The sequence below is a fragment of the Amblyraja radiata genome, chromosome 16 (genome assembly GCF_010909765.2).
Source record: "Amblyraja radiata isolate CabotCenter1 chromosome 16, sAmbRad1.1.pri, whole genome shotgun sequence".
NCBI lineage: Eukaryota > Metazoa > Chordata > Chondrichthyes > Rajiformes > Rajidae > Amblyraja > Amblyraja radiata.
In genome coordinates, this window is record NC_045971.1 from 35,147,445 (window position 1) to 35,219,533 (window position 72,089).

The 72,089-nt window shown below is 47.3% G+C and overlaps 1 pseudogene; it reads left to right on the forward strand.

The window, feature by feature from the left end:
• Window positions 1–12,784: 12,784 nt before the first annotated feature.
• LOC116982256 lies at window positions 12,785–21,364 on the forward strand (annotated as a pseudogene).
• Window positions 21,365–72,089: the final 50,725 nt, after the last annotated feature.

Consider the following 72,089-nt stretch of genomic DNA (forward strand, 5'->3'; position numbering starts at 1 on the left):
GAATTCACCTCCGTTATCCTGACCCCAGGCAGACGTCCGTCTGGCACAGGAGGAGCTGCACGCCGTGGTCAACAAACACCAGACGTCTTACCCCGAGGCATTTACCACCATTGCTGGGGACTTCAATAAGGCAAACCTAAAGAAATCACTCCCCAACTTCCACCAACATGTCTCCTGCTGCACCAGAGGACCTAACACCCTCGACCACGGCTACACCACCATCAAGGTGGATGCGATCTCGCTGGCCCTCCACTCCGCACTGGACCACTTGGACAACAAAAACTCATTTGTCAGGCTGTTATTCATCGATTAAAGCTCGGCATTTAACACAATCATCCCCTCCAAACTGGTTACCAAACTCGCAGAACTGCGCATCCCTCTGCAACTGGATCCTCGACTTCCTCATCCACAGACCACAGTCTGTTCGTATTGGTGGAAATGTGTCAGCCTCGATAACAATCAGCACGGGAGCACCTCAAGGCTGCGTGCTCAGCCCCCTGCTGTACTCACTCTATACCTATGACTGCGTAGCCAATCACAGTGCGAACTCCATCATCAAGTTCGCTGACGACACCACTATTGTGGGGCGTATCACTGATGGGGCTGCGTCGGATTATAGAAGAGAGATCGAGCAACTGTCCATATGGTGCCAATGCAATAACCTGGCCCTCAACACCAGCAAAACCAAGGAACTGATTGTGGACTGGAAGGAGTAGGAGGGGGACCCACAGCCCCATTTATATCAACGGGTCGATGGTTGAAAGGGTCAAGAAATTCAAATTCCTGGGCGTGCACATCTCTGAAGATCTTTCCTGGTCCGAGAACACTTACGCAATTATCAAAAAAGCTCATCAGCGCCTCTACTTCCTGAGAAGATTACGGAAAGTCGGATTGTCAAGGAAGACTCTCTCTAACTTCTACAGGTGCCCAGTCGAGAGCATACTGACCGGTTGCATCGTGGCTTGGTTCGGCAATTTGAGCGCCCTGGAGAGGAAAAGACTACAAAGGGTAGTAAACACTGCCCAGTCCATCATCGGCTCTGACCTTCCTTCCATCGAGGGGATTTATCGTAGTCGCTGCCTCAAAAAGGCTGGCAGTAACATCAAAGACCCACACCATCCTGGCCACACACTCATCTCCCTGCTACCTTCAGGTAGAAGGCACAGGAGCCTGAAGGCTGCAACAACCAGCTACTTCCTACAACAGGGAAATAGCTACTTCGCCACAGCCATCAGTCTATTAAACCTGGCTCAGACAAAACTCTGATTATTAATAACCACTTTCTGTTATTTGCACTTTATCAGTTTATTTATTCATGTGTGTATATATTTATATCATGGTATATGGACACACTTATCTGTTTTGTAGTAAATGCCTACTATTTTCTGTGTGCTTAAGCAAAGCAAGAATTTCATTGTCCTATACAGGGACACATGACAAAAAACTGACTTGAACTTGAACTTGAAAAGACTGCTTACCATGCACTCTGTAAGCCTCAGATTTCTGACAACACTTGATCTTGCGATTCAACTTCAAGAATAATCCAAGGTAAATATTGAATTAAGCCAAGTTCAGGGAGCACTTATCAAACTGTTGGTGGAAGTGAATGACTGGTGCATTCACTTTTTATTTTGGACTTGCTATAATGATTTAAGATTCTTTGTCTGAAGTTGGCTACCTCTGCCAAATGTAATTAAAGTGGGGTCTATGAATGACAATGTGGACAGGAAGAGAAGGAAATATTTAGTATCTTTGAGAGGGGAAACAGTCCAGACAGGGATCATTGAATTAGAAAAGAAATTACCTTGATCGAGAAAATACCAGCAAGATATTTTATAAGAGTTCATGATCACCATTCACTGAACAACTGTTGGCAGATTACGTAAATGGCTGAAACTCCATATGGCGTAAGGTGTGAAGAATTTATGTTAGTTTATTGTCACGTGTACCGAGGTACAGGGATTGTTGCGTGCTAATCAGTCAGCCGAAAGATGGTTAGTAAGTGGGGAGGCAAAACAATGAGTGTTTGTGAGGACAGACAGCACTAAATGAATGGTTACAGAGGATATTTTAAAAGGCTAATGGAATATTGTTCTTTTATCTCAAGTCATCTAAAGCAGAGGGAAATGTTACCATTAACAAAGCTTGGTTTGCCATTGTTCAGTCTACTGTTCAGTATGTGCTTAGCATTGTGGGGAGATTTGTATTACTTCTGGAACGAGTGTTCTCCATTCATCAGAATGATTCTACTTCTGAAGAAGTTTGATGAAGGGTCTCGACCCGAAAGGTCACCCATTCCTTCTCCAGAAATACTGCCTGACCAGCTAAGTTACTTCAGCGTTTTGTGCCTAATCTTTGATTATAAATTGTAAGCACAGGTTACATGGAGAAAACCTGTAGCCCTTAAAATGAAACTGAAGGATTCTAGTGATCCATTGAAGGTGTTCAACATCCTTGAGGAATTGGAATGAGCTGACAAAGACAAGATTTCCTCTGGTTACCAGAACAAGTTGACACGTGGAACTCGGGAAACCAATTAGCCATTAGATTTGGAGATTATCCAGGAGTTTACAGAATTATGTGGATTGTTATGCAGAATTATGTTTAATTAAATTGAGAACCAGTCTTCAAGAACAAACCCCTATTCACAATTTAACCTACAGAAACTTAAAAGCTATTGAAACCAGTAATTGGGTGTGGTACCAAGATAGACTCAAAGTGCTGGAGTAACTCAGCGGGTCAGGCAGCATCTCTGGAGAAGATGGATAGGTGATGTTTCTGGTCAGGACCCTTCCTTGGACTGAGCTACTCCAGCGCTTTGTGTCTATCTCTGGTATAAATCAGCATCTGACGTTCCTCCTTGTTACAGACACAAAGTGCTGGAATTATTCAGTAGCAATGTTACAACATTTTGAGATTTTAAAAATAAAGTCTGTAATTTATCCCATCAGATAGAGCATAAAAAGAAGTTTAATTTGACAACTAATTCACTTTCATATCTTCAGTATTAAAAAAGTTATGGCCATTTTCATACTCGGAAATTAGCATCTTGTTCTTTATTGCTTTTCCATTGACTTACAGTGGCTTGCAAAAGTATTCATATCACTTGAACTTTTCCACATTTTGTCACGTTACAACCACAAATGTATGTTATTGGGATTTTATATGATAGACCAAGACAAAGTGGTGCATAATTGTTAAGTGGAAGGAAAATGATACATGGTTTTCAATTTTTTAAACTTTTTTACTGGAAGAGGCAATTCTGTTCCGAATGATGTTATTAAACAAATTCAAGGTACACTTTGGCAACTTTTTTTTCTCTTCACTTACCTAAAGAAGCTTTTACTACCCTCCTTTATATTCTTAGCTAGCTTGCATTCATACTTCATCTTTTCTCCCCATTTTCCCTTTTTGGTTATCTTCTGTTGCTCTTTAAACATTACCCATTCCTCTTGCTTCCCGCTCATCTTTGTTTCGTTGTACTCCTCTTTTTATTTTATACTGTCCCTGACATCCATTACTTCCCTTGGAATCTTTCTTCCTCTTAGGAATGAACTGATCCTGCACCTTCTGTATTATTCCCAGAAATACCTGCCATTGTTGTTCCACTGTCATCTATTGTCATCCCACTATATTTTCAGTCAACTTTGGACAGCTCCTGGCTCATCCATCATGGCTCCATAATCCCCTTTGTTCAACTGTAACACTGCCACCTCAGATTTATCCTTCTCCCTCTCAAATTGTAGGTTAAAACATATCATATTAGTCTAGGCCTCCCTGATATAGTTTGGCTTAGTTCTGCCCTCCTCAGCCTACTGAGTCCCAGTGCAGCCGTCCCAGGACTGTTGAGCCCAGTCCAGCGTGTTTGGTGGCTAGCTTCAATTTGCGCCCTTTATCCAGGCTACAGTTTGGGGGCCTGTAGATAACTCCCATTAGTGTATTTTTACCCGTACAATTCCTCAGTCCTATCCATATTGACTCCACATCTCCTGATTCTATGTCATCCCTCGCAAGGGACTGAATTTCATTCCTTACCAACAGAGCTACCCATCTGTCTGTCTTTTCAATAGGACGTATTCCGCCTTGACTATTCAGTTCCCAGCCCTGCCCCCCTTGCAGCCATGGCTCTGTAATTCCCACAGCATAATACTTGCCAATTTCTAACTGAGCCACAAGCTCGTCCACTTCATTTCTTATTATTTGTGCATTCATATATAATACTTTTCATCCATTACTCCTCTCACCTTTCACATCCATTCCTATTTCACTTGGCCTTACTCTCCTATCCCTTCCTCCCCCGTTAATTCTGGTGTTTTTATTAACTTTTCCTGCCCTGTCTTTCCATTTGACTCCATCCTTGTACCCTTGCACCGCGGCCTCCCGCCGCCAGGAGGCGCGACAGCCGGAGGACCAGAGCGCGCCCAGACCTCCTTCCCAGCCTCACTCACTCACTGCTGACTCACATCCCCCTCCCCCCACCACGCCCGCATGCCTCGGCCTCGGGCTCCGCCTCCTCGGGTCATCGGCCGCAGGATCGCCCACGAGCGGCGGCGGCGACTGTTTCCACCTGAGCTGCGGCGTGACGACGCTCCAGGGCTGCAGGATGACGTCACGTGACCTTCGACCAGGTCTCGCCTCCTCCCTCCCTCCTCCCCCACTGACGGGCAGCGCCAGCGGCCAATGGGAGCAGGTTCTAGCTTTACAAAGGACCAAGTCCCGCCCCCTCCATGCGTCCGACCAATCAGAGCCGCGACACCGCAGCAGGAGACCGCATCCGATAGGCCGAGCCGCCGCCAGGTGTCGCTACAGTCGGCGGACCAGACACGCTGCACTGCGGTCTCCCGCTGCCATGGGGCGATGCATCCGGAGGACCAGACACGCTGCACTGCGTCTTCCCGCCGCGAGGTGGCGCTGCAGTCGGAGGACCAGAGACGCTGCACTGCGGTCTCCCGCCGCGAGGTGTCGCTACAATCAGAGGACCAGAGGGCGCCCCTTGACCGCGCGGCTCCTACACCACGTGGGGGGTGGGGGGGACAATGAGAGCAGCTGCAGATGCTGCAAACCTGAGATAAAACCGCAAGGGGGGCCAGACTACAAAATGCTGCAGTAACTCAGTGACACGGGCAGCATCCCTGGAGAGAAGGAATGGGCGACGTTTCAAGGTCGAGACCCGTCCTCAGACTGTGAGTCACAGGAGTGATATCGATGGTGATGTGGAGTGAAAAGTTTCTACATAGAAACATAGACAATAGGTGCAGGAGGAGGCCATTCGGCCCTTCGAGCCAGCACCGCCATTCAATATGATCACGGTTGATCATCCACAATCAATACCCCATTCGTGCTTTCTCCCCATATTCCTTGATTCCGTTAGCCCCAAGAGCATAATCTAACTCTTGTAAACATCCAATGAATTGGCCTCCACTGCTTTCTGTGGCAGAAAATTCCACAGATTCACAACTCTCTGGGTGAAAAAGTTTTTTCCCCCATTTCAGTCCTAAATTACCTACCTCTTATTCTTAAAACTGAACTGAACTTTATAGTTGAGGAACTGAGGAACCTGGTGCTGATTCCCCCAACATTGAGAACATGTGTCCTGCATCCATCCTGTCCAATCCCTTAATGATGTTACATGTGTCCATACGATCCCCTCTGATCCTTCTAAATTCCAGTGAATACGCCTAGTCGACCCATTCTTATGTCACGTCAGCCCTGCCATCCCGGGAATTAACCTGGTGAATCGACCCTGCAATCCCTCAAAAGCAAAATGTGTCCTCCCTTAAATCAGGAGACCAAAACTGCACACAATACACCAGGTGTGGTCTCACCAGGGCCCTGTACAACTGTAGAAAGGGCTCTTTGCTCCTCAACTAAACTCTCATTATGAAGGTCAACATTCCATTAGCTTTCTTCACTGCCCGCTGTATCTGCTGCATACTTTCAGTGACTGGTGTACAAGAACACCCAGGTCTTGTTGTACTTCCCATTTTCCTAACCTGACACCATTCAGTTAATAGAGTGCTGGAGTAACACCTTACACTTATCTCTGTCTCCCTCTCCTGTGACTCTCAGTCTGAAGAAGGGTCTCGACCCAAAACGTCGCCTATTCCTCCTGTTCATAGATGCTGTCTCACCCGCTGAGTTACTCCAGCACTTTTTGTCTACCTCAGTCTCAAGAAGGTTCTTTATCACCAGAGATGCTGCCTGTCCCGCTGAGTTACTCCAGCATTTTATGTCTGTCTGTGGAGAACTTGTATAGGGGATGTTTTCTGGATCACGAGCCTTCATCAGACATGAAACATTGCCTAGCCACATTGACCAGAGATGCTGCCTGAACCAGCATCTGCAGTTTCTTGTGTTTGCCAAAGATAGGCACAAAGTACTGGGGGAAAATATATGGGCAACCTTTCAGGTCAGGACACTTGTCTATTTGTCAAACTTTGAGATGAGAAATGTCATTATCTGGGTTTAGTTATTAATTCAACAACCCCGGGCCGGCCTTAAGCCAATTGGACCAATTGCTCCCAATTGGGCCCCGCGCCTAAGGGGGGCACGCGCTCCCCGGGTGGAGGGGGGGAGAGTCAGATGAAGAGTGAGTGCAGGGGGAAGAAAGAGGCAGACGGGGAGGGGGGTGTGAGGGGTGAATGGAGAAGGGGAGAGGGGGAGGTGGATCGTTCCCTCACGGTCCATGGGCAGCGCTCCAGCCCCTCCAGTCGCCGTGCTTCACGCACACAACCCCAGTTCCACCCCTCTCTCTCCCCGGGGAGACGCGGTGAACAATACAGGGAGGGCCGGGCCGGGGTTTGGAGCAACGTTTACAAACCTCGGCCTCAGCTCACACCCGCCCGCCCGGACCTTGGCATCCGCTCCCGCTACCAGCCCTCTCCTCCCTCCCTTCTGTCCTTCCCTTCCCTCCCTCCCTTCCCTTCTTCCCTCCCTCCCTTCTCTCCTTCCCTCCCTCCTTCCTCTCTCTCTTTTCCCTTCTCTCTTTCCCTCCCTCCCTTCTTCCTCTCCTTCCCTCTCTCCCTTCTTTCTCTACTTCCCTCCCTCCCTTCTCTCCTTCCTCCCTTCTCTCCAAAGATCTCCGCTATAGGATCTTTGCTTCTCTCCCTCCCTTCTCTCCCTCTCACCCACACACATCACGCACAGACATCTAACACATACACCTAACACACAAACACAACTAAGTTAGGATGGGGTAGAAGCCCAAAGCGTAGGATGGGGCTGAAGCCCAAAATTTAATGCGTGGACTGGTTTTTCACCAATGGTTATTGTTTTTCCAGGATCTAGCTAATTAAATTACTTTTTTTTCCATTTCACAGTCACTAAAACAAGTGGTATTGTAACTATGTACTTTTCAGAGGTGATCTACAATTTTGTTTGTTACTTGTAGGCTTACATGTGTGCAATTTGATATTCAAATGTAGCTTAGATCTGTTGGTCCATTAACTCGCAGGCATTATCTCAGCGCACATTTTTATTACTTTCCATTCTACCATGGAGATATAAATTCTATAATAGACTTTATTTATATATCTATGATTCTACAAACCTTGGCTGGGAACCTGGGGCTCACCAAAATTGTTCCCAATTGGGCCCCGCACCTCCCAAGGCCGGCCCTGCAACAACCTACCTCCCTTTTATTGATGTTTAAGAAGGAACGGCAGATGCTGGAAAATCGAAGGTAGACACAAATGCTGGAGAAACTCGGCGGGAGAGGCAGCATCTATGGAGCGAAGGAAATGGGCAACGTTTCGGTCCAAAACCCTTCTTCAGACTCCCTTCTTCAAGCGTTGCCCATTTCCTTCACTCCATAGATGCTGCCTCACCCGCTGAGTTTCTCCAGCATTTTTGTCTACCGTCCCTTTTATTGATAGCAGTATGAATATTGATTTATCTAACTTCAACTAACCCTCACATCTCCGCACTCTCCTCCCCCCACCCAAGTCACACCAAAATCAGTCATCTTCTTGAGTCTCATTGTCTATAACTCAATTTCACCTCACCCACAGCTAACAATGGCCTGTTTCCTTTAACATCGTCAATTATATTGCATATCTTGAGCATCTGCTTTGTTCTGTCATTTAACATCGCCATTTTACTTCCCAATGGCAGTGGCTTGCGCAGTTTCCTGGCATTTAGCATTGGCGGAATCAGGCCCAATGGGGATGTCTCGTATCCTGATGCTACGCCACCGATCTACCCATCTACTGACGGACTTTCTCTTCCCACGCGAGCTGCAGCTGCAGACCTACCCCTGGTTGTGCCAGCTCCCTCACCACCACAATCGGTGCCCCGCTCGCCTGCCTCGCTGTGTTTGTCACCCAGGTCCCCAATGCTTCCGCCGCACGGGGCCCCGCCATTCTCGCCGGTGAAGGGAGGAGATGCGGATCTGTACCGTACGCGCACGGGACGGGTTTGTAGGCCGACCCTTAAATACAAACACTATTTGAACCACCTGAATTCCCTTGTATGAGCTATTAGCATTTTCGGTCACATTATTAATCAGTAAGCACCTAGTAACGGACTTATACATATATATCCTGTCATAGATTAGTCCTGTCAAAAAACAAATGTTATTTGGAGGTCTTTTATGTGGTGTGTGGGGGAGGGTCGGAGAGGCGGTTTCCTTCCGAGCTGCTTCTTCGCCCCTTCCTCGCGGCCTACCTTCGGAACTGGAGCGGCGTTTTCTATCAGGACTGGCCGGGACGGCAGCTTCGGTGGCGGCACAGCGCTGGGATACCAACATGAAGGCTAACTGGGCCGCTGTGCGGTAATCTCCGGAGTGCGGTGACAGCCAAATCCATCATCGAGGAGCTGTGGCTGCGGAGCGTCCAGCCACGGGCGGTGCTGGATTTATAACACCGCGGTGCCTGGGATCCGGAATCGCCAGAGTCGGAGCTCCAGCCAACGCGGCCTGAGGGTACGGGTGCCGCAGTCTCCGGGGAGGGAGCGGCCGCTTCAGACATTTCCAAGCCACTGAGGAGTATTTACCCAACGCCGGAGTTCCAGCTTTCCGGCAAATAATGCCTGAAAACATCGGACTGGCTGCGGAAGCCACAAATAGGCCCCGACCTCGGGTGCTTCACAGAGGAAGAGGACTTAACTTTGTGTTGCCTTTCCCCACAGTGGACAATTTTGATTCTGTTGTGGGGGGACGTTGTTGTTGAATTCTATAATGTGTTGTGTCATTTTTCTGATTTTTAATTTTTCAATGGATGTACGGAAACTTTAATTTCTTTTATTATTTCTTTTATGTGAAGTAGGTTTACAAAACTTACAAAACTTACCTTCAGTGGCGCTGCAGTTCTGCCACTGGCCGTGTGCGCGACTTTGGCGCCTTTGAGGGGGGGGGGGGGGGGGGGGGGGGGGGGCGGGGTTAAAATGCGGTTTTTCTCCTACCTGACCTGGATATATTTTCTCGGAGTGCAAGCTTTTGCTGAAGAATTGTTCCGACGCCCTACTGTGTATTATTAAATTTTAAATCGCCTGGCAATTTCAGCACTCGAGTAATCTAAAAATCAGCTTCTAAAGCCGTCAACGCCGACAACGGGGACGGATATCACGTGCGGGACAGGTAAAGGAAAGCCGTTTATTTTATGTATATAAGTGCTTCTTAAGATGCCTTTAATCCACATTTTACGTTGCGAAACCGGCAGTATTTTTCTGCCAATATGGGCTTTAAATTCACCGCAACCGCAACCGCAACCGCAATCGATCGCTTTCTTCAAAAACCCACTCGCAAGATGATTTAAATGGCCATTAATTTACGGGAATTAAACACTAAATTCCTTCCATTTGGCCTATAAATCAATGACAATGAGATTTAAAAATCGTTATATTGTGAATTCTTGTGTGAATGCCACCACAGTGGTAGGACTGATCAGTGACAACGACCAGTCAGCCTACAGGGATGAGGTCCAGCACCTGACAACCTGGTGTGCCAAAAATAACCTCGTCCTCAACTCCAAGAAGACGAAGGAAATTATTGTTGACTTCAGGAAGAACAGAGGGGGCAGACATACCCCCATCCATATACACGGGACTGAGGTGGAGCGCGTCTCCAACTACAAATTCCTCGGGGTACACATCTCGGAGGATCTGTCCTGGTCCCTCAACACCTCCAAGCTGATCAAAAAGGCGCAGCAGCGCCTTTACTTCCTGAGGAGGCTCAAGGAAGCTCACCTGTCCCCCCAGATCCTGACCATCTTTTACCGCTGTACCATCAAAAGCATCCTGACCACATGCTTCACGGTATGGTACAGCAGTTGCACCGAAGCGGACAGGAAGGCACTACAACGGGTGGTGAAAACCGCTCAGTACATCATCGGTGCCCCGCTCCCTGCCATGGATGCCCTCCACCACATGAATGAGTCCCGCCGATAGATTTCTCCAGTCTCTCCGTCCACATTGTTTGCTTATTCTGTATTTTTATTTCTATATTGCACTATTACTACGAACAGACGCTAAACTGCATTTCGTTGTACCCACACTTGTATCTGTGCAATGACATTAAAGTTGAATTGAATTGAATTGAATTGAATTGAATTGAATTTGGACACTTAGGCTATTTAATATGTTAATCTTTTCTTAAGAAATGGATAGATGTTTAGATCTATTAATTGAATTTTGTAATTAGCTACAATTGGGTAACTAACTAATTATATGCTTTAATTTCAGGTCATCCAAGTAAGATTGTTTAATATTTGTTTCAGAATGACTGTCCTTGATCACAGCTTTTGTGTTAAGTCAATGGAAAAGCAATAGGGAACAACATTCTAATTTCCGAGTATGAAAATGGCCATAACTGTTTCGATACTGAAGATATGAAAGTGAATTAGGTGTCAAATCAAACTTATTTTTACGCTTTATCTGATGGGATAAATTGCAGACTTGATATTTAAAATATCGAAATTTTGTAACATTGCTATGTAAATCACTTTGCTTTCAACGCGAATTGATTTAAATGTGCTATATAAATAAAACTTACTTACTTACTATATCACTTTATTGTAGTCGTGTTTCACTTTTTATTCTTATTATTCTTACAAGGAAATATGTAGATTGTACATTACATTACTAACCAATGTAATGATATATCAATATAAGCTCCGCCTATTAATACACCATTCATATTATCAAAAGCCGACATGTGCTGTTAGTTGGTGATGCAGCACGGTAGAATTGATATGCTGCTGAGTGCTGTACGTGTTACTCAGTAAATACTGTTGTACCAGTCCCTGAGTACGTGTGACTTACTCAACAGGAGCTGGGCTAGAGAAGAGCAGGGGGATGAGGGAACACAGTGGGGTAGAGGAAGAGGGAGTGACCTGGCTTGGGGTGCAGGCAGGGAGGGAGGGAGGGACGTGGAGAGTGAAGGAACAGGAGGAGGGCGGAATGAGGGGAGGAACTGGTGGAAAGGAGTGAGTGCATGGAGGACTAGATAGGAGTGAGGAATTGAGGTAACAGTGGGAGTGAGGGGGGGGGGGGGGTCAATGAGAGTTATGCCCCTGTCCCACTTATGAAGCCTGAACGGAAACCTCTGGAGACGTTGCGCCCCACCCAATGTTTCCGTGCGGTTCCCGGAGGTTGCAGGTGGTTGCCGGAGGTTGCAGATAGTGGAAGCAGGTAACATAGAAACATAGAAAACAGGTTCATGAGTAGGCCATTCGGCCTTTCGAACCTGCACTGCCATTCAATATGATCATGGCTGATCATCCAACTCAGTATCCTGTACTTGCCTTGTCTCCATACCCCCTGATACCTTTAGCCACAAGGGCCACATCTAACTGCCTCTTAAGTATAGCCAATGAACTGGCCTCAACTACCTTCTGTAGCAGAGAATTCCAGAGATTCACCACTCTCTGTATGAAAAATGTTTTTCTCATCTCGGTCCTAAAAGATTTCCCCCTTATCCTTAAACTGCGACCCCTTGTTCTGGACTTCCCCAACCTCGCGAACAATCTTCCTGCATCTAGCCTGCCCGAACCCCTTAAGAATTTTGTAAGTTTCTATAAGATCCCCCCTAAATCTCCTAAACTCTAGCGAGTACAAGCCGAGTCTATCCAGTCTTTCTTCATATGAAAGTCCTGACATCCCAGGAATCAGTCTGGTGAACCTGCTTGGTACTCCCTCAAGGGCAAGAATGTCTTTCTCTAAGTTCTATAAGTTTCTCTAAGATCCCCCCTCAATCTTCTAAATTCTAATAGGGAGACTGACAAAAACCTCCGGGAACCGCACGGAAACCTTGGGTGGGGCGCAAAGTCTCCAGGGGGTTCCGTTCGGGTTTCCTAAGTGGGACAGGGGGTTGACGCGACTGTTGAAAGGCCCAATGATCCTCGGTTGTGACGCCTTGATGCCGATGGTTCTTTGCACGGTTCGAAGAACAGGTCGCCTCTGTTGCGTCACTCGCGCTGAGAACCAATCGGCGTTCTCTTTGCCTTTGTCTCCGCGTTCCACGGGTCGCTGGCGGCCAATTACAGCGCTGCCCGGGTGTATGAACGCATTCGGCGAATGCGACACATTGTCAGGAGCTGAGAGACTGGAAGGGACATCATGGTGGGTGATCCCGGGGCTGTGCGGCGGGGCGTCGTGTGAAACCGATGATGGGGAGAGCCGGGATAGAAGGCCCATGGGTGGAGAGTGATTCCGCGGTGATGTGACCACTGTGGTGTGGCGTGGGGGAAATGTTAACACTCGGAACCAATATCCGTGGGAATAAGACAATCATCTCTTCCCCCTTTCCTCCACCGACCCACTCCCTCTTTCTCTCTCTCTCGAGCGTGAGTGTATCTCCATCCACATCGGCCAGGCCGGAGTTCAGGTCGGCAACGCTTGCTGGGAGCTCTATTGCCTGGAGCACGGGATCCAGCCGGATGGACAGATGCCCAGCGAAAAGACCATCGGGGGCGGCGACGACTCCTACAACACGTTCTTCGGCGAGACGGGGGCGGGCAAGCACGTCCCACGGGCCGTGTTCCTTGATCTGGAGCCCACGGTGATCGGTAAGGTGAAACCGGGGAGTGTCCTGACATGTTGGGCCTTGTCTGAAACCTTCCCCGCGGCGTTTGCCGAGGGGCGTGTGATTCTTAATGAACCAGTTTCTTAATGAACTGGTCCTTTCTCTGTTCGCTCCCCTGTAGATGAAGTGCGGACCGGCACATAACCATATAACCATATAACAATTACAGCACGGAAACAGGCCATCTCGACCCTTCTAGTCCGTGCCGAACACATAATCTCCCCTAGTCCCATATACCTGCGCTCAGACCATAACCCTCCATTCCTTTCCCATCCATATAACTATCCAATTATTTTTAAATGATAAAAACGAACCTGCCTCCACCACCTTCACTGGAAGCTCATTCCACACAGCTACCACTCTCTGAGTAAAGAAGTTCCCCTCATGTTACCCCTAAACTTCAGTCCCTTAATTCTCAAGTCATGTCCCCTTGTTTGAATCTTCCCTACTCTCAGTGGGAAAAGCTTTTCCACGTCAACTCTGCCTATCCCTCTCATCATTTTAAAAACCTCTATCAAGTCCCCCCTTAACCTTCTGCGCTCCAAAGAATAAAGCCCTAACTTGTTCAACCTTTCTCTGTAACTTAGTTGCTGAAACCCAGGCAACATTCTAGTAAATCTCCTCTGTACTCTCTCTAATTTGTTGACATCCTTCCTATAATTAGGCGACCAAAATTGTACACCATACTCCAGAATTGGCCTCACCAATGCCTTGTACAATTTTAACATTACATCCCAACTTCTATACTCAATGCTCTGATTTATAAAGGCCAGCACACCAAAAGCTTTCTTTACCACCCTATCTACATGAGATTCCACTTTCAGGGAACTGTGCACAGTTATTCCCAGATCCCTCTGTTCACCTACATTCTTCAATTCCCTACCATTTACCATGTACGTCCTATTTTGATTTGTCCTGCCAAGATGTAGCACCTCACACTATAACCATATAACCATATAACAATTACAGCACGGAAACAGGCCATCTCGACCCCTCTAGTCCGTGCCGAACACATAATCTCCCCTAGTCCCATATACCTGCGCTCAGACCATAACCCTCCATTCCTTTCCCATCCATATAACTATCCAATTTATTTTTAAATGATAAAAACGAACCTGCCTCCACCACCTTCACTGGAAGCTCATTCCACACAGCTACCACTCTCTGAGTAAAGAAGTTCCCCCTCATGTTACCCCTAAACTTCAGTCCCTTAATTCTCAAGTCATGTCCCCTTGTTTGAATCTTCCCTACTCTCAGTGGGAAAAGCTTTTCCACGTCAACTCTGTCTATCCCTCTCATCATTTTAAAAACCTCTATCAAGTCCCCCCTTAACCTTCTGCGCTCCAAAGAATAAAGCCCTAACTTGTTCAACCTTTCTCTGTAACTTAGTTGCTGAAACCCAGGCAACATTCTAGTAAATCTCCTCTGTACTCTCTCTATTTTGTTGACATCCTTCCTATAATTAGGCGACCAAAATTGTACACCATACTCCAGAATTGGCCTCACCAATGCCTTGTACAATTTTAACATTACATCCCAACTTCTATACTCAATGCTCTGATTTATAAAGGCCAGCACACCAAAAGCTTTCTTTACCACCCTATCTACATGAGATTCCACTTTCATGGAACTGTGCACAGTTATTCCCAGATCCCTCTGTTCACCTACATTCTTCAATTCCCTACCATTTACCATGTACGTCCTATTTTGATTTGTCCTGCCAAGATGTAGCACCTCACACTTATCAGCATTAAACTCCATCTGCCATCTTTCAGCCCACTCTTCCAACTGGCATAAATCTCCCTGTAGACTTTGAAACTCTTCTTCATTACCCGCAACCCCACCTATCTTAGTATCATCTGCATACTTACTAATCCAATTTACCACACCATCGTCCAGGTCATTGATGTACATGACAAACAACAGTGGACCCAACACAGATCCCTGTGGCACCCCACTCGTCACTAGCCTCCAACCTGACAAACAACCATCCACCATTACTCTCTGGCATCTCCCATTCAGCCACTGTTGAATCCATCTTGCTACTCCACCATTAATACCCAACCATTGAACCTTCTTAACCAACCTTCCATGAGGAACCTTGTCAAAGGCCTTACTGAAGTCCATATACACAACATCCACTGCTTTACCCTCATCAATTTCCCGAGTAACATCTTCAAAAAATTCAAGAAGATTAGTTAAACATGACCTTCCAGGCACAAATCCATGTTGACTGCTCCTAATCAGACCCTGTTTATCCAGATGCTTATATATATTATCTCTAAGTATTCTTTCCATTAATTTGCCCACCACTGACGTCAAACTAATAGGTCTATAATTGCTAGGTTTACTCTTAGACCCCTTTTTAAACAATGGAACAACATGCGCAGTACGCCAATCCTCCGGCACTATTCCCGTTTCTAATGACATTTGAAATATTTCTGCCATAGCCCCTGCTATTTCTACACTAACTTCCCTCAATGTCCTAGGGAATATCCTGTCCGGACCTGGAGACTTATCCACTTTTATATTTCTCAAAAGTGTCAGTACTTCCTCTTCTTTGATCCTCATAGTTTCCATAGCTACTCTACTTGTTTCCCTTACCTCACATAATTCAATATCCTTCTCCTTGGTGAATACCGAAGAAAAGAAACTGTTCAATATCTCCCCCATCTCTTTTGGCTCTGCAGATAGTTGGCCACTCGGACTCTCTAATGGACCAATTTTATCCCTCGTTATCCTTTTGCTATTAATATAGCGGTAGAAACCCTTCGGATTTACTTTTACCTTACTTGCCAAAGCAACCTCATATCTTCTTTTAGCTTTTCTAATTTCTTTCTTAAGATTCTTTTTACATTCTTTATACTCCTCAAGCACCTCATTTACTCCATGCTGCCTATAACTATTGTAGATATCCCTCTTTTTCCGAACCAAGTGTCCAATTTCCCTTGAAAACCATGGCTCTTTACAATTTTTACGATTTCCTTTCAACCGAACAGGGACATAAAGATTCTGTACTCTTAAAATTTCACCTTTAAATGTACTCCATTTCTCTTCCACATCTTTCCCATAAAACAAACTGTCCCAATTTACTCCTTTTAAATCCTTTCGCATCTCCTCAAAGTTAGCCTTTCTCCAATCAAAAATCTCAACCCTAGGTCCAGTTTTGTCCCTCTCCATAATTATATTGAAACTAATGGTATTGTGATCACTGGACCCGAACTGTTCCCCAACGCATACCTCTGCCACCTGACCCATCTCATTTCCTAACAGGAGGTCCAGTACCGCCCCTTCTCTGGTAGGTACTTCTATGTATTGTTGCAAAAAACTATCCTGCACACATTTTACAAACTCCAACCCATCCAGCCCATTTACAGAATGTGTTTCCCAGTCTATGTGTGGAAAATTGAAATCTCCCACAATCACTACCTTGTGCTTACTACTAATATCTGCAATCTCCTTACATATTTGCTCTTCCAATTCTCGCTCCCCATTTGGCGGTCTATAATACACCCCTATAAGTGTTGCTACCCCTTTCCCATTTCTCAGTTCCACCCAAATAGCCTCCCTAGACGAGCCCTCTAATCTATCCTGCCAAAGCACTGCTGTAATATCTTCCCTGATAAGCAATGCAACACCTCCACCTCTTGCCCCTCCAATTCTATCACACCTGAAGCAACGAAATCCTGGAATATTTAGTTTCCAATCACAGCCCTCCTGCAACCATGTTTCACTGATCGCCACAACATCATACTTCCAGGTGTCAATCCAGGCTCTAAGTTCATCCACTTTTCTTACAATGCTCCTAGCATTAAAATATACACATTTAAGAAACCCACCCTCTCTTATTCTCTGATTATTTTCTTTTTCTTTTTCTTCTCTCTCCCCTACATTTTGGGTCAGAGTGCTACCATTCTCTGCCCCCTGCTTCACACACTGACTGCTAGCTTTCCCAATTTGAGTCCCTCCCCCCAACCATACTAGTTTAAAGTCTCCCCAGTAGCCTTTGCAAATCTCCCCGCCAGGATATTGGTCCCCCTTGAGTTCAAGTGCAACCCGTCCTTTCTGTACAGGTTGCACCTTCCCCAAAAGAGGTCCCAATGATCCAGAAACTTGAATCCATACCCACTGCACCAGTCCCTCATCCACGCATTTATCCTCCACCTCGCTCCATTCCTACTCTCACTGTCGCGTGGCACAGGCAGTAATCCTGAGATTGTTACCTTTCCAGTCCTTCTCCTTAACTCTCTACCTAACTCCCTAAATTCTTCTTTCAGGACCTCTTCTCTTTTTTTACCTATGTCGTTGGTACCTATATGCACCACAACCTCAGGCTCCTCTCCCTCCCATTTCAGGATTTCTTGGACACGTTCAGACACATCCCTGACCCTGGCACCAGGGAGGCAAACTACCATCCGGGACTCCTGTCTGCGTCCATAGAATCGCCTATCCGACCCCCTGACTATAGAGTCCCCTATTACAATTGCCCTCCCCTTCTTTTCCTTACCCTTCTGAGCAACCGGACAGGTCTTTGTGCCAGAGGCCCGGCCGCTGTCGCTGCCCCCAGGTAGGCTGTCTCCCCCACCCTTACTCAAACATGAGTACTTATTTTCAAGGTGTACAGCCACCGGGGTACTCACCAGTCCCTGCCTCTGCCCATTGCCCTTCCTAACTGTGACCCAGTTTTCTGTCTCCCGTGGTCTTGGAGTGACCACCTCCCTGTAACTCCTTTCTATGACCTCCTCGCTCTCCCTGAGCAGACATAGGTCATCGAGTTGCTGCTCCAGGTTCCTAACGCGGTCCCTTAGGAGCCCCATCTCGACGCACCTGGCGCAGATGTGGACGTCTGGAGAGCTCTCAGACTCCATGACCTCCCACATCTGACAACCAGAACAGTAAACTGCCCTGGCCCTCATTCTCCCCCTTATCCCAATACAAAAAAGCCTTACAATTACAATACAAATACAATACAAGCCAATCAGCTGCTTCGTCTGATCCTCGTCCACCAATCAGAGGCTTCCACCAGAATCCTTCTCTGGAACGTTACAGATTTGGGTACACTTACAGCTGCAGGTAAGTCCTCCTCTCGCCAACGGCTCCCCTGGCCTCTGTAGAAGCAAACCCCGCGCTGTATTTATACTTACAGCTGCAGGTAAGTCCTCCTCTCGCCAACGGCTCCCCGGGCCTCTGTAGAAGCAAACCCCGCGCTGTATTTATACTTACAGCTGCAGGTAAGTCCTCCTCTCGCCAACGGCTCCCCTGGCCTCTGTAGAAGCAAACCCCGCGCTGTATTTATACTTACAGCTGCAGGTAAGTCCTCCTCTCGCCAACGGCTCCCCGGGCCTCTGTAGAAGCAAACCCCGCGCTGTATTTATACTTACAGCTGCAGGTAAGTCCTCCTCTCGCCAACGGCTCCCCGGGCCTCTGTAGAAGCAAACCCCGCGCTGTATTTATACTTACAGCTGCAGGTAAGTCCTCCTCTCGCCAACGGCTCCCCTGGCCTCTGTAGAAGCAAACCCCGCGCTGTATTTATACTTACAGCTGCAGGTAAGTCCTCCTCTCGCCAACGGCTCCCCGGGCCTCTGTAGAAGCAAACCCCGCGCTGTATTTATACTTACAGCTGCAGGTAAGTCCTCCTCTCGCCAACGGCTCCCCGGGCCTCTGTAGAAGCAAACCCCGCGCTGTATTTATACTTACAGCTGCAGGTAAGTCCTCCTCTCGCCAACGGCTCCCCGGGCCTCTGTAGAAGCAAGCCCCGCGCTGTATTTATACTTACAGCTGCAGGTAAGTCCTCCTCTCGCCAACGGCTCCCCGGGCCTCTGTAGAAGCAAACCCCGCGCTGTATTTATACTTACAGCTGCAGGTAAGTCCTCCTCTCGCCAACGGCTCCCCGGCCTCTGTAGAAGCAAACCCCGCGCTGTATTTATACTTACAGCTGCAGGTAAGTCCTCCTCTCGCCAACGGCTCCCCGGCCTCTGTAGAAGCAAACCCCGCGCTGTATTTATACTTACAGCTGCAGGTAAGTCCTCCTCTCGCCAACGGCTCCCCTGGCCTCTGTAGAAGCAAACCCCGCGCTGTATTTATACTTACAGCTGCAGGTAAGTCCTCCTCTCGCCAACGGCTCCCCTGGCCTCTGTAGAAGCAAACCCCGCGCTGTATTTATACTTACAGCTGCAGGTAAGTCCTCCTCTCGCCAACGGCTCCCCGGGCCTCTCTAATCACTTATCGGCATTAAACTCCATCTGCCATCTTTCAGCCCACTCTTCCAACTGGCATAAATCTCTCTGTAGACTTTGAAACTCTACTTCATTAACCGCAACCCCACCTATCTTAGTATCATCTGCATACTTACTAATCCAATTTACCACACCATCGTCCAGATCATTGATGTACATGACAAACAACAGTGGACCCAACACAGATCCCTGTGGCACCCCACTCGACACTGGCCTCCAACCTGACAAACAACAATCCACCATTACTCTCTGGCATCTCCCATTCAGCCACTGTTGAATCCATCTTGCTACTCCACCATTAATACCCAACCATTGAACCTTCTTAACCAACCTTCCACGAGGAACCTTGTCAAAGGCCTTACTGAAGTCCATATACACAACATCCACTGCTTTACCCTCATCAATTTCCCGAGTAACATCTTCAAAAAATTCAAGAAGATTAGTTAAACATGACCTTCCAGGCACAAATCCATGTTGACTGTTCCTAATCAGTCCCTGTTTATCCAGATGCGTATACCGGCAGCTCTTCCATCCTGAGCAGCTCATCCATCCTGAGCAGCTCATCACCGGCAAGGAGGACGCGGCCAACAACTACGACCGGGGCCACTGCTCCATCGGCAAGGAGATCGTCGACCTGGTTCTGGATCGCATCCGGAAGCTGGTAGGTTGTGGAACCGAATCCAACCGTGAACCAGCGCCCGTTATTCAACGATCTGGCGCTCCTGGTTCGCCCGGGACAATTCCGCACTTCGTGAATGACCTATCCCTCAGAATACTCTCTAGCAACTTTTCAACTCCAGATGTTACACACAAATTACAGTTGTTAGGGTGCGACCACAGAAGTTAGACACCTCTCCAGAGGGTCAGTTTACTCCTGCAACACTCACACTCACCCCACCTTTCTCCTTCTCAATGCTCTCCGCTTTATCTGCCCACAGGCCGACCTGTGCACCGGACTGCAGGGGTTCCTCAACTTCCACAGTTTTGGGGGCGGCACCGGCTCGGGCTTCACCTCCCTCCTCATGGAGAGACTCTCCGTCGACTACGGCAAGAAATCCAAGCTGGAGTTTTCCGTCTACCCGGCGCCGCAGATCTCCACCGCCGTGGTCGAGCCCTACAACGCGGTGCTGGTCACCCACTGCACTTCGGAGCACTCCGACTGCTACTTCATGCTGGATAACGAGGCTATTTACGACATCTGCCGGCGGAACCTGGACATCGAGCGCCCCACCTACACCAACCTCAACCGCCTGCTGGGGCAGGTAGTTTCGTCCATCACGGCCTCGCTGCGCTTCGACGGCGCCCTCAACGTGGACCTGCTCGAGCTCCAGACCAACCTGGTCCCCTACCCGCGCATTCACTTCCCGCTGGTGACCTACGCGCCCCTGATCTCGGCCGAGAAGGCTTATCACGAGCAACTGTCCGTGTGGGAGTTCACCAATGCCTGTTTCGAGCCGGCCAACCAGATGCTCAAGTGCGACCCCCGCCAGGGCAAATACATGGCGTGCTGCATGATGTACCGAGGGGACGTGGTGCCCAAGGATGTCAACGCCTCAATCGCCACCATCAAGACCAAGCGCTCCATCCAGTTCGTGGACTGGTGCCCGACCGGGTTCAGGGTAGGTGTAGATTGTAGACCAATCCACGCATCAGAAGCTTGATTCGACCCGCGGTTCCACACTGTATTGTGATATCTACTACATCCAGAACAGACGAGAACCTTCCTGAACGGTGGCCCAGGTTTCTTAACGTTTAGCTCGCAATGGATACTATTGAAAGTTTCTATGAGTCTCTTCTTTCTCTCCCCTGCAGGTAGGCATCAACTACCAGCCCCCGACGGTGGTGCCGGGGGGCGACCTGGCCAATATGCAACGCGCCGTCTGCATGCTCAGCAACACCACCGCCATCTCCATGGCCTGGACCCGCATGAACCTCAAGTTCGACAAGATGTACGCCAAGCGGGCCTTTTTTCCATTGGTACGTGGGAGAGGGTCTGGAGGAAGGAGAGTTCCAGGACGCGCGGGAGGACATGGCGTCGCTGGAGAAGGACTACGAGGAAGTGGGCATCGATTCGGCGGATCTGGACAAGAAGGCGGAAGAGGTGGAGTGAATTTTGTTGTATATCTGGAAAGATTAGTTATTTTTAATACTGGTGTATATCTAATTTATGAAATTAAATATATTTGAGACATAGTTTGCTATTGCGTCCTTTGCAAAGGCACAATTGCTTAATGTCTATAGTTTCATACCGTGGAAGCAGACCCTTCGGCCCAACTTGTCCATGCCCACCATGCCGCCTCATCTCTGATCATCCAATTTGCCCACGTTTGGCGAATATCATTCTATCCAATTCTTCGACACGAAACTGCATACATATCCTATAAATGTTACTGTACCTGCTTCAACAAGATCACCTGGAACCTCGTTCCATGTACCCACCATCGCCTGCGAGATATATGTCCCCTCAGTTTCCTATAACTCTTTCCCCTCTCATCTTGATCCTATGCCTCTAGTTTTTGATTCATCTTTGGTGCTGAAGGTTTCTGTGCTAATGTAACCCCACTTTTTAAAAAGGGAGGGAGAGAGAAAATGGGGAATTACAGAGCAGTTAGTCTAACATCGGTAGTGGGGAAACTGCTAGAGTCAGTTATTAAAGATGGGATAGCAGCACGTTTGGAAAGTGGTGAAATCATTGGACAAAGTCAGCATGGATTTATGAAAGGTTAATCATGTCTGACGAATCTTATAGAGTTTTTCAAGGATGTAACTAGTAGTGGATAAGGAAAAACCAGTGGATGTGTTATATCTGGACTTTCAGAAGGCTTTCGACAAGGTCCCACATAAGAGATTAGTATGCAAACTTAAAGCACACGGCATTGGGGGTTCAGTATTGATGTGGATAGAGAACTGGCTGGCAGACAGGAAGCAAAGAGTAGGGGTAAACGGGTCCTTTTCAGAATGGCAGGCAGTGACTAGTGGGGTGCCGCAAGGCTCAGTGTTGGGACCCCAGCTATTTATAATCTATATTACAAAATCTCTGTTCTTGACCGCTTTTGGCCGTCTGTGCTGCGATTTCCGAGAGACCGCCGCCACCTACGGCCGTCATGTTTGGCCACCTTGCGCAGAGCCCCACTCCGCCGCATGTGTGCCGAGGATTTTTCCCGTCGATGAAAAATGACAGATATATTAATGTTTTTACAAAATTCCCCATTCTTTCTGCTGCCCCTGCTGGAGGGAGGGGGAGGGACTATAAAACCAAGAAGTGGTGTGCCTCACTCAGTCTCTGCAATATGGAGGGCACTCTGAGCTCTGAATGACACTGAACAAATTTCTTCACACCTGTGAGTAAGTACCCTTAGTGTGGTTTGAAAATGAAAATATGGTTAGTTTGAAATAAAAAAGCACTGCCTGCAAATGGTTGTTTGGGGGGTTTGGGTTGAGTAAAAAGGCACTCTCTTTCTCTCTCCCCTCCTCTCTCTCCCCACCTCTCTCTCTCCCTAATCCTCTCTCTTTCTCTCTCCCCCCCCGTCTCTCTCCCTTTCTCTCTCTCTCTCTCTCCCCTCCTCTCTCTCCCCACCTCTCTCCCCATCCCCCCCTCTCCTCTCGCCCCTCTCCTCTCCCCCCTCTCCTCTCCCCCCTCTCCTCTCGCCCCTCTCCTCTCCCCCCCTCTCCTCTCCCCCCTCTCCTCTCCTCTCCCCCCTCTCCTCTCCTCCCCACTCCTCTCCCCCTCCTCTCCTCCCCCTCTCCTCTCCTCTCCCCCTATCCTTTCCTCTCCCCCTCTCCTCTCCCCCCCTCCTCTCCTCTCCCCCTCCTCTACTCTCCCCCCGCTCCCCCCCCTCCTCCCCTCCTCTCCCCTCTCCTCTCCCCCCCTCTCCTCTCCCCCCTCTCCTCTCCCCCCTCTCCTCTCCCCCTCTCCCCCCTCTCCTCTCCCCTCTCCTCTCCCCCCCTCCCCCTCTCTCTCTCTCTCCCCTCTTTTTCTCACCCTCCTCCCCTCCATCCCCTCCCCCACCGTTCCCCCCTAACCCCCTTTCCCTCCACACACCCCTACCTCCTTCCCTCCACCCTCCCTTCTCTCCACCTCTCCCCCTCTCCCCCCCCTCTCCCTCCCCCCCTCTCTCCCTCTCTCCCCCCCCTCCCCCCCTCTCTCCCCCTCCCTCTCTCTCTCTCCCCCTCTCTCTCCCCCTCCCCCTCTCTCTCTCTCTCTCCCCCCCTCCCTCTACCCTCCTCTCCTCTCCCCCTCCCCTCCTCCCTCCCCTCCTCCCCTCTCCCCTTCTTCTCCTCACCCCCTTCCTCTCCCCCTCTCTCTCCCCCTCTCCCTCTCTCTCCCCCTCTCCTCCCCTCTCTGTCTCCCCCCCCCTCTCTCTCTCTCTCCCCTCTCTTCTCTCCCCTCCCCTCTCTTCCCTCCCTCTCTCTCTCCCCTTCTCTCCCCTCCCCCCCCCCCCCCTCTCCTCCTCCTCTCGCCTCCCCCCTCTCCCCTCTCTCCCCCCTCACTCTCTACCCCCGCCCCCCCTCTCTAGATGTGACTGCAAGTTGGGGGCTATGCGTCAGTAGATTGGGTGGTTATGGGGTAAAAAGCGCAAATTAATAATATTAATATAATATCAAGGGGGGGTAATTAGCGTGAGTGCGGGGGGGGGGGGGGGGGGTGGTGGATAGTTAGTGTGCGTGACGCTGCATGCCGCCTCCCCCCCCGACAACCGCACGTTGGGGGAACAGACCCAACGGGTCTGCACTTGGTCTAGTATATATTAATGATCTGGATGAGGGAATTTAATGCAACACCTCCAAGTTTGAGGATGACACGAAGCTGGGGGGCAGTGTTAGCTGTGAAGAGGATGCTAGGAGGCTCCAAGGTGACATTGAAACTTAGTTAAGGTGATGTTATTGAAACTTACAAAAATCTTAAGGGGTTGGACAGGCTAGATGCAGGAAGATTGTTCCCAGTGTTGGGGAAGTCCAGAACACGGGGTCACAGTTTAAGGATAAGGGGGAAGTGTTTTAGGACCAAGATGAGAAAAACATTTTTCACACAGAGAGTGGTGGAATTCTCTGTCACAGAAGGTAGTTGAGGCAAGTCCATTGGCTATATTCAAGAGGGAGTTAGATGTGGCCCTTGTGGCTAAAGATTTCAGGGGGTATGGAGAGAAGGCAGGTACAGGATACTGAGTTGGATGATCAGCCATGATCATATTGAATGGCGGTGCAGGCTCGAAGGGCCGAATGGCCTACTCCTGCACCTATTTTCTATGTTTTCATGTTTTCTATGAGCCGTTTATTCCTACTCTTTGCTTCCTGTCTGCCAGCCAGTTCTCTATCCACATCAATGCTGAACCCCCCAATAACGTGTGCTTTAAGTTTGCATACTAATCTCTTTTGTGGGACCTTGTCGAAAGCCTTCTGAAAGTCCAGATATAACACATCCACTGGTTCTCCCTTATCCACTCTACTAGTTACATCCTCGAAACATTCTATAAGATTCGTGAGGCATGATTTACCTTTCATAAATCCATGCTGACTTTGTCCAATGATTTCACCACTTTCCAAATGTGCTGCTATCCCACTTTAATAACTGACTCTAGCATTTTCCCCACTACTGATGTTAGACTAACTGGTCTGTAATTCCCCGTTTTCTCTGTCCCTCCGTTTTTAAAATTATATTATACTGAATCTGCCACGCATCTGCCCACTCACTCAACCTGTCCAGGTCACCCTGCAACCTCCCAACATTCTCTTCACAGTTCACACTGCCACCCAGCTTTGTGTCATCCGCAAACGTGCCAGTGTTGCTCCTAATCTCCTATTCCAAATCATTAATATATATGGTAAAGAGTTGTGGCCCCAACACCGAGCCTTGCGGCACTCCACTCGCCACTGCCTGCCATTCTGAAAAGGACCCGTTCACTCCTACTCTTTGCTCCCGGTCTGCCAACCAATATTCTATCCATGTCAAGACCCTACCCCCAATACCATGTGTTCTAATTTTAGTCACCAGTCCCGAAACAAGCTACAGACTCTATATTCATGTTGATATCTTGGGCATTACATCTACCTTTGAGAATCTTAGCTTGTTTTGTATTTCTTCAATATCTTTGTTAGCTAAAATAACTCTCTCACATTTTCCTAGAATGTCTTTACCTACATCGCCAGGAACTTTACGAATATTGTCCGTTACTTTGTTGATAACCTGCAAGCTATTCACTAATGTTTCGGCACGTTTCTCAAGGGAAGTGGTAACTTGTGGGAAGTTTGCAAAATTGGAAGCAATGAACACAAGAGGGAGGGACTTTTACTGCATGATTTCACTGACGATCCTGACTGCAGCACATTCTTCAAAACAGTTGACGATTTATTTCATCTTTTCAAAATTTGCAGCACAGTAGAGTACAGCAGAGAGCCATGTACCTCACCTAGTCAAAACGAGTTGAGGAGGTAGCGGAATCTCGGGTGCCATTTCCTTGAACAATAGCACACGTGACGGTACTTTGAGGAAGGTTTTCGTGACATTGGAAACTAGGCGATCGACATTTATAAGGAAGCTACGTATGTGCTTGGCAATTCTATGAGATCCTTGAGCTAAGCTTGTCAAATGCAACATTTTGGGGAATAAAACTTTAAGTCACAAACATGAATACATTCTCGTGTTTTATACCTTCTGGCCAAACTACAGCAAGTGAAGATGTAAACAACTGCGCAATGGTTGAGCTGTTTGACTACCCCAATACTTCCGATGTCAACAAATACCCATTTAATGGTTGTCCTGCCTTCAGTGTACCGATGACCACATTGGCAACATATCTCCCCAAAGCATCGGTTGTCTCGCCTATTGGGATCCATATTTTGTTACATGCATCTTCATCTCTAATTTTCGGCACACAAAATGTTGAAGTTGCTGTCAACATAATTTTTCCGTAATGATGGCTCGCTAGATATATCTTCCTCTGTATTTCTCTAAAAAACCTCTGAGAGAGTTGTTTTCCAATTTCCACAGTGGGATTCCAGCATCAACACTCAGATTTGCGACTGGAGCCAGCAGTAAATGTAGTCAGGAGACAAGCTTGGGTATTTCGCTTGGGTAGTTTGCACCCCAGCGGTATCAACATTGACTTATCTAATTTTAAATAGCCCCTGTCTCCTCCCCATCCGCTTCCCAGCTCTCCTTGTAGTCCTACTGTTTCCTCCTTTTCCCTTCTCCCCCCCCCCCCCACATCAGTCTGAAGAAGAGACTCGACCCGAGACATCACCTATTCCTTCTTTCCGTAGATGCAGCATCAACCGATGTTTCTCCAGCATTTTTTGTCTAGCTTCGAATTTTCCAGCATCTGGAGTTCTTTCTTAAATAGATTTGGGAGGAAACTGAACCGGCGGTGAGCGGCACGAACGACCGACAGTGGCGCACCCGGTTTTGCCTCGGTGGTGGTAGTTTTCTTATAAGTGATACTACGTAGTGAGGAGACAAGCTAATGTTAATACATGTTAATAATAACAACATCAATATTATCGTGCTAACATAGAAAACGTCATCGTAATCATGGTACACTAGAGAAAATAGCACGACCTTTTAGCAAAACGGCAAAAAAAAAGGCTGATTTATTAGGCACTCGATCGTGAAAAAGGCATTATCCTGGTGAAATCATCAAAAAAGGCATAACACAAGGCACATGGCATTTATGGCAAAATCCTGGCTCTAGACATTAGGCTAGTTCGAGAGTGGGAGAACTAATGAGGCTCAGAGTCACACAGCCATTGACCAGTTTCGCTTTACTGCCGCACGCTTAGTGGTGTCCAGACTCTTTTAACGCCACAATACTTTTTTAATAAGACCGTGTTGGTAGGTGACCTCAGGTTCAGAGATCTGCAACATATTACCATCTCCAAAGAAACAGAAGTCGACTTTGTCGGAGGCAGGTTCGTTTTTATCATTTAAAAATAAATTGGATAGTTATATGGATGGGAAAGGAATGGAGGGTTATGGTCTGAGCGCAGGTATATGGGACTAGGGGAGATTATGTGTTCGGCACGGACTAGAGGGGTCGAGATGGCCTGTTTCCGTGCTGTAATTGTTATATGGTTATTATATGGTTGTCATTCGAATGGGTTAATAATAACAAATGTATTTGCCGATAAGCAAGCATTTCAAGGGTCGATCTGTTTCATAATGGGTGGTCGAATATAAGGGGAAATATATAATTAAAAGCCAATACTTGTGCAGAGGAATCTTGGGGTTCAAGTCCATAACAACCCTAAAGTGGCAATATAACTAGATACAGTGGCGGACAAGGCGGATGGATACTTGCCTTCATGGATCGGAGCATTGATCATTAGTGTAACGAATTGCGGACGCAGCTTTGTACACCGAGGAGGATAACTTTGGTTCAGAGAACTTTGGTTGTGGCGCATTTGTATTATGGCGTGAAGTTGTGGACCCCTTACTGCAGGAAGGATGTCGATCCTTTTAGGCTGTGGGCCGAGGAGATTTATTATACTGTTTCGTGACCCAAGTCACAGAACTATATGAAATGTTCACATATTGTGTAAATCTATATTACTAAATCTCTGTTCTTGACCGCTTTTGGCCGTCTGTGCTGCGATTTCCGAGAGAACGCCGTCACCTACGGCCGTCATTTTTGGCAAACTTGCTCAGAACCCCCCTCCGCCGCATGTGTCCCGAGGATTTTTCCTGTCGATGAAAAATGACAGAGATATTAATGTTTTTACAAAATTCCCCATCTCTCTGCTGCCCCTGCTGGAGGGAGGGGGAGGGACTATAAAACCAGGAAGTGGTGTTCCTCAATCAGTCTCTCATCAAGATGGAGGTCACTCTGAGCTCTGAATGACACTGAACAAATGCCTACACAGCTGTGAGTACCCTTAATGTGGTTTGAAAATGAACAGATGGTTAGTTTGTAGTAAAAAAGCACTGCCTGCAAATGGTTGTTTGCGGGGTTTGGTTTGTTTGCGGGGTTTCTCTCTCCCCTCCTCTCTCTCCCCACATCTCTCCCTCCCTATCCCTCTCTTTCTCTCTCTCTCTCCCCCCTGTCTCTCTCCCTTTCTCGCTCTCTCTCTCTCTCCCCCCCTCTCTCCCCATCCCCCCCTCTCCTCTCCCCCCCTCCTCTCCCCCCCTCTCCTCCCCCCCTCTTCTCTCCACCCTCCTCTCCCCCCACTCTCCTCTCCCCCCACTCTCCTCCCCCCCCTCTCCTCTCCTCTCACCCCCCTCTCCTCTCCTCTACCCCCCTCTCCTCCCCTCTCCTCCTCTCCCCCTCTCCTCTCCTCTCCCCCTCTCCTCCCTCTCCCCTCTCCTCTCCTCTCTCTCCCCTCTCCACTCCCCCTCTCCTCTCCCCCTCCTCTCCTCTCCCCCTCCTCTACTTTCCCCCTCCCTCCCCATCTCCTCTCCCCCCTCTCCTCTCCCCCCCTCTTCTCTCCCCCTCTCCTCTCCCCCTCTCCTCCCCCCTCCACTCCCCCCCTCAACTACCACCCTCTTCTCCCCCCTCCTCTCCCCCACCCCCCCTCTCCTCTCCCCCCTCTCCTCTCCCCCCGTCTCCTCTCCCCCCTCTCCACTCGCCCCCTCTCCTCTCCCCCTCTCTCCCCCCTCTCCTCCCCCCTCTCCTCCCCCCCCTCCGTTCCACCCTCTTCTCCCCCTCTCCTCTCCCCCCTCTCCTTCACCCCTCTCCCCTCCCCCCTCTCCTCTCCCCCTCTCCTCTCCCTCCCTCTCATTCCCCCCCTCTCTCCTCCCCCTCTCTCCCCCTCCCCGCTCCCCTCCCCCTCTCTCCTCCCCCCCTCCTCCCTCTCTCGCCCACTCTCTCTCTCCTCTCCTCCCCTCCATCCCCTCCCCCCCTCCTCCTCCTCTCCTCTCCCCCTCTCCTCTCCCCCTCTCCTCTCCCCCCTCTCCTCTCCCCCTCATCCTCTCCCCCCTCTCCTCTCCCCCTCTCCTCTCCCCCCTCTCCCCCTCTCCTCTCCCTCCCTCTCCTCTCCCCCTCTCCTCTCTCCCCCTCTCCTCTCCCCCTCTCCTCTCTCCCCCCTCTCCTCCCCCTCTCCTCTTCCCCCCTCCTCCCCTCCTCCCTCTCTCCCCTCTTTTTCTCCCCCTCCTCCCCTCCATCCCCTCCCCACCGTCCCTCCCCTAAACCCCCCTCCCCTCCACACACCCCTACCCCCTTCCGTCCATCCTCCCTCGCCCTCCCTGCTCCCCACCTCTCCCCCTCCCCTCACCTCACCCCCCTCTCAGCACACTATCTCTCTCCCCCTCTCCCCCCTCTCCCCCCTCCCCCCTCCCCTCCCTCCTCCCCCTCTCTCCCCCTCCCCTCTATCTACCCCCTCTCTCCTCCCCCTCTCTCCTCCCCTCCCCCTCTCTCTCCCTCTCTCTCCCCTCCTCCCCTCCATCCCCTCCCCCACCCTCCCTGCCTCCCCTAAACCCCCTCTCCTCCACACACCCTACCCTCTTCCCTCCACCTCCTCCCCCTCCCTGCTCCCCACCTCTCCCCGCCTCCCCCTCTCTCCTCCCCCTCTCTCCTCCCCCCTCTCCCCTCTCTCACCTCTTTTTCTCCCCCTCCTCCCCTCCATCCCCTCCCCACCGTCCCTCCCCTAAACCCCCCTCCCCTCCATACACCCCTACCCCCTTCCGTCCACCCTCCCTCCCCCTCCCTGCTCCCCACCTCTCCCCCTCTCCTCACCTCACCCCCTCCCAGCATACTGTCCCTCCCCCCTCTCCCCCCTCTCCCCCCTCTCTCCCCCCTCCTCTCTCTCCTCCCCCTCTCACACCCCCTCCCCTCTCTCCTCCCCCTCTCTCCTCCCCTCCCCCCTCTCTCCCCTCTCTCTCTCCCCTCCACCCGTCCATCCCCTCCCCCACCCTCCCTGCCTCCCCCAAAACCCCCTCCCCTCCACACCCCCTACCCTCTTCCTCCACCCCCTCCCTGCTCCCCACCTCTCCCCCCTCCCCCTCTCTCCTCCCCCTCTCTCCTCACCCCTCCCCCTCTCTCCCCCACTCTCTCTCTCCCCTCCTCCCCTCCATCCCCTCCCCCACCCTCCCTCCCTCCCCTAAACACCCTCCCCTCCACACCGCCTACCCTCTTCCCTCCACCCTCCCTCCCCCTCCCTGCTCCCCACCCCTCCCCCTCACCTCCCTCTCAGCACCCCCTCTCTCTCCCCCTCACTCTTACCCTCTCTCTCTCCTCCCCTCCTCCCCCGCCTTTCCCCCCTCACCCACCCTTCCTCTTCTCCTCCTCTCCTCCCCCTCTCACTCTTGCCCCTCTCTCTGTGTTTCTGTCTCTCTCTCTGTCTCTGCCCCTTCTCTCTCTGCCCTCACTCTCTACCCCCGCCCCCCCCCCTCTCAAGATGTGACTGCAAGTTGGGGGCTATGTGTCAGTCGATAGGGTGGTTATGGGGTAAAAGGAGCAAATTAATAATATTAATATATCAAGGGGGGTAATTAGCGTGAGTGCGGGGGGGGGGGGTAGTTAGTGTGTGTGACGCTGCATGCCGCCTCCCCCCCCCTACAACCGCACGTTGAGGGAACAGACCCAACGGGTCTGCACTTGGTCTAGTATATTATATAAATCACCCCTGAAACTCGTCAAGAACAAGACTTGCACTTTAAAAAAAATTAAATTAGAGAAAAAACGGAACATTTTCGGGTATTTTTAGTCAAATCAAAACACGTTTAATATTGAGTTGCATGCCAGTTGTCCAATCATGCGCTTTGTTTCAGCCTAGTTAGGCAGGGAGCACACAACATGGCTGAGAGTGCTTCACTGATGCCTGTTTCAGTGGAAACTTGCAGCAGGGCAATTCAATTTAGTGAGAAAAGCACTAAGAAGTCTGAAGAATGTGCAGCTAAGTGGATAGAAGTGGAACAAAGTCTTGAAAGCAAAGACCCTGCTGAGGTGCTGCAACACATAGTTGTGAAACCAGTCAAACTTATTGAATCAACTGGAACTGAAAGGTAAGATCTAAAGTCTGAATTTATGAAAAGTAATCTGTATGGACTTTAATTAATTTAATTGCACCCTTTATAAAGTGAAAAAATGAGATTTGGAGGCAGTACATTCACTCATTCATTCATGCACTCATTCACTCATTCATTCACTCATTCATTCACTCACATTCATTCACGCATTCACCCACTCACATTCACTCATTCATTCATTCATTCATTCATGAAGTTGAAGGTTGTACATAGTGCCGTCCCTAGCGGCCGTTTCCAGGCCCCGACCACGGAAGAAAAACGGACGAATATTCATTGCACTTTATAGGCTGCCATTGGAGTGAGAAACGGTCAGAAATGGCTGATGTTTATGTAGAAATGAATGTGTATGTGAACTTGAACTTGAACAAATATATCTATGGTAGTAACAGTCTCATTAACATTAAGAAGAGGTTGACATTTTATGAATTGAAGTCCATGCAGACTTAATGAGATGTTTTTTTGTAGCGTCTGCCTGACACTCCACTTGAACATGAACTAACTTATTAAAGGACTTATCAAAGCTTATCAAAAGTCTTGGAATCTGATGAAGAATATTCAGATGAAGATCAGATGTAATGTAAACAATTAAATTGGGGAAATAAATGATTATATAAAGTTTTATTTTAGTGTCGATCGTTCACTCTTTATTTGGTCAAATTATTTAAACAATGATTGAATTACTTATGATAAATGCATGCTGGTGAATGACAGTGCAACAGCCCACCCACCCATCCACACATACATACCCACACACACATCCATCCGTTCGCACACTTCCATGCATGCACACACGCACACATACATGCACACATATATCCGCACACACACACATGCATCCGCACGCAGACAGACATGTACACATCCATGCACACACATACATCCACACATACATCCACACACACACATCCATCCACACATACAAACACACTTACAATCACACGTCCACAGATACACGTGTGACAGGTATACACAGACACACACACAAACTACAGATACTCAAACAATGCAACACTTTTAGGGTTATTTTAGGTTAAAGGTAATAAAGGTAATATTTGCAAAGGCACCATTGGGGGGGTCTTTAACATAAATATAGGCTCATTGTAGCTTAAAATGAATCTCATCGAGTAAACATCAGAGCATTCGATTCTTGGTCAGGATGTAACATTTACATCAGAAATAAGACAGGTCGCTTACAGATCTGCCACCCAGCCTGGCACTGCCCCAGTCCCACTATGGCTGTTATCCCCACTCTCCCCACTATGGCAGTCAGTGGGGTTCAGTAAAAGGGGATCTGTCCTGACCCTTTAATTATGCAGGTTCATGAGCCCTTAAAACCTGGGACCTCTGCTGCAGTCTCATTACATTTCCTATTAAAGCGACTGGAAGATGCCTTGCAGGACTGTCCCCCAACCTGGCACTGCCCCAGTCCTACTATGGCTGTTATCCCCACTGTGCCAGTCAGTGGGGTTCAGTAAACGTGGGAACCCAGAGGATTTGTCCTGACCCTTTAATTATGAGCTCTTAAAACCTGGGACCTCTGCTGCAGTCTCATTACATTGCCTATTAAAGCGACTGGAAGATGCCGAGCAGGACTTTCCCCAGCCTGGAACTGCCCCAGTCCCACTATGGCCGTGACCCCCCACTCTGCACACTGGCAGTCAGTGAGGTTCAGTAAAGGGAGGAACCCATAAAAGCTGCCCTAACCCATTAATTAGGCTGGTTCAGGAGCAGGATTTCTGCGACAGTGTCATTAAAAACACACACTCACAATTATATTCATCATATTATTTTGATATAATATAATTATACTTAATTATATATGATTACAGTCATATTTACAAGTCATATATATAGATATAATAATATATAGTTTAAATGGACTGCAACACGGAAATAGGCCCCCCATGGTGTAATATGAGTATTGGCCACTAGATGGCGCTTACTTTCCCGATCTCATTTTCTAATTAGTTTAATTAATTAATGTGCAACTTTTGCCACTGACTTATGACTTCCTTCTCAAGTATATTTCATGTAAATCTGAGCACAATTTCATGTAGTTCCGAGATGTGGGTCACGAAAATGGATTTCTAGACACATTTTTGATGCTAGGCCCACTGCTTATTAGAAAAGGATGAAGGCGAGGTTTACCAGAACGAGACGCGGATTTAGGATGACATTAATAGTTTTCTCTGGAACAACATGGGTTGCGAGAAGAACCGATAGGTATAAACTTATGAGATGCATAGATGCATAGAAGGGGTAAATAGACATGCGTTTTGTTTACGCATGGAAACCAAATTCTAGACAGCATTGCTTTAAGGTGTCAATAACAAACTTTAAAGGAGGTATGTGGGAACATTTTTTATAAAGAATGTGTTGGGTGGCAGGAAGGGGCTGTCAATGTGGTTAAGGGGATACGATGGTGACATTTAGGAAACGTTTGAAGAGACACACGCACACACACACTTATATATGGAATTGAGGAATATGTATTATGCGCAGGCAGGTAAGATTTTCCATTGGCATCATGTCCGGCTTTGACATGGTGAGGTGAGTAGCCTGTTCCTAGTTGTGATGTTCTATGTTCTACGTTAATTCTGGAACCTTCATGTGAATGTATTCATCTATTCCGAACCATACCTAATTGAATGATGGTGATGATCGGGTATATCATTGCGCTCTTAAGCTGCTCTCTGAACTTCGTCTGAGTTACTGCATAAATAAACGTGTTTGTGCAGCAACTTAAGGTCAACAACATGAACGAGATTTGCTGAAATATGAACGTGGAGTCAGTATCGTTCTCGGGATCTATTTGAGCAATGACGTAATGGAAGAAATAAATTATATAAGCCAACCACAAAAGCAGGAAGTTGCTGGATAGCGCAAAGAGTAAAATGACCGACTTCCTTCTGCTCTCCATCTCAGGGTCGCTGATTTTCTCTTCCGTTCTCTGACCCCTCAGTCTCTTACGGATTTTATTGGACACTAAAATGTGTCTCACCGTCAGGGCAGTGAGCAACAGGATCAACCCGAACGGGAACAGTGGGCTTAACACTTTATCCAGGCAGTCGAATACCACCCATTCGGGCTCCGTGTAATAACTTGATTTTCTCAGACACCCCCACGGGACACCGTCCACTAGCTTCTCCGCTTCAAACGTAAAGTAAACGGGAACATTTTTAAAACAAAATAAAATGCAGATAGTTGCCAGAACGACAGCTGCTACTTTCCCGGTGCAATATTTCGCTTTCCACTTATTGCAGCAAATGGCGACAAAGCGATCGAATGAGAAAGCGACCGTGGACCAAACCGAATAGTCCGTCGTGGAGAGGAACAGTCCAGCACCTACGCTGCACACAGGGGTTACCTCGAGGTTAGTACCAGGAAAATAATAAAAAATGATCCGCCAGATGATTACTGTGATTATAATTGACAACAGATCTGCCACTGCCATGGCGACCAGGTATCGCGTCGTACAGATGGAGAGGCCACATTTACCCCGCGACAGGATCACAATCGCCATGACGTTCACTGTTTAAAAAAAAAGGTTAATTAGATAGACCTTAAATATATTCTGCCGTTGTAAGTACCGATCTCATCGCTCGAAATTTAGCCTTCTTCCCATAACCGCTACCAATACTAATTGGTACTAATTGGTGGCGCTGTGGTTGCATTACAGGCGCAGAGACACAGGTTCGATCCTGACTACCGGTGCTGTCTGTACGGAGTTTGTACGTTCGCCTCGTGACCTGCGTGGGTTTTCACCGTGTGCGCAGGTTTACTCCCACACTCGTACAGTCTCGGGTTAATTGGTTTGGTAAATTATGCTAGTGTATATAGGATAGTGTTAATGTGCGGGGAGAGCAGGTCGGCGCGGTCTCTGCGGGCCGAGGGGTCAGTTTCCGGGCCGTACTAAACTAAACTAAAGTAAACAGGTTTCGTACAGAGACACTGCATGGAAACATGGCCGTCCGTCAATCGAATCCATTCCACCCACCGATCTCCCGTTCACAGTAGTTAATTGTTTTCCCACTTTTACATCATCTACCTGTTCACTCGAGGCAAGCTAACCTACAATCCCGCAGGACTTTGTGACGTGGGAGGGAACCGGAGAATCTGGGGCAATCCCACACGGTCACATGGAGAATGTGCAAACTCCACACAGTTAGCGACCGAGGTCAGGTTCCAACCTGGGTTGCTAGCGCTCTGCTAATCTATAAACTGCGCCAGTGTGCTGCCCAAATTGTCAATTTAAATCTGATAATCTAACTGGCAGTTACAATGTACCCCACATTTCAATAGCAATGAACGCAATCCTACACTCAGTACATCGGGTATTGGTAATCCAAATCCCAAACACCGAGACAAGGATCGTTTAGAAATGTTCAAGAAGGAACTGCAGATGCTGGAGAATCGAAAGTATACAAACTTGCTAGAGAAACTCAGCGGGTGCGGCAGCATCTACGGAGAGAAGGAAATAGGCCCGAAATGTCCCTATTTCCTTCGCTCCATAGATGCTGCTGCACCCGCTGAGTTTCTCCAGCATGATCATTTGGAAATCGTGTTTGCAAATCAACATTTCAAATCCGGCACATAACGAGTTCTGGAATGAAATTTCTGCTGTTTTACATCGAATCCAAAATGAGTATAATGCTGGAAACATTCATGGGTTAGCAGGCGTCGGTGTAGAGGGAAACAGAACTCAAAAGGAGGAGAGATTTATAGGACTTAAGGCCAAATGCAGGGAAAATGTCCCCTACAATGGCAACTGGAGGTCGGCGTGTACAAGGTGGCCATGGTGTCCATTCGCTGCTGTTCAGCGCAGTCCAGAATATTTCGATGGATCTGGGCCGGGCAAAAATAGCCGCAGAAGCAGTAACGAAGCTCTGTAGTGGATTTCAAGATTTTATTTTCAAACACACATTTTTCCCCCAACGATGGACTCGGCCATTAGCCGGAATAACACACAAGGTGAGAAAATAACATTGAAAACACAAGAAATGCAGCAGGACGGAATGGACTTTTGTTGTCTCCGCCGGTCCCCTATCTGTCGGTCTCTTCTCAAAACCCTGACATTTTTTTTGCAGTATAATGTCAACAGGCGTGCAATGAGGAACAATGAAAGGAGGGCGGACATTGCGCCCTACAAAGTCTGCGTCACCCCGAAGATAATCTAAACAAATTCCATCTATCGCCTTGAGCTCTATAATTAAACTTTCCCTGCCTGTCAATATATCTATGTACTTCTTAAACGACGTTATCGTGTCTGCTTCCACCACCTGCCAGTTCCTCGCTCGTTTACATCCTGGCAGCAAAAGTTTCTGTTCTCTAATCTTTGACATTTCCATCCATTCATTGTCTCCGCTATGTGTCCTTCTCTCAATTCCTTATCCCGTCATGTCCCGCCTCAATTACCTACCCGGCAGCGTGAACCACCAAAGTGTGTCCATCCTCTCGTTGCAGCTAATACCCTTCAATTCAGGAAACATCCTAATGCACATGTTATGCATCATCTGCAGAGTATAAACATGTTCCCCGTAATACGGCGAGGAAAACTGCATACAAACCCCAAACATAGTTTTGAACATATCAACGTGATTTCCGCCTTTTAAGTCCGATGAAGTAAAGCTTGCCACACGCCTTCATTACCAGCATCTTGAGTTGTGTTGCAATTTTGAGGTAGCTGAGAATTTGTTCGTCAAGAACACCCCCTCCCCCTACCCCCCACCCCCACCAATTCAAAATATTCAGTGACTCCGCCTCTGGAGCTCACAGCGGGGACACCTATAAAGTATAATGGCAACGGACGAAAAGGGATTCCCCCTAATCCGCAAATCAGATATTACCCCGCCAACCGCTATGCTCAATAAAATTGCAATTGATTAAGGTGAATAAATTACCATCAAATCCACAGTCTGAAGAAGGGCCTCGACCCGAAAGGTCGCCTTTTTCCTTCGCTCCATAAATGCTGCCTCACCCGCTGAGTTTCTCCACATTTTTGTCTACCATCAAATCCACGGATCACACTCTCAGAGATTAAATTGGAATTGACCACTTTATACAACATAGAACACTACAGCACAGGAAAAGGCGGTTCGGTTCAAAATATCTATGCCAAACTCGATAGCCAGCAAAACTCACGTCATATGCTTGCATATAATCCATAGCCGTCCACTGCACCCACATCTTGCCCATCTAACAGCCTCGTTTAATGTCAACATCGTACCGGCCTTCGCTGCCACTCACCCATCACCCTCGGTGTAAAACCAACTGGCCCGCGCATCTCCTTTAAACTTTGCACATTTCACCCTCTAGACTTTGACTAGTTCATATTATGAACATTATTTAGTTTAGTTTAGAGGCACAGCGCGGAGACAGGCCGTTTGGCCCATCGAGTGCGCATCGACCAGCGATCCCCACACGTTAACCCTGTCCCACACGCACTGGGGACAATTTACACGCATACCACGCCAATTAAGCAACAAATCTGTACGTCTATGGAGAATGGGAGGAACCCGGAGATCTCGGCGAAAACTCAAGCGGTCACTGGGATAATGTACAAACTCCGTACAGACAGCATCCGTAGTCGAGATCGAACCCTGGTCTCCGGCGCTGCAAGCGCAGTAAGGCTGTTCCCCTGCAGTATTTCTTCTGAAATATTTTATTACAAGACTGAAAACGTGCTCAGTTGCAAATAAATAACCCAACCAAATCATGGACCAATTACACGGCATTCATGTCCATTCTACCCTCTCCCGTCGGTCCGAAAGCACCCGTAAGCATGTAGCAGAACAGTCGAATAAATGGTCTCATTGTAAGCTCGGGTATACGCCGGTCTCCCGACCTACTTCATTGCGGCTTATACATTTTTGCTTCTGCACTTTCTCTGTAACTGTGACGCCATATTGCTGAAAGTATATATTTTGAACCATGTATTTTTTTATATTTGTACTACCTGTGCTCTCAGTCTGAACAAGGGTCTCCACCCGAAATGTTTCCTGTTCTTTTTTCTCAAGATGCTTCCTGACTAGCAATTACTCCAGCAGTTTGTGCCAATCTTCGGTGTAAATCAGCATGTGCAGATGTTTTCGACACGACATGTATATGGCTTGATGGGAATTATGTACGGTATCATTGACTGCATAGCATGCAAGCAAACGTTGCATCGTGTACACATGACAATAATATACCAAATCAAAATTGAAAGAGAAAAATATAGAACATCGGTGCAGGAGTAGGCCCTTCGGCCCTTCGAGACAGTACCGCTATTAAATTTGATCATGGCTGATCATCCAAAATCAGTACCCCGTTCCCACTTTTTCCCCATATTCCTTCACTATGTTAGCCCTATGAACTATTAAAACCATCCAGTGAATTGACTTTACTGCCGACTGTGGCAGAAAATTCCACAGATTCACAATTCTCTGGGTCTAAACATGTTTCCTCATCTCAGTCCTAAATGGCCTACCCATTATTCCTAACCTGTGACTCCTGGTTCTGGGCTCCCCCAACATGGGGAATATTTTTCCTGCATCTAGCCTGTCCAATCCCTTAAAAATTGTATATCTTTCTATCAGATCCCTTCTCACCTTTCTAAATTCCAGTGATTACAAGGCCAGTCGATCCATTATTTCATCATATGTCATAAAGTTTGAAGATTTCAATAGAGGAAAGAGGAAAGATAGAAATGGCAGACGAAAGATAACAAGTGCGTTATTTGAAGGGAAAGATCTTAGTTAGAAAGCATGTTTATTGCAGAATTTTAGGAAACGTGCGTCACTAACAGCGGCCGGAAATACATGACATATGAGAGAAACATAAAAAGTGGAAAAAACCCCGGAAAATTACACATGGAAAACCGCAGATGGAATTGCCTGATCTGCTGAGTTTCTCCAGACTATTTTTTTTAACGAAAATACATGATTTGTTTTATGTCTAATATACACTCAAATTTAACGTTTAAATGTTCAATCTTAATGTAACGAAATTGAGATTTAAATATTTTCTTTTATTTTTTTTTCAATTTCTACATCAAAATAAACAAATGTTAGGTGAAAATGTTGGGTGAAAAAGGTGAATGTTCTAAAAACTTGGGACAACTCGCGGTAAAATTTCACATTCGCAGAAACACCCAATAGTACAAGAGTAGGACAAGATTTCCAACAAAGCTTCAGTGACAGACGGCCCTCGAACTGAATCCTTTATCACCAACCGCCAAAATGGTATGCCTTCAATAGACGTTTTCCTTAATTAAATGTCTCATTTGGAGTCTGTTGATCTACAGAGAACGTCAAGCAGGCATCACGGAGGTAAGTTACTGAAAATCGTATTCTTCGTTGAAAGAATCTGACTCTTGCAAAGCAGATGAAGGCCCTCACCATTGCAATGGATAACTGTGACCCCATTCACTTACCAGGAACACCAATGATGGAAAGGAAAGCGTAATAGATTTTCTCAATCAATGCAAATGTTTCTCTCATTTCTTTTGTAAGGCAGCTTTCTTGGCTCCGCGGACAATTTCTGTCATTTACGATCATTTCATTTCGCCTGTAATTTATATCCTAGGAATTCCCAATAGGATATTGTGGTTGCAAAAATATCTCAGAAGTCGTGCAAAAACAATGATTACGTCATCAGAGCTCATTCCGGCCAAGAAGATGAATTTGAAATTCTCCATGCAAAATACAGGCCACATTTCTGGAGAGAAGGAACGGGTGACGTTTCGGGTCGGGACCCTTCTTCAAACTTCAGACAAAAGTCTGGGCAGGTTTTGGCTTTATTGCTTGGAGAGTAAGAGGCTGAGGGTTGATCTTATAGAGGTGGATAATATATACGAGGGCAATAAATAGAATGAATGCACAGAAACTTTCACCCCAAGAACGTGAGGGCATTGTGTATAAAGTGATAAAGAAAATATTTAACAAGCACATTATGGTCAAAAACTGAGGAGGGTATATGGAACGAGCCACCAGAGGAAGTGGTGAAGGCAGGTAAAATAACAACATTTAAAAGAGATTCGGACAGACAAGAGGATATGAGATGCTTTGAGAGATATGGGCCAAACGCGAGTCAAGGGAACCGACTTATATGGGGAGGCCCATAATGGGTCATTATGTTCTCCTTGAGACCGCGTCAGTTTCCTCTGATCGGTCTCCTCTCGCATCCCAAGTATCTGCGCATTTGGAGATTTATTGACCTCTGATAATTGTCCTAATGTGTAAGGTATGGGTGCGATTGTGAGATAACATGAACGGGTGATCAACGGTCCATGCGGACGGGGACCGAATGGTGAATGCACATGTGTCTTTCTAACTGATCCTAACTTATTATCCCAGATTATTCCAGATTTCCGTCCTCAGGACACGTGGAAAGTGGGTGGTTACCGAGCCCAAAGCAGGAGTACGACCCGCCAGCAAGGGAGGAAATTCACACGTGCACGTAACGTTGACGGTTAAGTAAATCTTAGTAAGAAGGAGAAAACCACGCCTGTACAGATTTACGGGATGCAGCAATGCGATTGAGGTGGATACGCCACCTGTGAATTTAGAAGGATGAGAGGATATCACACTCTGGAATTTAGAAGGATGAGAGGAGATCTTATTGAAACATATAACATTATTAAGGGTTTGGACACACTAGAGGCAGGAAACATGTTATAGACAATAGACAATAGGCGCAAGAGCAGGCCATTTGGCCCTTCGAGCCAGCACCGCCATTCAATGTGATCATGGCTGATCATCCCCAATCAGTACCCCGTTCCTGCCTTCTCCCCACATCCCCTGACACTGCTATTTTTAAGAGTCCTATCTAGCTCTCTCTTGAAAGCATCCAGAGAACCTGCCTCCACCGCCCCCTGAGGCAGATAATTCCAGACTTACTCCTCTCTGTGAGAAAAAAGTGTTTCCTCGTATCCATTCTAAATGGCTTACTCCTTATTCTTAAACTGTGGCCCCTGGTTCTGGACTCCCCCAACATCTGGAACATATTTCCTGCCTCTAGTGTGTCCAAGCCCTTAACAATCTTATATGTTTCAAGGAGATCACCTCTCATCCTTCTAAACTCCAGAGTGTACAAGCCCAGCTGCTCCATTCTCTCAGCATATGACAGTCCCGCCATCCCGGGAATTAACCTTGTAAACCTACGCTGCACTCCCTCAATAGCAAGAATGTATTTCCTCAAATTAGGGGACCAAAACTGCATCATGGGATACATACGGGGTGAAGGCAGGAATAGGATACTGATTGTGGATGATGAGCCATGACCACATGCAATGGCGGTGCTGGTTCCGAGGGCCGAATGGCCTACTCCTGCACCTATTATCTTCTTGCTCTCTTGTATACGATGATCTGCCTCTATATGAGGGAAAGCAAAACTGTTCAACGTGACATGGAAGAGGCGATCAATTGTGTCTGGGGTTTTCCTGAATTGTTGTTTCCCAGACTGGAGAAAGGTGATTCGTTGTATTTCCCATGGTTAAATGTTGAGACCGTTGCGTTTATTAATCTATTTAATAACGGGGAACTAGGTCATAAGCATCGAATTTTAAATTTAGAAAGTTATTCTAAATTTTGGCAGCCACTAACCTGGCTGGTGGAGCGGCAGACACGCGGTGGATGAAAGGTGGTTTAAACAAAGTGCTGATTACCATTTATATACAATTGTTCCACTTCATCAATAAAGGCATAGAGTATTTTCGGTAGCAAACTATATTGACATTTTTCTCAAACAATGCTCCAGCATAAGCTAGAATATAATCGGAGAAGCATAACATAATATAGCATAGAAACATGCCTGTCGTCCAAACCTATCAATGGGAAACACGATGTCCCCATGTAATCCAGTCTCATTATCCGCGTTTGCCCTTAGGCCTCCATTTACCAGTGCGCTATGCTATTTACAAACGTCGTCTTCCAGTTGTTCAACGTCCTCCTATTTTCCATTTATTGGATCATTCTCCCAAGTATTCAATTAATCGTCGCTCTATCCTATTTACAAACGCCATCTCACAAATTCTGTAAGTTCTCTCAAATGTCTCCCATTTTCCAATTTTTGGCATCTTCGCTCAATTCCTCCATTATCATCTTTCCTTACAAATGCCGAGTCTAGCAACTGTCTAGCATGTCACAATGTGGCGGTAGCATCCACTAAGCCTACCATTTCGCTTGGAAATCTATAGAAGTTTTGAATAATAGGGAGAGGCTGAGTAGGCCCTGTGTGCTGCTCTATTGTTCAATGTTTTATGTTTTATGTTTCATGTAACATGTGCGTGGATGTATTCCGATTACCTATTCCGTGTAATTATTAATTGAACAATTGAGATCACCGGATATTTCATTGCGATATTAAGCTGCTCACGGAACTGCGATTGAGTTACTCCATAAATAACCGTGTTTGTGCAGAAACTTAAAGTCAACAACATGAATGAGATTTGCTGAAATATGAACGTGGAGTCAGTATCGTGATCGCGGTCTATTTGGGCAATGATGTAATGCAAGAAATATATGACGTAAGCCAACCACAAAATAATGAAGTTGCCGGATACAGCGAAGAGCAAAATAATCGACTACCTTCTGCTCTCCATCTCCGGTTCACTGCATTTCCCTTCGGTTTTCTGACCATGCAGACTCTTGCGGATGTTGATGGCTACTAAAATGTGTCTCACCGTCAGGACATAGAGCAACAGGATCAAAGCGAATGGGACCAGTGGAGTTAACACATTATGCAGCCAGTCATATGCCACCCATCCTTGCTCCGAGAAATAATCTGATTTTCTCAGACAGTCCCACGTGACGCCATTGATTAGTTTCTCTGGTTCAAAAGTGAAGCAGGCGGGAACATTTTTACAACAAAACAATACGCAGATAGTTGCTAGAACGACAGCTGCTACTTTCCCGGTGCAATATTTCACTTTCCACTTATTGCAGCAAATGGCAATAAAGCGATCGGAAGAGAAAGCGACCGTGAATCAGACAGATCAGCCCGTGCTGACGAGAACAAGTTCGGCACCTACCCTGCACACATGGGTTACCTCGAGTATCGAGCCAGGTTAGTAATAAAAAAAATCCGCGTCAATATGACTGCAAATACTAGGGACAAAGCTGCCATGGCTACGAGGTATCGAGTGATACAGATGGCGAAGCCGCATCTTCCCCGAGACAGGATCACAATTGCCATTACGTTCACTGTTTCAAAATAACAATCCATGTGATAGTTATCATGTATTTATACATTGCAAATAACTCGATTGTAATCGTGGATTGTCCTTCGGCTGACAGAATAGCGCGCAACAAAATCTTTCACTGCACCTCGATAAAGGTGACAATAACTTAAACTAAACTAAATTCAACTAATCTAAACTCAACTAATCTGGTGCTGAAATATACTCATCGGCCTCAACACTCTCAAATCTCTCCTCTTACCATTCCCAAGACCAAGACCATTTTCACAGTCGACTCCAACAGGAATGATATTGGCAGCCAAATGCAGTAACACGGTAAGTAGTTTGGTTCCGGTTCGAAATCTATATAATTAAAAGTGTCATCTTGACCACTTGCTACCCTGTATCGCTGTGCTTTTTGGCCATCAAACTCCTCCTCCGCTGAGCAGGCCCCGAGGATTTTATCCATCGATGAAAAATAAAAAAAGTTATGAGTGGTTAAAAAACCTTGAGATCCTCCTGCCTGTCAATCACCGCAATGAAGGTAACGCCCCTTCCGGGGGTGGACTATAAAACACCGGATGCCTGGAGTGAGTCAGTCCCTCTGCAAGATCGCGAGGGAGAGGCCACGACTCCAGATTAAAAGAACGATCAATGTCCTACAACGAGACAACGATACCAGTGTCTCCACAGCTGGGATTCGTAGCGTGTAGTGCTAACTCTTATGTTTGATAAGGCCACAATAATTACATTTTTAGAGTCATTTATCCTGCAAATGAATTTATACATGTGAAGTCTTAGGATAGCTTCTAAAGTCCTGACTCCTGCTGCCCCAAACATATTACTGGCACTACACCATCTAGGTTTCCTTAGCAGTGTTCTCATGGCATCGTTATATGTCACATTTAGTCTCTGCAAACTTGTCTTTCCATAGTTCGACCACATGTGCGCAGTGTAGAGGGGTGTGCAGTATGCTCTAAATAGCGACACCTTCACCACATCTGCACACGCACCAAATTTACGCAAGAGAATATTCGCCTGTACATACAGCATGCGTCGTTGCCTATAAATATCCTTATCATCTGTCATTTGTTCTGTAATAATATGCCATAGATAGTTTACCTTATTCCAGACACTAAGACCATTGTCAGACATTTTAAAATCAGGAAATTTTAGACATTTATCCTCTTTGGTTCTACAGATCATAACAGCACTCTTACTAGCATTATATTTAATGTCATGTTCCACACCAGACACAGAACATATAATAAAGAGCGGCTGGAGACCAGCGCTAGATGGACTAAAGACCACAAGATCATCTGCATAATAATATGGTTCACTAAAATATTACCAATCACGCACCCAATATTACAGGCTTTCAATTGTTTCGACAGATCATCAATATATAGATTAAAAAGGACTGGGGACAAAATTCCCCCTTGTCTAACACCATTGCTAACCCCAAATGGGGCTGAAACCCTATTGCCCCATTATATTTGCATAGTCTTGTGGGCATACCAGTAGGCCAGAATTCTAACAATGTATTTAGGCACCCCTCTTTGACTCATTTTACCAAACATCTGTGTGTGTTTAACACGATCAAAGGCTTTAGAGTTTTTGCCTCTATATTTGTTTACAATCTCCTTTAGGGCATATATGCATAAGTCAGTGCCATGTTTAGCTTTAAAGCCAAACTGGTTATCTGTGGAGTTAACAAACTCATTTATTCTATCCAGCAGAACTCTTTCTAAAACTTTTGACAAAATGCTGGCTAAAGCTATGGGCGTTATATGGTTTATATGGTTATATGCTTTATGTGGTTAAGTGCTTGCAATAAATGATTTGTTAGCCAGTAATGTGCTTGCAATGAATGATGATTTGTTAACTCTTAATGCGCTTGCAATAAATGATTTGTTAGCCAGTAATGTGCTTCCTATGAATGATGATTTGTTAACCCTTAATGTGCTTGCAATAAATGATTTGTTAGACTGTAATGTGCTTGCAATGAATGATGATTTTTTAACCCTTAATGTGCTTGCAATAAATGATTTCTTAGCCAGCAATGTTCTTGCAATGAATGATGCGTTGCTAACCATTTATGCACTTGCAATAAATGATTTGTTAGCCCTTCATGACAATGCCATGAGTTGATTGGCCTGCTGCGCTGCCTGTGCTTGAAAGAGCAATTAGGTCCGACTGTGTTTGAAAGGAATACATGCTTTATTAAGGACGACTGTGTTTGGAAGGAATAAATGCTCTATTAGGCCCGACTATGTTTGGAAGGAATACATGCTTTATTAGGACCAACTGTGTTTGGAAGGAATACATGCTTTATTAGGTCCGACTGTGCTTAGTCCAAAAGTCCCGCTCATTCCGTGACTTCCGCATAGTGGACAGGTCGCGATGATTGCGTAATTTCCGTAGAGTGCAGAGGTCACGTTGATTGCGTAATTTCCGGTAAGTGCAGAGGTCACGCTGATTGCGGAAGCCCAACAGTGGAGAATTCACGCTCAGCCGTGTGAGTAGATTCAAGAAAGTTTACTGTCATATATATGGTGTGTGAGTCAGAGTGTGAGAGTGTGAGTGTGAGTCAATGTGTGTGAGTGTGTGTATGTGTTTGTGATGGTGCGTATGTGTGTGTGTGGGTGTATGTGTGTGTGTGTGTGTGAATGTGTGTGATGTCAGTGTAGGTGTGTGTGTGTGAGTATTGTGTGTGTGAGTGTATGTGAGTGTGTGTGAGTCTGTGTGAGAGTGTGTATGTGTATATGTGTGTGTGAGTGAGTGTGCTTGTGAATGTGTGTGTGTGAGTGTATGTGTGTGTGTGAGTGTATGTGTGAGTGATTGTGTGTGTGAGTGTATGTGTGTGTGTGTGAGTGTATATGGGTGTGTGAGTTTGTGTGTGTGAGTGTGTGTGTGTGCGTGTATGTGTGTGAGTGTATGTGTGCGAGTGTGAGTGTGTGAGTGTATGTGTGTGTGTGAGTGTGTGTGTGTGTGTGTGAGTGTATGTGAGGTGGAGGGTGTGTGAGTGTATGTGTGTGTGTGTGGATTTGCTGCCTAAATTCCGCTTGAAGTGTTGTGACGTTGGATTTGCTGCCTACACTGCCATTGAAGTACTGTGAGGTTGGATTTCCTGCCGGCACACGACTTGAGGTGGTGTGAGGTTGGATTTGCTGCATGTACTCTGCTTCAAGTGCGGTTAGGTTAGATTTGCTGCCTGCACTCTGCTTCAAGTGCTGTGAGGTTGGATTTGCTATCTGCACTCTGCTTGAAGTGTTGTGAGATTGGATTTGCTGCCTGCACTCTGCTGCATGTGCAGTGCGGTTGGATTTGCTGCCTGCACGCTGCTTGAAGGGCTGTGAGGTTGGATTCGCTGCCTGCACTCTGCTACAAGTGCTGAGAGGTTCGATTTGGTCTGCACTCTGCTTGACGTGATGTGAGATTCAATTTGCTGCCTGCACTCTGCTTGAAGTGCTGTGACATTGGGTTTCCTGCCTGCACTCTGTTTGAAGTGCTATGAGATTGGATTTGCTGCCTGCACCCTGCTTGAAGTGCTGTGAGATTGGATTTGCTGCCTGCACCCTGTTTGCGGTGCTGTGAGGTTGGATTTGTTGCCTGCATTCTGTTGGGAGTGCTTTGGGATTGTATTTGCTGCCTGCACTTTGCTTGAAGTGCTTTGACGTTGGATTTACTGCCTGCACTCTGCGTGAAGAGCTGTGACGTTGGATTTGCTGCGTGCATTCTGCTTGAAGTGTTGTAACGTTGGATTTGCTGCATGCTTTTCGCTGCGAGATTGGATTTATTGCCTGCACTCTGCTAGAAGTGCTGTTTGATTGGTTTTGCTGCCTGCATTCTGCTTGAAGAGCTGTGAGGTTGGATTTGCTGCCTGCACTTCGCAGCGAGATTGGACTTGCTGCCTGCACTCTGCTTGAAGTGCTGCGAGGCTGGATTCGCTGCCTGCACTCTGGTTGAAGTGCTGTGACATTGGATTTCCTGACCGCAATATGCTTGACGTGCTGTGACATTGGATTTGCTGCCTGCACCCTGCTTGAAGTGCTTTGAGATTGGCGTTGCTGCCTGTACTCTGCTTGAAGTGCTTTGACGTTGGAATTGCTGCCTGTGCTCTGCTTGAAATGCTGTGACGTTGGATTTGCTGCCTGCACTCTGCTTGAAGTGCAGTGACGTTGGATTTACTGCCTGCCCTCTGCGTGTAGAGCTGTGACATTGGATTTGCTGTGTGCATTCTGCTTGAAGTGTTGTAACGTTGGATGTACTGCCTGCACTCTGCTTGAAGTTCTGTGAGATTGGATTTGCTGCATGCACTCTGCTGCATGTGCAGTGAGGTTAGATTCGCTGCCTGCACTCTGCTAGAAGTGATGTGAGGTTCGATTTGCTGTCTGCACTCTGCTTGAAGTGATGTGAGGTTCAATTTGCTGCCTGCACTCTGCTTGAAGTGCTGTGAGATTGGAATTGCAGCCTGCACCCTGCTTGCGGTGCTGTGGATTTTGATTTACTGCCTGAGCACTGCGTGAAGAGCTGTGAGATTGTCTTTGCTGCCTGCACCCTGCGTGAAATGCTGTGAGATTGGATTTGTTGTCTGCATTCTGCTCGGAGTGCTGTGGGATTGGATTTGCTGCCTGCATTTTGCTTGAAGTGCTGTGAGGTTGGATTTGCTGCCTGCACTCTGCTTGAAGTGCTGTGAGATTGGATTTGCAGCCTGCACCCTGCTTGCGGTGCTGTGGATTTTGATGTACTGCCTGAGCACTGCGTGAAGTGCTGTGAGATTGTATTTGCTGCCTGCACCCTGCGTGAAATGCTGTGAGATTGGATTTGTTGTCTGCATTCTGCTCGGAGTGCTGTGGGATTTGATTTGCTGCCTGCATTTTGCTTGAAGTGCTGTGAGGTTGGATTTGCTGCCTGCACCCTGCTTGAAGTGCTGTGACGTTGGATCTGCTGCCTGCACTCTGCTTGAAGTGCAGTGACGTTGGATTTGCTGCGTGCATTCTGCTTGAAGTGTTGTAACGTTGGATTTGCTGCATGCACTTCGCTGCGTGATTGGATTTATTGCCTGCACGCTGCTTGAAGTGCTGTTTGATTGGATTTGCTGCCTGCATTCTGCTTGAAGTGCTGTGATGTTGGATTTGCTGCCTGCACTCTGCTTGAAGTGCTGTTGGATTGGATTCGCTGCCTGTACTCTGCTGAAAGCGCTGTGAGGTTGGATTTGCTGCTTGCACTCTGGTTGAAGTGCTGTGAGATTGGCTTTACTGCCCACACTCTGCTTGAAGTGCTGTGACGTTGGATGTACTGCCAGCACTCTGCTTCAAGTGCTGTGAGTTTGGATTTGCTGCCTGCACTTCGCTGCGAGATTGGATTTGCTGCCTGCACTCTGCATGACGTGCTGTGAGATTGGATTGCTGCCTGCACTCTGATTGAAGTGCTGTGAGATTGGATTTGCTGCCTGCACGCTGCTTGAAGTGCTGTGAGGTTGGATTCGCTGCCTGCACTCTGCTTGAAGTGCTGTAAGATTGGATTTGCTGCATGCATTCTGCTGCATGTGCAGTGCGGTTGGATTTGCTGCCTGCACGCTGCTTGCAGTGCTGTGAGATTGGATTTGCTGCCAGCACCCTGCTTGCGGTGCTGTGGATTTAGATTTACTGCCTGAGCACTGCATGAAGTGCTGTGAAATTGTATTTGCAGCCTGCGCTGTGCTTGCAGTGCTGTGAGATTGGATTTGCTGCCTGCACTCTGCTTGCGGTGCTGTGGATTTAAATTTGCTGCCTGAGCACTGCGTCAAGTGCTGTGAGATTGGATTTGTTGTCTGCACTCTGCTGGGAGTGCTTTGGGTTTGGATTTGCTTCCTGCATTTTGCTTGAAGTTCTGTGAGGTTGGATTTGCTGCCTGCACTCTGCTTGAAGTGCTTTGACGTTGGAATTGCTGCCTGTGCTCTGCTTGAAGTGCTGTGATGTTGGGCTTGCTGCCTGCACTCTGCTTGAAGTGCAGTGACGTTGGATTTACTGCCTGCACTCTGCGTGAAGAGCTGTGACGTTGGATTTGCTACGTGCATTCTACTTGAAGTGTTGTAACGTTGGATTTGCTGCATGCACGTCGCTGATAGATTGGATTTATTGCCTGCACTCTGCTTGAAGTGCTGTTTCAGTGGATTTGCTGCCTGAATTCTGCTTGAAGTGCTGTGATGTTGGATTTTCTGCCTGCACACTGCTTGAAGTGCTGTTGGACTGGATTTGCTGGCTGTACTCTGCTGAAAGCGCTGTGAGGTTGAATTTACTGTCTGTATTCTGCTTGAAGTGCTGCGAGGTTGGATTCGCTGCCTGCGCTCTGCTTTAACTGCTGTGAGGTTGGAATTGCTGCCTGTGCTCTGCTTGAAGTGCTGTGATGTTGGGCTTGCTGCCTGCACTCTGCTTGAAGTGCAGTGACGTTGGATTTACTGCCTGCACTCTGCTTCAAGTGCTGTGAGTTTGGATTTGCTGCCTGCACTTCGCTGCGAGATTGGATTTGCTGCCTGCACTCTGCATGACGTGCTGTGAGATTGGATTGCTGCCTGCACTCTGATTGAAGTGCTGTGAGATTGGGTTTGCTGTCTGCACTCTGCGTGAATTGCTGTGAGCTTGGATTTGCTGCCTGCACGCTGCTTGAAGTGCTGTGAGGTTGGATTCGCTGCCTGCACTCTGCTTGAAGTGCTGTAAGATTGGATTTGCTGCATGCATTCTGCTGCATGTGCAGTGCGGTTGGATTTGCTGCCTGCAGGCTGCTTGCAGTGCTGTGAGATTGGATTTGCTGCCAGCACCCTGCTTGCGGTGCTGTGGATTTAGATTTACTGCCTGAGCACTGCATGAAGTGCTGTGAAATTGTATTTGCAGCCTGCGCTGTGCTTGCAGTGCTGTGAGATTGGATTTGCTGCCTGCACCCTGCTTGCGGTGCTGTGGATTTAAATTTGCTGCCTGAGCACTGCGTGAAGTGCTGTGAGATTGGATTTGATGTCTGCACTCTGCTGGGAGTGCTTTGGGTTTGGATTTGCTCCCTGCATTTTGCTTGAAGTTCTGTGAGGTTGGATTTGCTGCCTGCACTCTGCTTGAAGTGCTTTGACGTTGGAATTGCTGCCTGTGCTCTGCTTGAAGTGCTGTGATGTTGGGCTTGCTGCCTGCACTCTGCTTGAAGTGCAGTGACGTTGGATTTACTGCCTGCACTCTGCGTGAAGAGCTGTGACGTTGGATTTGCTACGTGCATTCTGCTTGAAGTGTTGTAACGTTGGATTTGCTGCATGCACTTCGCTGATAGATTGGATTTATTGCCTGCACTCTGCTTGAAGTGCTGTTTCAGTGGATTTGCTGCCTGAATTCTGCTTGAAGTGCTGTGATGTTGGATTTTCTGCCTGCACACTGCTTGAAGTGCTGTTGGACTGGATTTGCTGGCTGTACTCTGCTGAAAGCGCTGTGAGGTTGAATTTACTGCCTGTATTCTGCTTGAAGTGCTGCGAGGTTGGATTCGCTGCCTGCGCTCTGCTTTAACTGCTGTGAGGTTGGAATTGCTGCCTGTGCTCTGCTTGAAGTGCTGTGATGTTGGGCTTGCTGCCTGCACTCTGCTTGAAGTGCAGTGACGTTGGATTTACTGCCTGCACTCTGAGTGAAGAGCTGTGACGTTGGATATGCTGCGTGGATTCTGCTTGAAGTGTTGTAACGTTGGATTTGCTGCATGCACTTCGCTGATAGATTTGATTTGCTGCCTTCACTCTGCTTGAATTGCCGTGAGGTTGGATTTGCTGCCTGCACGCAAGAATATGCTGCCTGCAAAGCAAGAATTTAATTGTCCTATACAGGAACACATGACAATAAACTCACTTGAACTTGAACTTGAACTTGAGCACTGCGTGAAGTGCTGTGATATTGTATTTGCTGCCTGCACACTGCTTGCAGTGCTGAGAGGTTGGATTTGCTGCCTGCACTCTGCTTGACGTGCTGTGATATTGTATTTGTTGCCTGCACTTCGCTGGGGGATTGGATTTGCTGCCTGCACTCTGCTTGAAGTGCTATGATGTTGGATTTCCTGCCTGCACTCTGCTATAAGTGCTGTGACGTTGGGGTTTCCGACTGCACTCTGCTTGAAGTGCTGTGACGTTGGATTTGCTGCCTGAACTCTCCTTGACGTGCTGTAACGTTGGATTTGCTGCGTGCATTCTGCTTGAAGTGTTGTAACGTTGGATTTGCTGCATGCACTTCGCTGCGAGATTGGATTTATTACCTGCACTCTGCTTGATGTGCTGTTTGATTAGATTCGCTGCCTGCACTCTGCGTGAACTGCTGTGAGGTAGGATTTGTTGCCTGCACTCTGCATGAAGTGCCGTGAGGTTGGATTTGCTGCCTGCACTCTGGTTGAAATGCTGTGACATTGGATATGCTGCCTGCACTATGCTTGAGGAGCTGTGCTATTAGATTTGATGCCTGCCCTCTTCTTGAAGTACTGTGAGATTGGATTTGCTGTCTGCACTCTGCGTGAATTGCTGTGAGGTTGGATTCGCTGCCTGCACTCTGCTTGAAGTGCTGTGTGATTGGATTTGCTGGCTGCACTCTGTTTGCGGTGCTGTGGGTTTTGATTTACTGCCTGAGCACTGCGTGAAGTGCTGTAAGACATATACCTCTTTATTTAAACTAAACTTCCCACCCTTACTGAATAAACTACATAAGAATATTCAATACTGGAAAACACTCCTCATTTCTATGCTTGGGAGAATTAATGCTATAAAAATGATTTTTTTTACCGCAACTGCTGTACCTACTTCAATTAATTCCGATATATATCCCAAAAACTTTTTTCAAAAAAGTCGATTCCATTGTTACAAGTTTTGTCTGGGATTATAAGAATCATAGAATAAGTAAAACACATTTATGTCAGTCAAAGATAAATGGAGGTTTGGCTTTGCCAAATTTCTTATTTTATTTTTGGGCAGTCCATATTAAAAACATGAATTTCTGGCTGGAAGAAATGGATCAACAACCAGATTGGCTAATGATGGAAAAGGAAGACTGTCTACCTTTTGAAATTGGACCGATCATATTTGTCCCCACAAAACTGCACAAAAAAACCTATAAAGAAAACCCCATAATACATAGTGGAATACGAATTTGGAAACAAATAAAAAAAGATTTAAAATTGAATAATATACCACTCTGCCTTCCCATTGTAAATAATCCTTATTCAAATCATCCTTTATGGACAAAGGTTTCACACAATGGAAAAATTATGGAATCAAAAATATAGGACATCTTTATAGGAAAGGTACTTTTCTTTCATTTCAAGAGTTACAACAGAATTATGGACTGCACTCAAATAATTTCTTCAGATATCTACTATTTAGAGATTATGTTAAATCTAATACACAAGTCTACAGGAATAGGGAATCAGAAATTCTTGATGAATGTTTGAACAAGCATCCTAATACTGAAAAACTAATAGCCTATATTTATAACACCCTACTAAACAATGAGGTACCACCGACCGAACCATATAGATACAAATGGGAAAATGAAATAGGTCACCCTATCACGAAAGATATGTGGGACGAAAGTTTACAACAAATACATCAATGTTCATTAAATGCCAGACATACTTTAATACAATTCAAGGTCTTACATAGATTACACTACTCTAAAATAAAACTAAATAGAATCTTCCCACAAATCTCTCCTATTTGTGATAAATGTCTACATCTAGGGGCTAATTTAACACATACGTTTGCAAACTGTATAAAACTTAAACATTTCTGGACTGATATTTTTGAAATAACTTCAGAAGTTATTAATACAAAACTGGACCCAGACACAAAATTAATAATACTTGGAATATCAGAACAAAGCTTAACACTCACAACAAACCAAAGAAATTTCCTCAACTACAGTATAATAACCGGAAAAAAAATAATATTAAAATTTTGGAAAGGCCCTACAACCCCCACAATTAAAATGTGGATTACGGAAATGTCGGGGACCCTATACTTAGAAAGAATTAGACTTGTCTTAATGGACAAACAAGATCTTTTCCATAAAATTTGGGCTCCATTCATTAACTATCTGAAGGGATAGATTGGCACAGCACGAGGACCCAACTGAAACTTGAACTCAGGAACAGATGAAAAGCTATATTTTATAACCTACGAACCTATCTCCATTGACGTATTACAGGTAACCCATTCCACCTCCCTTGTTTTTCTGTGTTTTTTTTTCTTTCTTTTTTCTTTGTAACTTTCTATCCTCTTTTTCTCCCTCTTTCTATAAAAAATAAAAACACTAGAAGCAGCAGTAATTGATAATGGAAATTTTTAATAATGTATGACTGATGTATATGAAAAGTTTTTTTTACCATAATATGTAACTACATTTTATAATATGTCTACTTCTAATAAATAAATAAAAAAATAAATAAAAAAGAAGTGCTGTGAGATTGGATTTGTTGCCTGCACCCTGCGTGAATTGCTGTGAGATTGGATTTGCTGCCCAAACTCTATTTGAAATGTTGTGACATTGGATTTGCTGCCTGAAACTCCTTTAAGTGCTGTGAGATTGGATTTGCTGCCTGCACTCTGCTTGAAGTGTTGTGACGTTGGATTCGCTGCCTGCACTCTCATTGAAGTGCTGTGAGGTTGGATTTCCTGCTGGCACACCACTTGAGGTGCTGTGAGGTTGCATTTGCTGCCTACACTCTGATTCAAGTGCTGTGAGGTTGGATTTGCTGCCTGCACTCAGCTGCATGAGCTGTGGGATTGGAATTGCTGCCTGGACTCTGCTTGAAGTGCTGTGAGATTGGATTTGCTGTCTGCACTCTGCGTGAATTGCAGTTAGGTTGGATTTGCTGCCTGCATTCTGCTTGAAGTGCTGTGAGATTGGATTTGCTGCCTGCAATCTGCTTGAAGTGCTGTGACGTTGGCTTTGCAGCCTGCACTCTGCTTGAAGTGCTATGAAGTTGGACTTGCTGCCTGCACTCTGCTTCAAGTGCTGTGAGGATATATTTCCTGCCTGCATTCTGCTTCAAGTGTTGTGAAGTTGGATTTGCTACCTGCACTCTGCGTGAAGTGCTGTGAGGTTGGATTTGCTGCCTGCACTCTGCTTGACGTGCTGTGAGATTGTCTTTTTTGCCTGCACTCTGCTGTATGTGCTGTGCGGTTGGATCTGCTGCTTGCACGCTGCTTGAAGTGCTGTGAGGTTGGATCTGCTGCCTGCACTCTGCATGAAGTGCCGTGAGATTGGATTTGCTGCCTGCACTCTGCTTGAAGTGCTGTGACATTGGATTTGCTGCCTGCACTATGCTTGCTGTGAAATTGGATTTGCTGCCTGCATTGTGCTTGAAGTGCTGTGAGATTCGGTTTGCTGCCTGCACACTGCTTGCAGTGCTGTGAGATTGGATTTGATGCCTGCACGCTGTTTGCGTTGCAGTGGGTTTTGATTTGCTGCCTGCAACCTGCGTGAATTGCTGTGAGATTGGATTTGCTGCCTGCACTCTGCTGGAAGTGCTATGGGATTGGATTTGCTGCCTGCAGTCTGCTTGAAGTGCTGTGAGGTTGGATTTGCTGCCTGCACTCTGCTTGAAGTACTTTGACGTTGTATTTGCTCCCTGTACTCTGTTTGAAGTGCTGTGACGTTGTATTTGCTGCCTGCACTCTGCTTGAAGTGCAGTGACGTTGGATTTGCTGCCTGCACTCTGCTTGAAGTGCTGTGACATTGGATTAGCTGCCTGCTTTCTGCCAGAAGTGCTGTGACATTGGATTTGTTGCCTGCACTCTTCTTGAAGTGCTGTGACGTTGGATGTGCTGACTGCACTCTGCTTCAAGTGCTGTGAGGTTGGATTTGAGGCCTGCACTTCGCTGCGAGATTGGATTTGCTGCCTGCTATCTGCTTGGAGTGCTGTGAGATTGGATTTGTTGCCTGCAATCTGCTTGAAGTGCTGTGACGTTGGATTTGATGCCTGCACGCTGCTTGAAGTGCTGTGACGTTGGATCTGCTGCCTGAACTCTGATTGAAGTGCTGTGAGATTGGATTTGCTGCCTGCATTCTGCTGCAAGTGCTGTGAGGTTAGATTCGCTGCCTCCACTCTGCTTGAAGTGCTGTGAGGTTGGTATTGCTGCCTGCACTCTCCTTGATGTGCAGTGAGTTTGGATTTGCTTCCTAAACTCTGTTTGAAGTGTTGTGACACTGGATTTGCTGCCTGAAACTCCTTTAAGTGCTGTGAGATTGGATTTGCTGCCTGAACTCTGCTTGAAGTGTTGTGACGTTGGATTTGCTGCCTGCACTCTCATTGAAGTGCTGTGAGGTTGGATTTCCTGCTGGCACACCACTTGAGGTGATGTGAGGTTGCATTTGCTGCCTACACTCTGCTTCAAGTGCCGTGTGGTTAGATTTGCTGCCTGCACTCTGCTTCAAGTGCTGTGAGGTTGGATTTGCTGCCTGCACTCAGCTGCATGTGCTGTGGGATTGGAATTGTTGCCTGTACTCTGCTTGAAGTGCTGTGAGAATGGATTTGCTGTCTGCACTTTGCGTGAATTGCTGTGAGGTTGGATTCCTGGGATGCTGATTCCTGGGATGTCCTGGGATGTCAGGACTGTCTTATGGAGAAAGACTGGATAGACTTGGTTTATACTCTCTAGAATTTAGGAGATTGAGAGGGAATCTTATAGAAACTTACAAAATTCTTAAGGGGTTGGACAGGCTAGATGCAGGAAGATTGCTCCCGATGTTGGGGAAGTCCAGGACAAGGGGTCACAGCTTAAGGATAAGGGGGAAATCCTTTAAAACCGAGATGAGAAGAACTTTTTTCACACAGAGAGTGGTGAATCTCTGGAACTCCCTGCCACAGAGGGTAGTCGAGGCCAGTTCATTGGCTATATTTAAGAGGGAGTTAGATGTGGCCCTTGTGGCTAAGGGGATCAGAGGGTATGGAAAGAAGGCAGGTACGGGATACTGAGTTGGATGATCAGCCATGATCATATTGAATGGCGGTGCAGGCTCGAAGGGCCGAATGGCCTACTCCTGCACCTAATTTCTATGTTTCTATGTTTCTATTTGCTGCCTGCATTCTGCTTGAAGTGCTGTGAGATTGGATTTGCTGCCTGCACTCGTCTTGAAGTGCTGTGCGATTGGATTTACTGACTGCACTCTGCGTGAATTGCTGTGAGGTTGGATTTGCTGCCTGCACTCTGCTTGAAGTGCTGTGAGATTGCAATTGCTGCCTGCACTCTGCTTGAAGTGCTGTGAGATTGGATGAGCTGTCTGCGCTCTGCTTGAATTGCTGTGAGGTTGGATTTGCTGCCTGCAATATGCTTGAAGTGCTGTGAGATTGGATTTGATGCCTGCTATCTGTTTGAAGTGCTGTGAGGTTGGATTTGCTGCCTGCCCTCTGCTGCAAGTGCTGTCAGTTTGGATTTGATGCCTGCACACTGTTTGCGGTGCAGTGGGTTTTGATTTGCTGCCTGCACCCTGTGTGAATTGCTGTGAGGTTGAATTTGCTGCCTGCACTCTGCTTGAAGTGCTTTGACGTTGGATATGCTGCCTGTACTCTGTTTGGAGTGCTGTGATGTTGTATTTGCTGCCTGCACTCTGCTTGAAGTGCAGTGACGTTGGATGTGCTGCCTGCACTCTGTTTGAAGTGCTGTGACGTTGGATTTGCTGCCTGCACTCTGCGTGAAGTGCTGTGACATTGGATTAGCTTCGTACTCTCTGCCAGAAGTGCTGTGACATTGGATTTGTTGCCTGCACTCTGCTTGAAGTGCTGTGACGTTGGATTTGCTGCCTGCACTCTGCTTGAAGTGCTGTGAGGTTGGATTTGATGCTTGCACTTCGCTGCGAGATTGGATTTGCTGCCTGCTGTCTGCTTGAAGTGCTGTGAGATTGGATTTGTTGCCTGCAATCTGCGTGAAGTGCTGTGACGTTGGATTTGCTGCCTGCACTCTGCTTGAAGTGCTGTGACGTTGCATCTGCTGCCTGAACTCTGCTTAAAGTGCTGTGAGATTGGATTTGCTGCCTGCATTCTGCTTGAAGTGCTGTGAGGTTGGATTTGCTGCCTACACTCGGCTTGAAGTGCTGTGCGATTGGATTTACTGACTGCACTCTGCGTGAATTGCTTTGAGGTTGGATTTGCTGCCTGCATTCTGCTTGAAGTGCTATGAGATTGGATTTGCTGCCTGCAATCTGCTTGTAGTGCTGTGACTTGGGTTTGCTGCTTGCACACTGCTTTAAGTGCCGTGACGTGGGTTTTCTGCCTGCACGCTGACTTGGAATGCTGTGAGCTTGGATTTGCTGTCTGCACTCTGCCTGAATTGCTGTGAGGTTGGATTTTCTACCTGCACTCTGCTTCAAGTGCTCAGAGTTTGGATTTGATGCCTGCACTTCGCTGGCGAGATTGGATTTGCTGCCTGCACGCTGCTTGAAGTGCTGTGAGATTGCAATTGCTGCCTGCACACTGCTTGAAGTGCTGTGAGATTGGATGTGCTGTCTGCGCTCTGCTTGAATTGCTGTGAGGTTGGATTTGCTGCCTGCATTCTTTTTTTGTTTTTTTGTTTTTGTTTATTTTATTAGAAGTTAATACAATACAAAACAATACAGTGGCACCTAATTTTAGGTGCCAACTATGTCATACCGTAATCCATTCTATGTACAACCTCTAGTTTTATGTTATGAGTAGGCAAGACAAGAAAAAGAAAACAATAGAAAGGGGAAAGAGTGGAAAAATAGATGGTAGAGAGTAGAAAAATGTAAAGTGTGGATATAAAAAAATAAAAATAAAAAAATAAAATAAAAAATAAAAGGTGGAAAGTAGAAATAGAAGAAAAGGCCCCTTAAAAGAGAATTTTTCAAATCTATATTCGGAGATGTAGATCTATCCACGTCATGAACTGAAATAAGCAATCCTTATAGTACCGCTGCATCACATGATTCCAAAAAGTCGATGAAAGGAGACCAACTCTGCCTGCATTCTGCTTGAAGTGCTGTGAGATTGGATTTGCTGCCTGCCCTCTGCTGCAAGTGCTGTGAGTTTGGATTTGATGCCCGCACCCTGTTTGCGGTGCAGTTGGTTTTGATTTGCTGCCTGCACCCTGCGTGAATTGCTGTGAGATTGGATTTGCTGCCTGCACTCTGCTGGAAGTGCTATGTGATTGGATGTGCTGCCTGCATTCTGCTTGAAGTGCTGTGAGGTTGGACTTGCTGCCTGCACTCTGCTTGAAGTGCTTTGACGTTGGATTTGCTGCCTGCACTCTGTTTGAAGTGCTGTGACGTTGTATTTGCTGCCTGCACGCTGCTTGAAGTGCAGTGACGTTGGATTTGCTGCCTGGACTCTGCTTGAAGTGCTGTGACATTGGATTTGTTGCCTGCACTCTGCTTGAAGTGCTGTGACGTTGGATGTGCTGCCTGCACTCTGCTTCAAGTGCTGTGAGGTTGGATTTGATGCCTGCACTTCGCTGCGAGATTGCATTTGCTGCCTGCTATCTCCTTGAAGTGCTGTGAGATTGGATTTGTTGCCTGCAATCTGCGTGAAGTGCTGTGACGTTGGATGTGCTGCCTGCACTCTGCTTGAAGTGCTGTGACGTTGGATCTGCTGCCTGAACTCTGATTGAAGTGCTGTGAGATTGGATTTCCTGCCTGCACACTGCTTGAAGTGCTGTGAGATTGGATTTGCTGCCTGCACTCTGCTTGAAGTGCTGTGAGATTGGATTTGCTGCCTGCAATCTACCTGAAGTGCTGTGACGTTGGCTTTGCTGCCTGCACTCTGCTTGAAGTGCTGTGAAATTGGACTTGCTGCCTGCACTCTGCTTGAAGTGCTGTGAGGTTGGATTTGTTGCCTGCACTCTGCTTGACGTGCTGTGAGATTGGTTTTGCTGCCTGCACTCTGCTTGACGGTCTTTGTCGTTGGATTTGCTGCCTGTAATCTGCTTGAAGTGCTGTGACGTTGGATTTGCTGCCTGCACTCTGCTTGACGTGCTGTGAGATTGGTTTTGCTGCCTGCACTCTGCTGTATGTGCTGTGCGGTTGGATTTGCTGCTTGCACGCTACTTGAAGTGCTGTGAGGTTGGATTTGGTGCCTGCTCTCTGCTTGAAGTGACGTGAGGTTGGATTTTCTGCCTGCACTCTGCTTGAAGTGTTGTGACATTGGATTTGCTGCCTGCACTATGCTTGCTGTGAAATTGGATTTCCTGCCTGCACTCTGCTTGAAGTGCTGTGGGATTGGATTTGCTGCCTGAATTCTGCTTGAAGTGCTGCGAGGTTGGATTTGGTGCCTGCACTCTGCTTGACGGTCTTTGTCGTTGGATTTGCTGCCTGTAATCTGCTTGAAGTGCTGTGACGTTGGATTTGCTGCCTGCACTCTGCTTGAAGTGCAGTGACGTTGGATCTGCTGCCTGCACTCTGCTTGAAGTGCTATGATATTGGATTTGCTGCCTGCACTCTGCCTGAAGTGCTGTGAGATTGGATTTGCTGCCTGCAATCTGCTTGTAGTGTTGTGACTTGGCTTTGTTGCTTGCACTCTGCTTTAAGTGCTGTGACGTGGGTTTTCTGCCTGCACGCTGCGTGAAATGCTGTGAACTTGGATTTGCTGTCTGCACTCTGCGTGAATTGCTGTGAGGTTGGATTTTCTGCCTGCACTCTGCTTCAAGTGCTGTGAGGTTGGATTTGATGCCTGCACTTCGCTGGCGAGATTGGATTTGCTGCCTGCACTCTGCTTGAAGTGCTGTGATATTGGAATTGCTGCCTGCACTCTGCTTGATGTGTTGTGACGTTGGATTTGCTGCCTGCACTCTCATTGAAGTGCTGTGAGGTTGGATTTCCTGCTGGCACACCACTTGAGGTGCTGTGAGGTTGCATTTGCTGCCTACACTCTGCTTCAAGTGCCGTGTGGTTAGATTTGCTGCCTGCACTCTGCTTCAAGTGCTGTGAGGTTGGATTTGCTGCCTGCACTCAGCTGCATGTGCTGTGGGATTGGAATTGTTGCCTGTACTCTGCTTGAAGTGCTGTGAGAATGGATTTGCTGTCTGCACTTTGCGTGAATTGCTGTGAGGTTGGATTCCTGGGATGCTGATTCCTGGGATGTCCTGGGATGTCAGGACTGTCTTATGAAGAAAGACTGGATAGACTTGGTTTATACTCTCTAGAATTTAGGAGATTGAGAGGGGATCTTATAGAAACTTACAAAATTCTTAAGGGGTTGGACAGGCTAGATGCAGGAAGATTGCTCCCGATGTTGGGGAAGTCCAGGACAAGGGGTCACAGCTTAAGGATAAGGGGGAAATCCTTTAAAACCGAGATGAGAAGAACTTTTTTCACACAGAGAGTGGTGAATCTCTGGAACTCCCTGCCACAGAGGGTAGTCGAGGCCAGTTCATTGGCTATATTTAAGAGGGAGTTAGATGTGGCCCTTGTGGCTAAGGGGATCAGAGGGTATGGAGAGAAGGCAGGTACGGGATACTGAGTTGGATGATCAGCCATGATCATATTGAATGGCGGTGCAGGCTCGAAGGGCCGAATGGCCTACTCCTGCACCTAATTTCTACGTTTCTATGTTTCTATTTGCTGCCTGCATTCTGCTTGAAGTGCTGTGAGATTGGATTTGCTGCCTGCACTCGTCTTGAAGTGCTGTGCGATTGGATTTACTGACTGCACTCTGCGTGAATTGCTGTGAGGTTGGATTTGCTGCCTGCACTCTGCTTGAAGTGCTGTGAGATTGCAATTGCTGCCTGCACTCTGCTTGAAGTGCTGTGAGATTGGATGAGCTGTCTGCGCTCTGCTTGAATTGCTGTGAGGTTGGATTTGCTGCCTGCAATATGCTTGAAGTGCTGTGAGATTGGATTTGATGCCTGCTATCTGTTTGAAGTGCTGTGAGATTGGATTTGCTGCCTGCCCTCTGCTGCAAGTGCTGTCAGTTTGGATTTGATGCCTGCACACTGTTTGCGGTGCAGTGGGTTTTGATTTGCTGCCTGCACCCTGTGTGAATTGCTGTGAGGTTGGATTTGCTGCCTGCACTCTGCTTGAAGTGCTTTGACGTTGGATATGCTGCCTGTACTCTGTTTGGAGTGCTGTGATGTTGTATTTGCTGCCTGCACTCTGCTTGAAGTGCAGTGACGTTGGATGTGCTGCCTGCACTCTGTTTGAAGTGCTGTGACGTTGGATTTGCTGCCTGCACTCTGCGTGAAGTGCTGTGACATTGGATTAGCTTCGTACTCTCTGCCAGAAGTGCTGTGACATTGGATTTGTTGCCTGCACTCTGCTTGAAGTGCTGTGACGTTGGATTTGCTGCCTGCACTCTGCTTGAAGTGCTGTGAGGTTGGATTTGATGCTTGCACTTCGCTGCGAGATTGGATTTGCTGCCTGCTGTCTGCTTGAAGTGCTGTGAGATTGGATTTGTTGCCTGCAATCTGCGTGAAGTGCTGTGACGTTGGATTTGCTGCCTGCACTCTGCTTGAAGTGCTGTGACGTTGCATCTGCTGCCTGAACTCTGATTGAAGTGCTGTGAGATTGGATTTGCTGCCTGCATTCTGCTTGAAGTGCTGTGAGATTGGATTTGCTGCCTACACTCGGCTTGAAGTGCTGTGCGATTGGATTTACTGACTGCACTCTGCGTGAATTGCTTTGAGGTTGGATTTGCTGCCTGCATTCTGCTTGAAGTGCTATGAGATTGGATTTGCTGCCTGCAATCTGCTTGTAGTGCTGTGACTTGGGTTTGCTGCTTGCACACTGCTTTAAGTGCCGTGACGTGTGTTTTCTGCCTGCACGCTGACTTGGAATGCTGTGAGCTTGGATTTGCTGTCTGCACTCTGCCTGAATTGCTGTGAGGTTGGATTTTCTACCTGCACTCTGCTTCAAGTGCTCAGAGTTTGGATTTGATGCCTGCACTTCGCTGGCGAGATTGGATTTGCTGCCTGCACGCTGCTTGAAGTGCTGTGAGATTGCAATTGCTGCCTGCACACTGCTTGAAGTGCTGTGAGATTGGATGTGCTGTCTGCTCTCTGCTTGAATTGCTGTGAGGTTGGATTTGCTGCCTGCATTCTTTTTTTGTTTTTTTGTTTTTGTTTATTTTATTAGAAGTTAATACAATACAAAACAATACAGTGGCACCTAATTTTAGGTGCCAACTATGTCATACCGTAATCCATTCTATGTACAACCTCTAGTTTTATGTTATGAGTAGGCAAGACAAGAAAAAGAAAACAATAGAAAGGGGAAAGAGTGGAAAAATAGATGGTAGAGAGTAGAAAAATGTAAAGTGTGGATATAAAAAAATAAAAATAAAAAAATAAAATAAAAAAGAAAAGGTGGAAAGTAGAAATAGAAGAAAAGGCCCCTTAAAAGAGAATTTTTCAAATCTATATTCGGAGATGTAGATCTATCCACGTCATGAACTGAAATAAGCAATCCTTATAGTACCGCTGCATCACATGATTCCAAAAAGTCGATGAAAGGAGACCAACTCTGCCTGCATTCTGCTTGAAGTGCTGTGAGATTGGATTTGCTGCCTGCCCTCTGCTGCAAGTGCTGTGAGTTTGGATTTGATGCCCGCACCCTGTTTGCGGTGCAGTTGGTTTTGATTTGCTGCCTGCACCCTGCGTGAATTGCTGTGAGATTGGATTTGCTGCCTGCACTCTGCTGGAAGTGCTATGTGATTGGATTTGCTGCCTGCATTCTGCTTGAAGTGCTGTGAGGTTGGACTTGCTGCCTGCACTCTGCTTGAAGTGCTTTGACGTTGGATTTGCTGCATGCACTCTGTTTGAAGTGCTGTGACGTTGTATTTGCTGCCTGCACGCTGCTTGAAGTGCAGTGACGTTGGATTTGCTGCCTGGACTCTGCTTGAAGTGCTGTGACATTGGATTTGTTGCCTGCACTCTGCTTGAAGTGCTGTGACGTTGGATGTGCTGCCTGCACTCTGCTTCAAGTGCTGTGAGGTTGGATTTGATGCCTGCACTTCGCTGCGAGATTGCATTTGCTGCCTGCTATCTCCTTGAAGTGCTGTGAGATTGGATTTGCTGCCTGCACACTGCTTGAAGTGCTGTGAGATTGGATTTGCTGCCTGCACTCTGCTTGAAGTGCTGTGAGATTGGATTTGCTGCCTGCAATCTACCTGAAGTGCTGTGACGTTGGCTTTGCTGCCTGCACTCTGCTTGAAGTGCTGTGAAATTGGACTTGCTGCCTGCACTCTGCTTGAAGTGCTGTGAGGTTGGATTTGTTGCCTGCACTCTGCTTGACGTGCTGTGAGATTGGTTTTGCAGCCTGCACTCTGCTGTATGTGCTGTGCGGTTGGATTTGCTGCTTGCACGCTGCTTGAAGTGCTGTGAGGTTGGATTTGGTGCCTGCTCTCTGCTTGAAGTGACGTGAGGTTGGATTTTCTGCCTGCACTCTGCTTGAAGTGTTGTGACATTGGATTTGCTGCCTGCACTATGCTTGCTGTGAAATTGGATTTCCTGCCTGCACTCTGCTTGAAGTGCTGTGGGATTGGATTTGCTGCCTGAATTCTGCTTGAAGTGCTGCGAGGTTGGATGTGGTGCCTGCACTCTGCTTGACGGTCTTTGTCGTTGGATTTGCTGCCTGTAATCTGCTTGAAGTGCTGTGACGTTGGATTTGCTGCCTGCAATCTGCTTGACGTGCTGTGAGATTGGTTTTGCTGCCTGCACTCTGCTGTATGTGCTGTGCGGTTGGATTTGCTGCTTGCACGCTGCTTGAAGTGCTGTGAGGTTGGATTTGGTGCCTGCTCTCTGCTTGAAGTGACGTGAGGTTGGATTTTCTGCCTGCACTCTGCTTGAAGTGTTGTGACATTGGATTTGCTGCCTGCACTATGCTTGCTGTGAAATTGGATTTCCTGCCTGCACTCTGCTTGAAGTGCTGTGGGATTGGATTTGCTGCCTGAATTCTGCTTGAAGTGCTGCGAGGTTGGATTTGGTGCCTGCACTCTGCTTGACGGTCTTTGTCGTTGGATTTGCTGCCTGTAATCTGCTTGAAGTGCTGTGACGTTGGATTTGCTGCCTGCACTCTGCTTGAAGTGCAGTGACGTTGGATCTGCTGCCTGCACTCTGCTTGAAGTGCTATGATATTGGATTTGCTGCCTGCACTCTGCCTGAAGTGCTGTGAGATTGGATTTGCTGCCTGCAATCTGCTTGTAGTGTTGTGACTTGGCTTTGTTGCTTGCACTCTGCTTTAAGTGCTGTGACGTGGGTTTTCTGCCTGCACGCTGCGTGAAATGCTGTGAACTTGGATTTGCTGTCTGCACTCTGCGTGAATTGCTGTGAGGTTGGATTTTCTGCCTGCACTCTGCTTCAAGTGCTGTGAGGTTGGATTTGATGCCTGCACTTCGCTGGCGAGATTGGATTTGCTGCCTGCACTCTGCTTGAAGTGCTGTGATATTGGAATTGCTGCCTGCACTCTGCTTGATGTGTTGTGACGTTGGATTTGCTGCCTGTAATCTGCTTGAAGTGCTGTGACGTTGGATTTGCTGCCTGCACTCTGCTTGAAGTGCTGTGATATTGGAATTGCTGCCTGCACTCTGCTTGATGTGTTGTGACGTTGGATTTGCTGCCTGCACTCTCATTGAAGTGCTGTGAGGTTGGATTTCCTGCTGGCACACCATTTGAGGTGCTGTGATGTTGCATTTGCTGCCTACACTCTGCTTCAAGTGCTGTGTGGTTAGATTTGCTGCCTGCGCTCTGCTTCAAGTGCTGTGAGGTTGGATTTGATGCCTGCACTCAGCTGCATGAGCTGTGGGATTGGAATTGCTGCATGGACTCTGCTTGAAGTGCTGTGAGATTGGATTTGCTGTCTGCACTCTGCGTGAATTGAAGTTAGGTTGGATATGCTGCCTGCATTCTGCTTGAAGTGCTGTGCGATTGGATTTACTGACTGCACTCTGCGTGAATTGCTGTGAGGTTGGATTTGCTGCCTGCATTCTGCTTGAAGTGCTATGAGATTGGATTTTCTGCCCGCACTCTGCTTAAAGTCCTGTGAGATTGGATTTGCTGCCTGCAATCTGCTGTAAGTGCTGTGACGTGGGTTTTCTGCCTGCCCGCTGCTTGGAATGCTGTGAGGTTGGATTTGATGCCTGCACTTCGCTGGCGATATTGGATTTGCTGCCTGCACTCTGCTTGAAGTGCTGTGAGATTGCAATTGCTGCCTGCACTCTGCTTGAAGTGCTGTGAGATTGGATGAGCTGTCGGCGCTCTGCTTGAATTGCTGTGAGGTTGAATTTGCTGCCTGCAATATGCTTGAAGTGCTGTGAGATTGGATTTGATGCCTGCTATCTGTTTGAAGTGCTGTGAGATTGGATTTGCTGCCTGCCCTCTGCTGCAAGTGCTGTCAGTTTGGATTCGATGCCTGCACCCTGTTTGCGGTGCAGTGGGTTTTGATTTGCTGCCTGCACCCTGCGTGAATTGCTGTGAGATTGGATTTGCTGCCTGCACTCTGCTGGAAGTGCTATGGGATTGGATTTGCTGCCGGCATTCTGCTTGAAGTGCTGTGAGGTTGGATTTGCTGCCTGCACTCTGCTTGAAGTGCTTTGACGTTGGATATGCTGCCTGTACTCTGTTTTAAATGCTGTGATGTTGTATTTGCTGCCTGCACTCTGCTTGAAGTGCAGTGACGTTGGATTTGCTGCATGCACTCTGTTTGAAGTGCTGTGACGTTGGATGTGCTGCCTGCACTCTGCTTGAAGTGCTGTGACGTTGGATTTGATGCTTGCACTTCGCTGCGGGATTGGATTTGCTGCCTGCTATCTGCTTGAAGTGCTGTGAGATTGGATTTGTTGCCTGCAATCTGTGTGAAGTGCTGTGACGTTTGATTTGCTGCCTGCACTCTGCTTGAAGTGCTGTGACGTTGCATCTGCTGCATGAACTCTGATTGATGTGCTGTGAGATTGGATTTGCTGCCTGCATTCTGCTTGAAGTGCTGTGAGATTGGATTTACTGACTGCACTCTGCGTGAATTGCTTTGAGGTTGGATTTTCTGCCTGCATTCTGCTGCAAGTGCTGTGAGGTTGGATTTGCTGCCTGCACTTTGCGTGAATTGCTGTGAGGTTGGATTTGCTGCCTGCATTCTGCTTGAAGTGCTGTGAGATTGGATTTGCTTCCTGCACTCGGCTTGAAGTGCTGTGCGATTGGATTTACTGACTGCACTCTGCTTGAAGTGCTGTGAGATAGGATTTGCTGCCTGCAATCTGCTTGTAGTGCTGTGACTTGGGGTTGCTGCTTGCACTCTGCTTTAAGTGCCTTGACGTGGGTTTTCTGCCTGCACGCTGACTTGGAATGCTGTGAGCTTGGATTTGCTGTCTGCACTCTGCTTGTATTGCTGTGAGGTTTGATTTTCTATCTGCACTCTGCTTCAAGTGTGGTGAGTTTAGATTTGATGCCTGCACTTCGCTGGCGAGATTGGATTTGCTGCCTGCACTCTGCTTGAAGTGCTGTGAGATTGCAATTGCTGCCTGCACTCTGCTTGAAGTGCTGTGAGATTGGATGTGCTGTCTGCGCTCTGCTTGAATTGCTGTGAGGTTGGATTTGCTGCCTGCATTCTGCTTGAAGTGCATTGAGATTGGATTTGCTGCCTGCTATCTGTTTGTCGTGCTGTGAGATTGGATTTGCTGCCTGCCCTCTGCTGCAAGTGCTGTGATGTTTGGATTTGATGCCCGCTACCTGTTTGCGGTGCAGTGGGTTTTGATTTGCTGCCTGCACCCTGCGTGAATTGCTGTGAGATTGGATTTGCTGCCTGCACTCTGCTGGAAGTGCTATGGGATTGGATTTGCTGCCTGAATTCTGCTTGAAGTGCTGTGAGGTTGGATTTGCTGCCTGCACTCTGCTTGAAGTGCTTTGACGTTGGATTTGCTGCCTGCACTCTGTTTGAAGTGCTGTGACGTTGTATTTGCTGCCTGCACGCTGCTTGAAGCGCAGTGACGTTGGATTTGCTGCCTGGACTCTGCTTCAAGTGCTGTGACATTGGATTTGTTGCCTGCACTCTGCTTGAAGTGCTGTGACGTTGGATGTGCTGCCTGCACTCTGCTTCAAGTGCTGTGAGGTTGGATTTGATGCCTGCAATTCGCTGCGAGTTTGCATTTGCTGCTTGCACTCTGCTTGACGTGCTGTGAGATTGGTTTTGCTGCCTGCACTCTGCTGTATGTGCTGTGCGGTTGGATTTGCTGCTTGCACGCTGCTTGAAATGCTGTGAGGTTGGATTTGGTGCCTGCCCTCTGCTTGAAGTGCTGTGACATTGGATTTGCTGCCTGCACTATGCTTGCTGTGAAATTGGATTTCCTGCCTGGACTCTGCTAGAAGTGCTGTGGGATTGGATTTGCTGCCTGAATTCTGCTTGAAGTGCTGTGAGGTTGGATTTGGTGCCTGCACTCTGCTTGTAGGTCTTTGTCGTTGGATTTGCTGCCTGTTATCTGCTTGAAGTGATGTGACGTTGGATTTGCTGCCTGCACTCTGCTTGAAGTGCAGTGACGTTGGATCTGCTGCCTGCACTATGCTTTAAGTGCTGTGACGTTGGATTTGCTGCCTGCACTCTGTTTGACGTGCTGTGGGGTTGGATGTGCTGCCTGTACTCTGCTGAAAGTGCTGTGAGGTTGGATTTACTGACTGCACTCTGCGTGAATTGCTGTGAGGTTGGATTTGCTGCCTGCATTCTGCTTGAAGTGCTATGAGATTGGATTTGCTGCCTGCACTCTGCCTGAAGTGCTGTGAGATGTGATTTGCTGCCTGCAATCTGCTTGCAGTGTTGTGACTTGGCTTTGCTGCTTGCACTCTGGTTTAAGTGCTGTGACGTGGGTTTTCTGCCTGCACGCTGCTTTAAATGCTGTGAACTTGGATTTGCTGTCTGCACTCTGCGTGAATTGCTGTGAGGTTGGATTTGATGCCTGCACTTCGCTGGCGAGATTGGATTTGCTGCCTGCCCTCTGCTAGAAGTGCTGTGATATTGGAATTGCTGCCTGCACTCTGCTTGAAGTGCTGTGAGATTGGATTTGCTGCCTGCACTCTGCTTGAAGTGCTGTGAGATTGGATTTGCTGCCTGCATGTGCTTGAAGTGCTGTGAGATTGGATTTGCTGCCTGCATGTGCTTGAAGTGCTGTGAGATTGGATTTGCTGCCTACGCATTCATTGAAGTGCAGTGTGGTTGGATTTCCTGCCGGCACACTACTTGAAGTACTATGAGGTTGGATTTGCTGCCTGCACTCTGCTTGAAGTGCTGTGAGATTGGATTTGCTGCCTGCACTGTGCTTGAAGTGCTGTGAGATTGGATATTCTGCCTGCACACTGCTTGCAGTGCTGTGAGATTACATTTGCTGCCTGCACCCTGCTTGCGGTGCTGTGGATTTTGATTTACTGCCTGAGCACTGCGTGAACTGCTGTGAGATTGGATTTGTTGCCTGCACTCTGCTGGGAGTGCTGTGCGATTGAATTTGCTGCCTGCATTTTGCTTGAAGTGCAGTGAGGTAGGGTTTGCTGCCTGCATTCTGCGTGAAGGGCTGTGACGATGGATCTGCTGCGTGCATTCTGCTTGTAAGTGTTGTAACGCTGGATTTGCTGCATGCACTTCGCTGCGAGATTGGATTTATTGCCTGCACTCTGCTTGAAGTGCTGTAGGATTGGATTTGCTGCATGTACTCTGCTGAAAGTGCTGTGAGGTTGGGTATACTGCCTGCACTCTGCTTGAAGTGCTGTGAGGTTAGATTTGCTGCCTGCACTCTGCTTGAACTGCTGTGAGGTTGGATTTGCTGCCTGCACCCTGCTTGGAGTGCTGTGAGATTGGACTTGCTGCCTGCACGCAGCTTGAAGTGCTGTGACGTTGGATGTGCTGCCTGCACTCTGCTTCAAGTGCTGTGAGGGTGGATTGGCTGCCTACACTTCGCTGCGAGATTGGATTTGATGCCTGCAATCTGCATGAGGTGCTGTGAGATTGGAATTGCTGCCTGCACTCTGCTTGAAGTGCTGTGATATAGGATTTGCTGTCTGTACTCTGCGTGGATTGCTGTGAGCTTGGATTTGCTGCCTGCACGCTGCTTGAAGTGCTGTGAGTTTGGATTCGCTGCCTGCACTCTGCTTGAAGTGTTGTGACGTTGGATTTGCTGCCTGCACTCTCATTGAAGTGCTGTGAGGTTGGATTTCCTGCTGGCACACCACTTGAGGTGCTGTGAGGATGCATTTGCTGCCTACACTCTGCTTCAAGTGCCGTGTGGTTAGATTTGCTGCCTGCACTCAGCTGCATGTTATGTGGGATTGGAATTGCTGCCTGTAGATAGGGTGGTAAAGAAAGCTTTTGGTGTGCTGGCCTTTATAAATCAGAGCATTGAGTATAGAAGTTGGGATGTAATGTTAAAATTGTACAAGGCATTGGTGAGGCCAATTCTGGAGTATGGTGTACAATTTTGGTCGCCTAATTATAGGAAGGATGTCAACAAAATAGAGAGAGTACAGAGGAGATTTACTAGAATGTTGCCTGGGTTTCAGCAACTAAGTTACAGAGAAAGGTTGAACAAGTTAGGGCTTTATTCTTTGGAGCGCAGAAGGTTAAGGGGGGACTTGATAGAGGTTTTTAAAATGATGAGAGGGATAGACAGAGTTGACGTGGAAAAGCTTTTCCCACTGAGAGTAGGGAAGATTCAAACAAGGGGACATGACTTGAGAATTAAGGGACTGAAGTTTAGGGGTAACATGAGGGGGAACTTCTTTACTCAGAGAGTGGTAGCTGTGTGGAATGAGCTTCCAGTGAAGGTGGTGGAGGCAGGTTCGTTTTTATCATTTAAAAATAAATTGGATAGTTATATGGATGGGAAAGGAATGGAGGGTTATGGTCTGAGCGCAGGTATATGGGACTAGGGGAGATTATGTGTTCGGCACGGACTAGAGGGGTCGAGACGGCCTGTTTCCGTGCTGTAATTGTTATATGGTTATATGGTTATACTCTGCTTGATGTGCTGTGAGATTGGATTTGCTGTCTGCACTTTGCGTGAATTGCTGTGAGGTTGGATTTGCTGCCTGCATTCTGCTTGAAGTGCTGTGAGATTGGATTTGCTGCCTGCACTCGTCTTGAAGTGCTGTGCGATTGGATTTACTGACTGCACTCTGCGTGAATTGCTGTGAGATTGGATTTGCTGCCTGCAATCTGCTTGTAGTGCTGTGACTTGGCTTTGCTGCTTGCACTGTACTTTAAGTGCTGTGACGTGGGTTTTCTGACTGCCCGCTGCTTGGAATGCTGTGAGCTTGGATTTGATGCATGCACTTCGCTGGCGAGATTGGATTTGCTGCCTGCACTCTGCTTGAAGTGCTGTGAGATTGCAATTGCTGCCTGCACTCTGCTTGAAGTGCTGTGAGATTGGATGAGCTGTCTGCGCTCTGCTTGAATTGCTGTGAGGTTGGATTTGCTGCCTGCAATATGCCTGAAGTGCTGTGAGATTGGATTTGATGCCTGCTATCTGTTTGAAGTGCTGTGAGATTGGATTTGCTGCCTGCCCTCTGCTGCAAGTGCTGTCAGTTTGGATTTGATGCCTGCACCCTGTTTGCGGTGCAGTGGGTTTTGATTTGCTGCCTGCACCCTGCGTGAATTGCTGTGAGATTGGATTTGCTGCCTGCACTCTGCTGGAAGTGCTATGGGATTGGATTTGCTGCCTGCATTCTGCTTGAAGTGCTGTGAGGTTGGATTTGCTGCCTGCACTCTGCTTGAAGTGCTTTGACGTTGGATATGCTGCCTGTACTCTGTTTGAAGTGCTGTGCTGTTGTATTTGCTGCCTGCACTCTGCTTGAAGTGCAGTGACGTTGGATTTGCTGCCTGCACTCTGCGTGAAGTGCTGTGACATTGGATTAGCTGCCTACTCTCTGCCAGAAGTGCTGTGACATTGGATTTGTTGCCTGCACTCTGCTTGAAGTGCTGTGACGTTGGATTTGCTGCCTGCACTCTGCTTGAAGTGCTGTGAGGTTGGATTTGATGCTTGCACTTCGCTGCGAGATTGGATTTGCTGCCTGCTGTCTGCTTGAAGTGCTGTGAGATTGGATTTGTTGCCTGCAATCTGCGTGAAGTGCTGTGACGTTGGATTTGCTGCCTGCACTCTGCTTGAAGTGCTGTGACGTTGCATCTGCTGCCTGAACTCTGATTGAAGTGCTGTGAGATAGTAAGATTAAACGAGAACTTACCAGTTTGAAGTTTGATCTGTATTTTATGAGGAGGAACGTTGAGGGAATACGTGAAGAACCCGCTTCCAACGCATGCGTGTCATTCTTCAAAGCAGCGGTGTGAGGTCACAGAAACTATAATGACCTAACATAGTAAGATTATCCAAGAGATACCAGTTTTGATATGATCATAGGAGGGTGGGAGCGGAGGGCACGTATTCCCTCAACGTTCCTCCTCATAAAATACAGATCAAACTTCAAACTGGTAAGTTCTCGTTTAATCTTACTATTTTACTTCGGAGTCACGTGAGTGACTACGTGAAGATTTCAAAGCTCTGTGACCTCATGCCGTGGAACGTGTCCATGCTTCACAACTGCCTTGGGTATCGGGAGAGAGTATCATTAGCAATTTTAGACACACTTATACAAAGACTTGTGTGATATAACGAGAAAATACATTTATTAATTGAAATCATAGCCCTGTAACCCTTCGGGCAAATTATAATTTTGGTGGCCGACTAGGAAAAGGGGAGATGCAGCGAGACCTGGGTGTCATGGTACACCAGTCATTGAAAGTGGGCATGCAGGTGCAGCAGGCAGTGAAG